Source organism: Loxodonta africana, chromosome 27, assembly GCF_030014295.1.
Source record: "Loxodonta africana isolate mLoxAfr1 chromosome 27, mLoxAfr1.hap2, whole genome shotgun sequence".
NCBI classification, from domain to species: Eukaryota; Metazoa; Chordata; class Mammalia; order Proboscidea; family Elephantidae; genus Loxodonta; species Loxodonta africana.
Genome location: NC_087368.1, coordinates 11024704 through 11086426, shown reverse-complemented (window position 1 = coordinate 11086426; position 61723 = coordinate 11024704). Strand labels below are relative to the sequence as shown.

The window sequence follows — 61723 nt, the reverse complement described above, 5'->3', positions numbered from 1 at the left end:
GCCCATAAAATAAAATGAGACTAAATGGGCACACCAGCCCAGGGGCAAGGATGAGAAGGCAGGAGTGGACAGGAAATCTGATAACAGGGAGCCTGAGGTCAAGAAGGGGGAGTGTTGACAGGTCGTGGGATTGGCAACCAATGTTACAAAACAATATGTGTATTAATTACTTCATAGGAAACTAGTTTGCTCTGTAAACCTTCATTGAAAGTATGCAGTCTCGCCACCCTTGCTTCTAAGGAGCTTTTGTTTTCTTTGTGTTGAGGTGCAATCCATACTGAAGGCTGTGGTCTCTGATCTTCGCTAGTAAGTTCTTCAAGTCCTCTTCACTTTCAGCAAGCAAGGCTTTGTCATTTGCATAATGCTGGTTGTTAATGAGTCTTCCTCCAATCCTGATGCTCCATTCTTCATATAGTCAAACTTCTCGGATTATTTGCTCAGCATAAAGATTGAATAGGTATGGTGAAAGGATACAACCCTGACACACACCTTTCCTGACTGTAAACCAATCAGTATCCCCTTGTTCTGTCCATACAACTGCCTCTTGATCTATGTAAAGGTTCCTCATGAGCACAACTAAGTGTTCTGGAATTCCCGTTCTTCGCAATGTTATCCATAATTTGTTATGATCCACAGTTGCACGCCTTTGCTTTGTCAGCAAAACACAGGTAAACTTCCTTCCGGTATTCTCTGCTTTCAGCCAGGATCCATCTGACATCAGCAATGATATCCCTGGTTCCACGTCCTCTTCTGAAACCGGCCTGAATTTCTAGCAGTTCCCTGTCGAAAAACTGCTGCAGCTGTTTTTGAATGATCTTCAGCAAAATTTTGCTTGTGTGTGATATTAATGATATTGTTCTATAATTTCCACAGTCGGTTGGATCACCTTTCTTGGAAATAGGCATAAATATGGATCTCTTCCACTCAGTTGGCCAGGAAGCTGTCTTCCGTATTTCTTGCCAGGGATGAGTGAGCACCTCCAGTGCTGCATCCATTTGTTGAAACATCTCAATTGATATTCCATCAATTTCTGGAGCCTTGTTTTTCGCCAATGCCTTCAGAGCAGCTTGAACTTCTTCCTTCAGTACCATCGGTTCCTGATCATATGCCACCTCTTGAAATGGTTGAACATCAACTGATTCTTTTTGGTATAATGACTCTGTGTATTTCTTCCATCTTCTTTTGATGCGGCCTGTGTCATTTACTATTTTCCCTACAGAACCCTTCACTATTGCAACTTGAGACTTGAATTTTTTCCTCAGTTCTTTCAGCTTGAGAAACACTGAGCGTGTAATACAGGATGTAGATTTTTTCCTTCTAAAAGTATACCAAGGCCAGATGTTTTCTCATGGTCACGTAACTCAGATAAAATCCTACTTGCTACACAGTCGTGGGTCTCTTAATGTCCACAATGCGTTCTGTGAAATAGGACGTTAGTGATTTGGGGATTGTACAAACATGCCTAAATCACAAGCAATAGCACTCACTGATTTTCCACTTTTGTGTTGTTTAATAACTTTTTGTTTCACTTCCAAATTGACACTTCTCCTTCGCTCATGCTGCTGCCATCACTAGCACGGGTTCTGCTGCATTTGGGAGCCATGATGCACTTCAGGGTAATATTTTCAAAAGAAAATTAAACAGAGCTATCACTACAATACTGAAGAGATGCGTGATACATGAGATTGGGTGTTGCTGCCTCTGAGTTGAAGGAAACACTGTTATATGGTAAACATTTTATTCATAAGTATTAAAAGAAGGATAGAAAGTACAGTACAGTACCTAAGCCAGTAACACAGGTGTTCATTATGACTATCCAGACTTAAGTATTACAGGCTATATGTGTACTGTACCTCAGGTACTAACCTAAAGTTGGCAGTTGGAATCCACCAGCCACTCCTTGGATACCCTGTGGGGCAGTTCTACTCTGTCCTATAGGGTTGCTATGAGTCGGAATCAACTTGATGGCAATGGGTTTGTTTTGCTTTGTTTTCAGATGTACTGAACGACTATATAGTACATCTAAAAAAAAAATGGTATAGTACGTCTGAAAAAAACCTCAAACCCTGGTGATGTAGCTGTTAAGAGTTCAGCTGCTAACCAAAAGGTCAGCACTTCAAATCCACCAGGTGCTTCTTGGAAACCCTATGGAGATCCTATCCTATAGGGTCTTTATGAGTCGGAATCGACTCAACAGTAACAGTTTTGGTTTTGGTTTTTGTACCATTATGAGCCTGGTTGTGCAATCGCTTTGTATACAGGAGACATGAGATACATGCGTTACACGCAGGAAGCGGTTACAGTGTGCTACATCCAGTTATGTCCCCTATGGCCCTTTCTCTGATTGGGATTTCTGAACTCTGTTATGGCCTTGGAAACCCTGGTGGCATAGTAGTTAAGTGCTACAGCTGCTAACCAATAGGTCAGCAGTTCAAATCTGCCAGGCGCTCCTTGGAAACTCTATGAGGCAGTTCTACTGTGTCCTATAGGGTCGCTATGAGTCGGAATTGACTCGACGGCAGTGGGTTTGGCTTTTTGGTTTTATCATAACCTTGTGGGACCCCGGATGTATATGCAGTTGGGCTTTGCTCGAACGGACATTACTTGGCGCCTGGCTGTATGCTCTGTTAATGGTTTTAGAAAGAAAAAAAAGAGAGATTGGAAAGGCATTTGGAGAAGTATTGCTTTGAATCTTAGAAGGAAGGCCAAGTTAAGACTGTCAGAAACATTTGCAAATGTGTGAAAAGCAGCATTCCTTGCAAAGAGGGAGAAAAAAGAATGTCATTGTGAGGATAATTTTGTGCTAATGTAGGTGACAGCACCCGGAGGTTTCCCTCCTTTTCCTGGCCAGGTTTTTCATTTTTCTTGTTCCAGTTCATCCTAACAGTGATGTGCAGCCTAATTACTTTTTTTGGCATGGCTTTAATTGAGGTCTTTTTATCCCTTGCTTAAACTCCACATTACATAATTGTTGGCATTTTTTCTTCTTAACCCTTTCCAATACGGCTTTAGTCAGTGTATTTCTACTGAGGTTTAAAGAAAAGACATTCATTTTCCTGTGTTTTGAAGTCTAAGTAACCTTGACCAAAATCAGTTAATTAGCAAGACTTGAACTAGGGTTATATAAATGTTATTAGATACACAAATCATTAATCACTTCTAGTTTATGATGCGTTTGACACAGACCACTTCATAAACCTAGCTTTAAAGGTGAATTAAGAGATGTGGGGGACACAGTTTAAATACTGAAGAAGGATAGTTTGTTTTAACGTATTAACCTTGGAATAATTTTCAAGTGATAGACTTACAGGTGCTGACACTTATTCTTTCCTTACATTTGCATAATGTGCGGGAATGATTTTTATTCACCAATTATACTAAGCATTGCTCAAGTTGAAATATTAGTGTTTTAAAGGCAGTTTGGCTTTAATGGAAAGGAAGTGGGCTTTGGAATCAATTCAGGATTCTAAATCCAGACTCTGCTACCTCATGCTTTACAACAAGTCACTTAACCTATTTGAACTTCAATTTCATCACTGTCTTGTGGGATTTTACTTTAAAATAAGTAGAGAAATGTTCAGATTTGTCATGCATAAAGTCATTTAGCTTATTGCAAGGCAGTCATAGCACAGTACACAGGTAACACCCCAGGATATTCATTTACACCTGGAGAATTAGGGTAGGGTAAAGTTTTTTTTGTTTTTTTTTGTTTTTTAAAGTTAGGCAAACAATTAAAGTTCAAATCTTCAGCCTTCAGGTGTTTATCTTTAAGGAGTGGTCTCAGGAGTAAGGTTTGACCAGCAGCTTATCCTCAGTGGGGGGTTCCTTAAAACTGGGCTGTGTCAAAGAAAATTTCAGATATTCAGGCAAATTTTAAATTTATGATGAATTTATTTGAGCAGGACCAAATGATTCTTGAATTGGGTGACAACCAAACCAAAGTGGAAAGGAGTTTTGACAATAAAAAAAAAAGGTTGTGTATAGCAAGAACAGGAAAGTGAAAGACTCAATTAAGGTTTAACATTTGTCAAGATGGGGTAAAGAACGTTCAAGTAACGCGTAGTCTCAAACATGGCCACTTATCAACAATCGCCAAGTACGACCTGACGAAATGGTTACTTTAAGCAAGAACTACTTCCTGTGTCACCAGGTGATAGACACAAGATAATGTTACCTGTGAGGTTATTTCCTTAAGAGTTTGGGGCAGCTTCTATCTTTCAGCTTTTAGACTCTAACAAGTATGGACGGTATTGTTAAAAGTAATCAAAACTCACTGAAATTTAAACATAAGGTTTATTCTGAGCAGTTACCCTAATATGCCTATAGGAGGCCATTTTGATTCCAGTAAAGGAAATGGCTCGAATAAGCTAAGGACATGAGGTTTCTAAAGAGAAGAGGAGGGAGAATTACAGAAGATCAACCTTAATCTTAACGTAATTGCTTGAACCCTGCCTTCCCCCTTTAATGAGATCAAGCGATATCAGTTTACTTCTAGCCTGGCTGCTAATAATTTGGCTCTCCACCCACCTGCAGCCATGAAGCTTTTTGAGATTTAAACTAGGAGGTAATGGTTTGACAGCTATCGTTTTCTAGCAGGATAAAACATTTACATTGCTGTAGAGTAGCTTCTGCCAGGTTTTGCGGTTTGGACTAACCTTTTTATGGTTAATATTTGGTTTCTTGGATTAGAAAAACATTAAGATCAAAGAAAGATGTCTGTTGCTAATTTTCCAATCCGACAATATACGTTTTATTTTTACAGGTCTAAGGTGGGAGGCGGGCAGTCCCCGATAGCACCCCCGGCAAAAGTCTCAGTCTTCAGAGTGGGTCAGAGTGTCATCCTGCCCCTACCTTGTTCTCCTTAAAGAGCAAACGTCTGGAGTCTTTATATGGTTTAGTCCCTCTGGTCTTGCATGATAAGGGTTTTATTGGGGGAGGGTTGCCCAGTTCGCATTGCAGCAGGCTAACTCACAACATAGGTTCATAATCAGGGGTGCATATTGGGGTGCCTTAACATAGATAAATTAAGGGCTATGGCATACCAAACCCAATAAAAAAAAAAAAAAAACTATTTATTTATTTATTTTATACCGTGTCACATTAAAGCAGTTGTCTACAACAAGGTAGTGAAATATAGTATTAGAGATTGTTTATGACAGAGAAGTTGTCAGTCTTAGACTGTTTACAGCTTAGTTTGAATGTTCAAGTTACATATTACATGTTTCACACATATGTCATTTGAGATCAGTATTGTTTTTATTGTTGAATGGGAAAATTAATAGCAGACATCTTACTTTGATTTTAAGATCTTTCTTATCCACGAAACCAATTATTAACCATAAAAAGCCTAAACTAAACTGCAAAAGCCGGCCAGAAGCTGCTCTATAGCAATGTAAATTTGTCTTATTCTGCTAGAAAAGGGTAGTCCTGAAACCATTGTTGTTGCTAAGTACCTTCCAGTGGGTTCCAACTCACAGTGACACTACGTACAACAGATGGAAACACTGCCCAGTCCTGTGCCATTCTCACATTCATTGCTATGTTTCAGCCCATTATTGCAGCCATTGTGTCCATCCATCTCATTGAAGGTCTTCCTCTTTTTTGCTGACCCTCTACTTGACTAAGCATGATGTCCTTCTCCAGGGACTGGTCCCTCCTGATAACATGTCAAAGCAATTGAGAAGGAGAATTCTGGATGTAACTTCTTCCAAGACAATTTGTTTGTTCTTCTGGCAGTAGATGGCATATTCAATATTCTTCACCAACACCATAATTCGAAGGCATCAATTCTTCTTTGGTCTTCCTTTCACATATATGTGAGGCCACTGAAAATACCATGGCTTAGGTAAGGCTCATCTTAATCTTCAAAGTGGCATCTTTGCTTTTTTATACTTTAAGTAGGTCTTTTGCAACAGATTTATTTGCCCAATGCAATATGTCATTTGATTTCTTGACTGGTGCTTCCATAGACATTGATTGTGGATGCATGAAGAATGAAATCCTTGACAACTTTAATATTTTCTGTATTTATCATGATGTTGCAGCCTTGGAAACTCTATGAGGACAGTTCTACTCTATCTGATAGGCTCACTATGAGTCAGAATCAACTGAATGGCAACGGCTTGGTTTTTATAGCAAGAAGTTGGCATCACTGAGAATGTTGCTCTACTTTAACAAGACATTTTGAGACATTGAAGAGCATTCAGGGAAATTTATTAAAAATCCTGAAATAGAAAAAGATAATTCTCAAGCAAGTTTCAAAGAGTAAGAGGAATTCAAATTATTTGAAATGGATGTATGATAAATGAGGCACTAATAGGCTCTTCAAATACATGAAGGAGTGTTATGAGGAAACAAGGCTTATGTTTTTCTAGCTCTATTCCGAATAGAATAAAAATAAATTAGCTTAAATTACAAGAGATTTAGGGTCAACGAAATGGCTACCATTTTAACAGTGAAACCTAAGAACCAATTCTAGTGGAGATTTCAGAATTTCCAGGGCGGACATCAGTGGTTGCCTATAAATGTCTATTCTCCTTCCCCCTTCTTAATAGTACCAAGATTCTCCTTTGCTTATCTGTCTCTCTTTCCTGCAGTCCAGGAATTTGGGAAAGGAACGCTCACCCTTCACCTAATTCTGAGGGTGGAACCCAATTGCCTTATGCTAATGAGAACAGCCATTGCCTGGGTGGCCTTGTGGGTTAAGATGTCCAATCAAAGTGAATTTCAGGACTCTTGTTGGACTAGTTGGGAAATACATTCTCTTTCTTCACTATGGTTAGAGTGATGTTAGAATGTACTGCCTGGAAATTTTGTAGCCATTTAGGGATTATGAGGGAAGTTGCCTAAAGGGAGGAAGGGAAGGAAGATAGAGGAACAGAGGGAGGAAGGAAGGAGGGAGGAAGGAAAAAGGGAGCTGGGGGAGAAGGAAGAAAGGATGGATGGACCTTGATAACATTGTACAGCTGACTAGTCAAACCAATTGTAGCTTGCTTGGCCTCTGGACTTTCCAGACTTTCCAGATACATGAGCCTAAATCTTCTTTATTCAAGGTGGTTTTCTCTTATTGCATCTGAAGAAGTCCTAATGGACATTGTGGCCATCTGTTCTGAAGTTTTGTCTCATTTTCAAGTATGTTTGTGCTTCGCACACCCCACCCCAAACAAGTTACATTCTCAGGAGTAAGAGTCGTAAGTTCTACTTATTTCAAATCTCCTACCACACCTAATATTGTCCATATCCTTTATGTAGTAGGCCCCTCAGAAAAGTTTGTTTACTGAGGATCATGGCTGCCTGACCCATCGTCACATCATATTGTATCTTATGATACTCAGCAGGTGCACAGGTTAGTTTTTAGGCTGTCTCAAAACCCTTTTCCCATGCTGGGCTATCACTGTCATTATCTTTCAGACTGAGGAAATGGTTTCAGCAAATGAGTTTACCACCTTTCATTTCACTTTCTGCCACTCCAGCGTTAGGCAGAACCTAGACTGCCTGGAAAGAAAATAGAAGATTTTAGGGGAATTCTGCTAAAACCATCACGGCAATCATAGCTCATTTTTAGGAGGCACTAAGTATCTCCGGAAATAAAATTTGCAAGTCCCAGAACTCTTGGAAAATTACTGTTTTAATTCAACTTTATGCACGGCTTCAGTGACATCACTAGGGGGCACAGGTGGTGTGGACCACACCAGGTGACACTGTCAGAGTGGGGAACACAAAAATTATCACCTATAAATGTTTGTGGAGTGCTTCAGCAGAAATTTATCATTTTTTTAAAATAAGTATGTCCCTGTAGTTAGTTATCACTATGAGTTGGAATTGACTCAACAGCAATGGGCTTGGTTTTGGTTTATAGTTAGTCATAACAACAAAACCTCTTTCATAAGCCCAGCTTACATGTATCAATACACCTACAAGACTAAAACTCTGTGCTAATTTACTTTTTGAACCTTCTAATGTGTTCTGGTCAGAGCCATCACTATTACCCAATTACAATGATGCTTCAAATCTCATGGTTTCGTCCTTGAGTGCTGGAAGCACATAGTGTTGTTTTCGTTGCTGCCAGTGTTTTTATAGTCTCTGATTTTGTCAAGTTTTCTGGTGTTTCAGCTACAATATTGTGGTAATTAGTACTTGTGAGCCTATATCAGTAACTTTTTTAAAGAATGAAGTAGTAATTAATGCAAAAGAAGGAGTGATGTATGGGAATTACAATTTAAGAGTAACATTAGCAAAAAAACATTACTAAGGATTCTGTATGGTCTAGTATGGGAGGAGGTCCACGGGGGTGACACCATGAGTCACCACACTGGGTGACACCAACCCTAGTGATTCTGCTGCATGGTTTGCTGTTGTAATATTACAGATAATAGAAAAACTGAACTGTTAACTAATTCTCCTTCAAATAGCTCATGAAGTTAGCATTTGAAATATGTCTATGCTGGGAAAAATTATGTGTGGCATAAATGTCATTAGAATAGTTGATCATATACCATGGGCTTCCAAAAAACCAGTGTTTGGTGAATGTCAATTCCTGGTCTTGTCCTGCCATTCCCAATATTAGAGTGTCACTGTCATTGTTACCTAATTCTTTCTACCAGCCTCCTCACAAATTTAAAGCCATGAGAAGTCTTTCTTTTTCTTCGGCTAAGTAAAAGCTTGTGACTAAAAGCTTTTGTACACTATTTATGTACATATGTAACAATAATTATTTATGAGCTCCTTTCCATCTCTCTGAATCCACTTTGGCATAACAGAAGCTATTCCCATCATTTCCCATTGAAAAAGAGAAACATGATTTGAATCACAATTTCAGCCTATCCCCACTTGGGAGGCACATCTAATTCCAGGTGGGAGGCTGCCAGATTCAGGACAGGTTAGAGACAGTCTCCTGGCTTGTAGGACTCATGGTATTAATGGAATTGAATTTCTTTGTGTTTGCGGAGAACAAACAAAGAACAAGTGCTGACAAAGTGCCGGCCTACTGCCAAGTTCCTGACCTTTTGAAGACTTGCAAAGTTGGGGATGCATTCTCAACATAGTGAGGATCCAAGGCCACGAAGAAAAACGAAACTATCAAATTCACACAATGGTTTTCCATCACGAGTGTCTGCAATCCCTTTCCGAAATCATCCAATAGCCTTCAGTAAGATCCAATATTAATTCTGTTTTAGCATTTTTCTTTGCTCCACAGCCCCCCTACCCCATGCCAGTTGAAGCCTCTTCCCTAAATAACACATGCATTTACATAATGTTTATCCAGTATGAACCATTCTAATACCCAGTTTGAATATATTAACTCAATACTGCCAACAACCCTATGAAGTAAATGTTATTAGTATCCTCACTTTACAGATGGGGAAGCCTATGCACAGAAAAGTTAAGTACACTTGTCTAAGGTCATACAGTTAGCAAGTGGCAGAATCAGGATTTGAACCCAGGCAGACTAGCTCCAGGAATCTATACTTTTAACCACTGTACCCAACAGTCTCACACCTGATTTCAGGTTCTGCGATCAAACTCACCAGCAAGTAGGAAAACGTGTAAGGCCAGCTCAGCACCCTGTCAAGCCTGCTTGCTGCTTAGACCCTGATTTGCTTTGCCTTGGACCTCACTTTCCATGGTTCGGTCTGTATCCGAACATCACCTCTTCCTCTCTTCCCATATCATAGTCCCTGCCCGATACTTATCTTTTGGAACTAATGTTTGGTACCTGATGTTAGAGCTCCTTGATCCTACCTTACTAAGCACTCTCTGCCTCTTTACCACCTTGCAGACTCTGCTGCTTGTTCTGCCTCTTTCAAAAAAAAAAAAAACAAACCAAACTCATTGCCAACCAGTCAGTTCCGACTCATAGCGACCCTGTCATCACCAAATCTCTCTGTGCATGACTTGGCCTCTTGCACAAGTCTGCTGAGTCTCTACCCAAAGGCTATCTGCCTCTCCCAGGGCTGGCAGAGCAGCTCTCTGGACTTCCTTCATTGTCTGTTCTAGGAATGTCTTGACTTCCTGCCTGCTTAGTGAGTCTGTATAGTTTGTGGTCTTTGTTATCTTCAAAACTGACCCAACCATGCCCCGGCTACCATTACTGAACATTATGATCAAAAATCCTATAGAAGAATGCTGATCAAAAAGGGAAAAATGCAGAACAGAATTTCAAATTCTCATGGACTCCAGACTTCTGAAGCCAAGGAGCCTGGATGAGCCACTGAAACTACTGCCCTGAGATAATCTTTAAAACTTAAACCAAAAATATCCCTTGAAGTCTTCTTAAAACCAGACCATAGTTTAGCTTAACTAGTAAAAAAAAAAGTTCTGCCTTGAACATTATGCTCTTTTAAGAACGATCTATATGGGATCAAATTAACAACAACTGAAAAGATGAGATAGGAACCTCAGGGGACAACAAGTTTACGTTAATAAGGGAGGAGCAGCTCGGAAAAGGAGGGTGAAATGGTTGCATAACTCGAGGAATGTAATCAGTCTCACTGAATTGTACCTGCAGAAACTTGAATTGGTATGTGTTTTTGCTGTCGATATTCTCAACAACAAAAAGATACAATAAATTATTTAAAAACAAAAATACTGACCTAGCCAGCCTTAGTTCTAACCTTTCTTTTTGCTGTTTCCCATTTCTCTTCTTCAAGAGGAAGTCTTCATTACCCTCCATCAAACTTTCCTATCTCCACTTTTACACCTTTCTCTTGAAGCACATCATTTTCTGTCTTATTTTCTCTAATTCTTTATAACATCACCTCCTTTGGTGTCTTGTAACAAATATCCTGCTTTCCCCTATTGTATTCCCATCAAATTCTCTCTGTGAATGTCAATTCTCACATGCTCTTCTTCTGATACTAAATATATGGTTTGGAATTGCCAAGTTTTCAAGACAGTGGGTCTTTCATGAAATTTCTGTATACTAGAAAAAACGTTCATGTTTTAAGCCATGTTTGTCTGATTTGCAGCTTTGAGAGCCTCAGTTTCCTAATTTGTAAAATAGGGATAATACTACCTCACAGAGTGTAAAAAAGAGCGTGGAAGTGGCATCTGACCTCCTCTAACGTCACAAGGGGAAAGGAGAATCAAGATCAACAGCCCAAGGCTGATTCCTACAAGGCAGAGGTCAGACCTCCCTCCTTTCTCTACCATCTTTACCAATTCTGACATCAACTGTCCCTCACACAGCACTGTCTACTTCTCTGCTGGATTCGATAATTCATTACAATGGCCACACAGAACTCATAGGCAATAGTCACGATTATGGGGTTTATTACGGAGGTAATAGGTACAATTCAGGACCGCGAACACTCAGGATACAGTTCTTCCATCGGGACAACCTCTTCCCAGCCTTGCTCAAAGGCATGCCTCTCTGCCCTAGGCCTCAGTCCAAAGACACTCAGCTTTCTCTCTCCATGGGCCAGAAAGCCTACCATGCCGTCTCCTGCTGCTGGGTCTCTGTTGCCGCTTCTCTTCCACTGCTTCTCACCATCTTCAGGGTTACAGCTCACTCTCTGTCTCCTCGGTCCAGGGGCTTCTCAGCACAGGGATCCTGGGTCCAAAGGACTTGCTGGCTCCTGGCTGTTCTTTCTTGGTGGTGGTAGGATTCTCTCTCTCCCATCTCTGGGATGGCTTACCTCAAGCTGGGGGGATGGTAAAATGGACCAATCCCTTTGGTGGGCCACAGTTACCTTGTCACACAGTCCTGCCCAATCACTTGAGTGGGGGTTACAAGACCATGGTCAGAAAGGCCACACAAAAGTGATCCACTGCACTGCACAGAGACATTGTAGGGATTATATAGGATCATGTATTAGATTTTTGATCACCTCATATGCATGCAAAAGCTGGGCAATGAATAAGGAAGACCAAAAAAGAATTGGTGCCTTTGAATTATGGTATTGGTTAAGAATATTGAATATACAATGGACTTCATAAAGAACAAACAAAGCTGTCTTGGAAGAAGTACAGCCAGAATGCTCCTTAGAAGTGAAAATGTTGTGACTTCCTCTCTCATACTTTGGACATTTTATCAGGAGGGACCAGTCCTCGGAGAAGGACATCATGTTTGGTAAAGCAGAAGGTCAGTGAGAAAGAGGAATACCCTCCACGAGATGGATTGATGCAGTAGCATACGATTGTGAGAATGGTGCAGGACTGGGCAGTGTTTCATTCTGTTGTACATAGGGTCTCTATGAGTCGGAACCAACTCAAAGGTATTTAACAATAACAATAGCAATAACAACAACAACAACATGTATTGGAAAGTGCTTTGCAGATTGTATTACAGTAAACAAATTTTGGGCATTAGTACAAAGAACACTGCAGAGTCTTTAAAATGTAGAAGAGTAAGGGTGACGCAACTGGTTAACATGCCTGGCTGCGAACTGAAAGGTTGGAGTCCATCCAGAGGCAAGTTGGAAGAAAGGCCTGGCCATCTACTTCTGAAAAATGAGTCACTGTAAACACTGTGGCGCATACAGGGTTGCCCTGAGTCGGAATAGACTTGACAGAAGGAGATTTTTTTAAGTGATTTCTACTCTGCATCATAAACTAGTCTAAGAATTATCCCACTCCTCCTATTTTCTAATCTTTATAGCAGATGTCGACATACTGAGCAGAAAGAACCAAATGCATTAGGAAACCTAAGGGCTTGTCATAGCGTTGTTGATTTTGCTGTTGTTAGGTGCCCTCCAATCGATTTTCACTCATAGTGACCCCATGTGACAGAGTAGAGTTGCCCCACAGGGTTTTCTTGGTTGTAATCTTTATGGAAGCAGATTGCCAGGTCTTTCTCCCATGGAGCTGCTGGGTGGGTTCAAACTGCCATCCTTTCAGTTCACAGCTCAGTGCTTAACCGTTTTTGCAACCAGGTTTCCAATGATAGCTGAAAGCATTATATAGACAGGTTTCTGGAAACCCTTCAGATCTTCGTCAAATTCCCCAGCACCCGCATCAGGTTCCCTACTTTCTTCACTGGAGTAGGAATAAAGCTTTTTCTTAGATTAAGCTGGAGATTGGAAAATGGTGGCTTACTGGCTGCATTTGGTTCTCTGATATACTTCATTTGGCTTATGTAATCTTTTTTGAAAAGCTGCATATGAATGCATTTAGATGGCAGAGTACGTTGTGTCCTCTCAGAAGCAGACCCTTAGCCAAGGATTTGGGTGCAAATGATTTATTAAGAAAGTGCTCCCAGGAGAAACTGTTAAGGGGACCAGGAAACAGGATAAGAAAGGACAAGAGGCCAAGCAAGTGTGATTGGAATTTTATGTGAAGTCCCAGACTCAACCTGATCCCCTAAGAAGCACTGGCACATAAATTATACCTCACTTTTTACCCAGCTTACTGGGCAGTGTTTCATTCTGTTATACATAGGATGGCTATGGGTTGGAACCAACTCGATGGCACCTAACAACAGAGTTGAAGGAAGTAGATTTTATATTCCCACTCCAGCCAGCCATTGCTATGAATGGCCAGGAAGCGGGGGGGTGGGGGGGGTCTAATCCCTAGGCACTTGCCCTGATCATATCAGTGAGTAACCCCAGGGCCCAAGAAGAGCCTCCGAAGGTCACAGAGTAAACCTTTAGCAGTAAGGCATGTAGGAGTGGGGGGATGGGCACACAGAACAGCTAAAAGTGATCTGAGGCTCTGAATAGGGCATCAACAGGGTCCACTACTGATGGGGTACAGGCTCTCCAGTTTGCCACAGTTTCATCATTTTTGGTACTTACCCTTGGCCAGCTGCAACTCCAGAATTTGTATAAAGTAAGGCTTGGGCCCAGCACTGTGGTTGTAAGGGGGGTGCTGGGGCCAGGGGCCTTGTCTGGAGGCTGTGCTTACTTAACACTTTATACAAGATTATGAAAACATCAATTATCTGCATCTGAGAATGGGGAAGGTCATGGGGGTTATGGGAGTTGGGGCTAAAGTCCTCCTTCCTCAGGCCCTATCACCCTTGCCTTTGCCACCACATTTAGCCACTTCATTTATTTGGCTTGGTCCCTGTAGGCATTTAAGTTTGGTGACTGTGTAACTTATGTGATAGAAGGTTAATGTGATCATGAAATGTTAGATCTGAGAAGACTTAGACCATCTAGACCCTTCCCTTAACTTTACAGATTATGAAAGGAGGCTCTGAGAAGCGGTGACTCTCATAAGGTCACACAGCTAGTCGGGGGACAGACCGATGGTAGCACCTCCATCTCCTGACTCCTATGGGGTTGCTTAGCCTGGGGCTCAGTTTCAGCCAGTTCCTCTATAGGTGAGTTGCTAGATTGGCTCTACAAGGAGATTGGATTGGATGAACTTATTAAATGGTTGAAGGCAATGATAATATTTAAGTGTGGTTAGGACCTCAAGAAATATCTTGTCCTACTGAAACTGATGAGCTTTGGAGGGCAGCAGCTACAGGTTATTACACAGAAAATGAAGGGCATTAAACCTAATTCTCTCTGTGATGCCTTTCTATTGTCTCCTAAATGTGTTTTATATCCTTAACATTTCTCACAAACTCATCAGTTAAGGTCTCACTTGATTTTAGTCCACTGGAGCTGATGGGTCACTATAAGTCAGAATTGACTTGATGGCAACAGGGTTGGTTTGGGTTTTTGGAGCTGATGATTGAGGTGGCTAAAGGAAACTCATTTATACTTCACAGTTTTGAAATGCAAATGATTCCATAGTTGTGTTGAAAATAAAACTAAACGGAATTTGAACATAAGGTTTATTCTGAGCAGCAGCTGGTGGATTCGAACTGCCAACCTTTTGGTTAGCAGCCATAGCTCTTAACCACTGCACCACCAGGGCTCCAATATGCATATAGGGAGATGATTTTGATTCTCGAAAAAGCAAATGGCTTGAAGAAGCTAGATACCATGAGGCTTATAAATAGGAGAGGAGGGAGAAATATAGAAGATCAACCATTGACTAATCTTAACATGATTGATCAAACCCTGCCTTCCTCCTTTTACTGAACTCAGGGGATATCTGTTCATAAGATGTCCTTTGCCCCTTCACACAGCCATATCTTTTGACATTCAAATTTAGTACACCCGGAAGCACTCACTTGTCTATGCCAAGAAATTTGGAAGACAGCAGCCTAGCCAACTGACTGGAAGAGATCCATATTTGTGCCCATTGCAAAGAAAGGTGACCCAACAGAACACAGAATTTATCGAACAATATCATTAATCACATGCAAATAAAATTTTGTTGAAGAAAATTAAAAACCATTTGTAGCAGTACATAGACAGAGAACAGCCAGAGATTCAAGCTGGATTCAGAAGAGGACATGGAATGAGGGATATTATTACTGATGTCAGATGGATCTTGGCTAAAAGCAGAGAATACCAGGAAGATGTTTACCTGTGTTTTATTGACCATGAAAGGAGTTCAACTGTGTAGATCATAACAGATTATGGATAACATTGTGAAGAATGGGAATTCCAGAACACTTAATTGTGCTCATGAGGAACGTGTGCATAGACCAAGGGGCAGTCATTTGAACAGAACAAAGGGATACTGCGTGGCTTAAAATCAGAAAAGGTGTGTGTCAGGGTTGTATCCTTTCGCCATATTTATTTGATCGGTATGCTGAGCAAATAGTCTAAGAAACTGGACTATATGAAGAAGAAAGCAGCCTCAGGATTGGAGGAAGACTCATTAACAACCTACGTTATGCAGATGACACAACCTTGCTTGCTAAAAGTGAAGAGGGCTTGAAGCACTTACTGATGAAGATCAAAGACTATAGCCTTAGTATGGATTACACCTCAACATAAAGAAAACAAAAAATCCTCACAATTAGACCAATAAGGAACAGCATGGTAAATGAGAAAAGATTGAAGTTGTCAAGGATTTCATTTTACTTGTATCCACAATCAATGCCAATGGAAGCATCAATCAAGAAATCCAACAACGCATTGCATTGGACAAATCTGCTGCAAAAGACCTTTTTAAAATGTTAAAAAGCAAAGATATCACCTTGAGTACTAAAGTGAGCCTGACCCAAACCATGCTGTTTTCAATCACCTCATATTGTTGCTGGGAACTCCAGGTTCTGCTCAGCCCAATTCATCATAGCCAATAAACAAGAGGCTGAGGCAGCAGATCAGAAAGGCAGCTTTATTTCCTTGTACAAGGAAAGGAACAGTTGGGGCTGGTGCCTCCAAGATCACTTCAGGACGGGGTTTAGGGAGGTCACTGTTATAGGGCTTACAAGCAAGGAGACCATGTAAATAACATCAACAATATTCTTAATCATGCTACGCAGGCACAGTAAGGGTAACATACAGCTTCATAGATCATGTGTTAAAAATGGCGACCAATCTCCGCCCCAAAAGCAGGGAAGTTACTATGAATGAGGTATTTAATAAGCTAAAAGTCTACCCAGGATGTCAATATGGTGCCTAAACCGGTTTCAGCTGGTTTCATCTAGTTCTGGGTAGCAGTTAAGGAAAAGGGAACCGGGATGCTCTTGTAAAGCTATGGGAAATGTCAAGCAAGCTGCTTGAAGCAGTGGAATTTTCTGTAGCCTGAGGACCTCTGTCTTAATATGCATGCAAAGGTTGGGCAATGAATAAGCAAGGCCAGAGAAGAATTGATGCCTTTGAATTATGATGTTGGTGAAGAATATTGAACATACCACAGACTGTCAGAAGAGTGAACAAATCTGTCTTGGAAGAAGTACTGCCAGGATGCTGCTCAGAACCAAGGATGGCAAGACTTTGTCTCACATACTTTGGACATGTTATCAGGAGGGACCAGCCCCAGAGAAGGACATTATGCTTGGTAAAGCAGAGGGCCAGTGAAAAAGAGAAAGACCCTCAATGAGGTGGATTGACACAGTGACTGCAACAATGGCCTCAAACATAGCAATGATTGTAAGGATGGTGCAGGACTGGGCAGTGTTTTATTCTGTTATACATAGGGTCGCTATGAGTCGAAATCAACTCGTTGGCACCTAACAACAATATCAACCAGCCTAGTTTCCAACGAAAAGTCAAGATTTGCCACTTTGAGTGAGAGAAAAAACACTGGTGGATTAATTTCGTTCAGGGATTTCTTTAGAGTGGCTATTTGGTTTCATGAGTAAAAAAACTCCAAAATGAAAGCAAGATATCTGCTGTCAATTTCTCTCTTTGTCAGTTGTAACCTGAACTGTTCCAAGCATTAGTTGGTTGAGGATAGATACAACCCTAACCAGTAACCGGTTGCCATCGAGTTGATTCTGACTCATAGAGACCCTATAGGACAGAGTAGAACTCCCCCATAGATATCCAAGAGCAGCTGGTAGATTCGAACTTCTGACCTTTTGGTTAGCAGCTGACCTCTTAACCACTGCTCCAACAGGGCTCTGGGTACATTTCTAGAAGCCTGGAAATGTCTCTGGAGTTGTGGGCAATCAAATGTGATAATACCCAAACGCACAGTTAGCACCGTAGAGCCTGTGGGTTGTGCAAAAGGTTAATGTGCTCATTTGCTAACGGAAATGTTGGGGATTCTAGCCCACTCAGAGGTGCCTCAAAGGAAAGGCCTGATGATCTACTTTTGAAAAATCAGTCACTGAAAACCCTGCGGTGCACAATTCTACTCTGACACTCACGGGGTCACCACGAATCAAAGTCTGCTCAGTTGCAACCGGCATTGGTACTGCCATAGATTAAGCAGTCACCGAAGCTTTTAAACAACAAAAATTATATGAAGGGCTGAAGGCTTCTCATTTATTAGGTTGGAGGAATACCTTGAAATGCTTTTTATTTTAATGTTTTTCAACATCTACATTGGAAATGAGAAACTTGACCTGGTTGCTTGTTGAGACAGTTCTTGAGAGGAGACCTAGGCAGGTGAGGCTGACTGGTGGACATTCTTAGAGCCTGAACCCAGAACAGAGGAATTGGTAATAAATTAGAAAACAAATCTGTGGGTTGAAATATGGGGGGGCCTGGTTAGCAAATGGGCTGGAGCTAGAAATGGGGTGGGGGCAGCAGGAAGCTGGGAAGACCTCACAGAGTAGAGATTGGAGGTGGAGGCTCCAGACTCCCAATTCCAGCTATTTGGCAGCATGATGGGTCTGTTCTGATCCGGGGAGGGGAAACAATGCAGCAGGCTCTGTCCTGAATGACTGAGGATCACACACTTGGAAAAGTCTGGAAGTCAAGCGCTGTCAGCAAACCCCAAGGTTGTTCTGGGTAGCTAACAATTAAGGTGGAGTAAAGAGCTCTCTCAGTCATCTATCTTCATGGTTAACAAGTGATGGAGTCATTTGATTCACATTAAGCTTTTTGACAAATGACAGTAAGAATGATTTATTTGGCTCTTAAACAATACAAGTGCAACCCAGGTGTATGGTCTCCCTTCCTTCCCCTTTCAAAAGGCAGTATCCTCATAGCTACAGGGACCAGCAGAAGATTCACATTAACAGACCTGTCCCCAGCATGGTGAGTCCTTCCTTCAATTCTCAGCCCTCCACTAGCCCCACTCTTCCTCAATGCTTGCTGCTGGTGTTTCTGACGTTTGGTACACATGATGGGCTGAGCCAGCCTGAGGATGGGGTGCTTCGGACCTGCCTTTTTTGCTTCACTGACCACTCAATTGCCCTAAGACCGTCATCGCACCAGACCAACCAGCTAGAGACATATTTCATTTATGGCATAGGTTTATAATGAAGGAAGGTCAAAAGTCAAGTTCTCCCTCCCATGGATCACAGGGTGAAGGGAAGGAGTGGCTTCCTTTCTGCAGTTTCCTGTATAAGCTACAGACAGACCACTTCCTATTGTTAAGGAGCCTATTATACAAGCACAGACACATTGCCCGAGCACATACATTCCCTTTACAGGCTAGAAACAAAACCCACGCTAAGGAAGGAAATATTTCTTTAACATGGAGTCTGGCCTAGCCCTTGGTGTCGATGAGTTGCCATCGATTATGTAGACAGTGCATTTGATTTCTCTTCTGCTCTATTCCCAAGCTACCAGAATAATAAAGAAGCTGTGTTAGTCTTTATTGACTTTTTTTTTTTTAATGCCACAAGGGGCTCTGGACAAGATTAAATTCTCTTGATTCAGCAGTTTCCTTCTTGTGGCAGATGAAAAGGAGGCTATCTTAATTCTTTGTCTGCCCAACACTTTAAATATATAAAAAAAAATTTCATAAGTGTTACTTATGGTCATAACGACCAAGTGAGGCTGGTTTAGGTTTTTTGTTCTTGTCTTTTTTTTTTTGTAACCATGCCTGTCATTTAGCTACTGCCAGTCCCTTTCCAGAGAGTGCTTGCTCTGAACTGAATTATTAAATTAAAAAAATAGATCATGATGTCCTAATCCATATTTGCTCTCTCTCTTTGCTGCCTCCCCACCATCAGGGGCAGAGGGGTCCCGATCTTCCGACTCCGATGGTCTTGCTCCTCTCTAGAAAAATCTGCTCTTGGTTATCTGCAGTAGAGTGGACTTAGTAAGAGCTCAAAGAGTTACCCTTCAGAAGCCTGTAATTAGAACAGAGATTCTAATTCCCACAGAGCAGACAAGTGATTTACTCAGAAAAGTGGATGATTGGGGGAGAGTGGAAGCTCATAGGTGTCTGGCGTGAAGTGCTACTACGGTAGACAATGACGATGAAGGAATACTGGTCCAGCATCACCAGGTCTTTCAGTTTTAAAAGAAAAGCTGGAAACCTAAATTTTATGTAAAATCTCCAGATTTTTTAGTGAGATATATAACAATACAATCTCACTCCTCATTATCTACCTGAGAGTTATGAGCAAATATATCCATAAAAAATCATGTACAGGAATGTTCATAAGAGCCAAAAATGGGAAATAAGCCCAACATGCCTTGTTGAATGCTGAATCCCCAAAATATCACCCAAACCACCCACTGATAGGACAAAGTTCAATCAAGAACTACCTTGACATTGCCTTAGTAGCATCTCAGAATGAGAAGGGCAAAGTCAGAATATTTATTTAGATTTTGAAGTCTGCTTTAAGGTGGGTCTTTGGTTAGGATTGGGTAAGGAGAATGATAGAAGAGTGTAGGATTGGTGGACACAGCAAGGTGAGGCAAGTATTCAAAGAGACTTGGTGCATAAAATTATTGTTTGATGCTTTCTACTGAGGAGTTTCTTTCAAGAAGTGCCTGGAACGAATAATGAAGTTCTTTGTAACTTTTAGCTTCCTGGGCAAGAGTTTCCTGGAATAGCAAACTATGCTGATGATGTCAGTGGACTGTAAAGTCGTGTTAATACAGACAATAAGCTGCAAAAACATGGATGGTTTGCATTCTCATGTCTACAAGAAAATAGATGATTTGTGATAGTGAAAACTGTGAGAGTTGGAACTCTATGGGACTGCCTTGTTTTTCTGAGTCTTGAAAGTTTTTCACCTTTGACAGGGTCCAGTCTTACCACCAGTCATTATAGTGGAAAATATTTGCCATTTTCCTTCTCTGACAGGTTTCCACCTTACACTGGTTCTGGCTTTCACAGGTTTTATTGTATATTCATAAAGTGAATCACCACTCAGAAATAAAAAGTGAAAAAACCACTCCTACACAAGATAGCATAGAGGAATCTTATAGGCATAATGATGAATGAAAGAAGCCAGACATAGAAGAGAACATACTACATAATATATTCAAGAGCATATAAAAAGTTCAAGAGCGGGCGAAACTAATGTTTAGAAGTAGAAGCCAGAGTACCTATTACTTCTGGGGGAGGGGAGCAGGATGGTGGTTGTGGTATTGCCTGGGAAGGGGCACAAAGAAACTTTACAGGCGTTGGAAATATTCTATATCTGGGTAGTGATTACATGCGTAGAAAACCAAATCTGTTGCCATCAAATTGATTCTGACTGATTGTATAACCCCTGTTGCCGTGGAGTAGATTCCAACTCATAGAGACCCTATAGGACAAAGTAGAACTGCCCCATATGGTTTCCAAGGAGCAGCTGGTGGATCCCAACTGTCTACCTCTTGGGTAGCAGCCAGGCTCTTTAACCTCTGCTCCACCAGGGCTCCAACTCATAGTATATACATATATAAATAATCATTGAGCTCTATGCTGAAGATTAGTATTGAAACAAAAACAAAAACAAACTCATTGCCATCAAGTCGATTCCTACTCATAGTGATTCTATAGGACAGAGTAGAGCTGCCCCACAGGGTTTCCAAGGAGTAGCTAGTGGATTCAAACTGCAGATCTTTTGGTTGCAACCAACCTCTTAACAACTGCGCCACCAGGGCTCCAAGATTAGTATACTTCATGCAATTTAATATATATCTTACCTCAGTTAAGAAACATACCTGCACACAAAAGACATGCGTTAAAGCAGTTGCCCATGGTGGGGATGGGGAGGGCGTGGGAGTAAGGTATGAGGATAAAAGGAAGTCATGAAAACAGACAAGAAAGGGGCCTTGCAAGAATCCAAAGTGACAATGCACAATAGTGTGATGACTCACTTCACTCTCTCCCTTTGAGATCCAAAGTCATATATATTTAAAATGTGAAATCTGTACTCTGTCCTTCAGACTTACTGGAGCCTGTGGGCCTGGTTGGTTTCGCCTCCCTGACAGTCCCCCATTTGAAATCCCTGTCTCCTTTGACCTCGTTGGTATGCGCAAACACTTCTGCTCACTGGCTTAGATGCTTTAGTTTAAAAGGTAAGTTTAATTCTTACACATTCTGTACATTTTGCTGACTACGTGACCTGATGGCATGATAATATTCAAAGTATATGAAAAATGCTTTGTTTTGCCTTTTTCTCTGCCTTTTGTTTTCTAGATAAACTCCCAGCTTTTCTGTGTTTAGGGGAGAACTCCCGAGTTTCCAGGGACTGTGCTGCCGATTCATGAATCTTTCTGAAACCAAATAAACTCTTTCATTGGAACTGTCAGAATTTTCTTTTTAAAAAAGAATAACTTCTTTTGAAAGATAAGATCAAATATAAAATGAACGTGCATAAACTATTTGATTTAATTCATTAATTAATGGAGGAACCGTAAGGTGTTACAAGTTCGGAGAACAAGTCAAAGGGCAGAAACATATATACAGGGAATAAAGAACTCTGAAATTAATTTCCAAATAGATACAAGATGGGTCTATCCATGAGGCTATAGTTATTGCATTTCACTGGACACAATTCATTTAAAACAGTGAAAGGCAGAGACTTGGATGGGTAAGCTAGAGGGGATACTCACAACTCAATGTACTATACGCCTTTTCTGAATACACACATATATACACATACATAAATTTAATACTAAGCAGGCTGAATAAAACATATATGTAGGCCTGTTTTAGTCCATAAGACCCAAGTTTTCAAGGGCTGGATTAGAATGATAAAATGTTCAGGTACAAAGGGATCTGAAAGGTCATTTCTTTTTAAAATGCTTCAAGCTACAGGAATGCCACTTTGCTTGGCAGTTTTCCTAAAGATTCTTGGCCACAAGTCAGCAGGAGGGATACTGGTCTTCTGAATGTCCAGAAATCACCCCACCTCGGCCGACTATCTTTCTGCTGATGTGTCTGGTCCCGATTCTGAAATCTGGTTTCATTGTACAATCAGAAAGAATCTGATTTGAGAGGTGTTTGTGTGGACTTCTGCTAGAATATCAAGACGTCTCTTTCAGGGCCATTTGTCTTATTAGGCTCCTGTCTCAAGCGGTGGAAAAATACGTAGCCCAGTTTTTGATTATGAGCCAAGAGAAAAGGCAGAGAACTCTCAATTTCCCAAAAGAAATAAAGCTTCTTTTATAGCACAGCACTGTGCATGATAGAATTTCATGAGTCAGTCGATGAGGATAATTAAACCTTGTAGGTCAAGGGCTAGACCCAACCATTCAACCTCCTGAAAATCCATTAGACAAAAGGCAGGGAAACAGTATTTAAAAGCTGCAATATTTAATCGTTGGTGCATTTTTAAGAGTGCTTTAGTGCTGCTCTACAATGTTGAGAAAATAATAAAAGCCCACATCCTCAGCAATATTACTCTGTTCAGTTTTAAGGTGACTTCAGGGAATATTTTTGGTTTAAGGTTTAAAGATTATCTCAGGGCAATAGTTTCAAGGGTTCATCCACTCTCCATGTTTTCAGAAGGTCTGGAGTCCATCAAAATTCTGTTCTGCATTTTCCCCCTTTTGGTCAGGATTCTTCTATGGAGGCGTTAGTCAAAATGTTCAGTAATGGTAGCTGGGCACCACCCAGTTCTTCTGACCTCATGGCAAAGGAGGCAGTTGTTCATGGAGGCAATTAGCTGTACATTCCATATCCTCTTCCTATACCTGACTCTCCTTCTTCTTTTGCTCCAGGTTAATAGAGACCAATTTTTGTGCCTTGGATGGCAGCCTGCAAGCTTTTAAGACCCTGGCACTGCATATAGAACTAGAAGGTAGAACAGAAGCACTAAACACATTACTAGGCCAATTAATTGGGATGTCCCGTGAAACAATTTACTTGGATTCACAATCAACACCCATGGAAGTAGCAGTCAAGAAATCAAAAGACACATTGCATTTGGTAAATCTGCTGTAAAAGACCTCTTTAAAGTGTTGAAATGCAAAGATGTCACCTTGAAGACTAAGGTGTGCCTGATCTAAGCCATGGTGCTTTCAGTCACCTCATATGCATGTGAAAGCTAGACAATGAATAAGGAAGACCAAAAAAGAAATGAAGCCTTTGAATTGTGGTGTTGGAGAAGGACATTGAATGTATCGTGGACTGCCAAAAGAACGAGCAAATCTGTCTTGAAAGGAGTACAACCAGGATACTCCTTAGAAGCAAGGATGGCAAGACTACCCCTCACGTACGTTGGACATGTTATCAGGAGGGATCAGTCTCCAGAGAAGGACATAGTGCTTGGTAAAGTGGAGGGTCAGCAAAAAAGAGGAAGATCCTGAAAGAGATGGATTGACACAGTGGCTGGAATAATGGGCTCGAGCATAGCAACAATTGTGAGGATGGCACAGGACTGGGCAGTGTTTCATTCTGTTGTGTGTAGGGTCGCTATGAATCAGAACCAACTCAATGGCGTCTAACAACAACAACAAACCACCAAACCAAGGTACCAAATCCCATGAGGTGTTTGGTTGTGCGTAAGTAGTCTCAGCAGCTACTATTTTTGGTCATTGTTGTAAACATATATATCATATATCTTTTGCCAAGTCAGCTTTTTACTGGTGTACAATTTATTGACAGCAATTACAATAATCAGCTGTGCAACCCTACCCTTAAACAATGCAATTTTTCCGTCACTGTTAATTCCCCCTTTTCTCCCTCCCTCCCACTCCTGGTAAACACTAATAAACTTTGGTCTCTGTAAATTTGCCTTTTCTTGTCTTTTTATGTAAGTGAGGTTATCCAATACTTGTCCTTTTGTGATTGGCTTATTTTGCTCAGCATAATGTCTGAGCCCCTTCCATAGCGTAGTATGCATTAAGTCTTCATTTCTCCTACTGGCTGAGCAGTACTCCATTGTATGTATGTACTACATTTTGTTTATCCATTCATTTGCTGATGGGCATTTAGGTGGTGAGATGGTTACGATTTTGTGTCAACTTGACTGGGCTGTGATTCTCAGTTTTTGGCAGTCATATAATGTGATCATTTCCCTGTTGAGATTTGATAGGTGATCACCATATGATGGGATCTGCTGTGAGTAGCCAATCAATTGGATGGGAGTTTCCTTGTGTGTGTGGCCTGCATCGGGTGTGGGCAGACATTCAGGCAGGGCTTGGCAGCCTTCGCTTATTCTGGATCCCACGGTGGGCTCCTGTTCGTCTGAGCTCCAGTTCTTAGGACTTGAACTAGCAGCTGACTTGCAGTCTTGCATGCCAATCCTGAGATTTGTTGATCTTCACAGCCTGTGAGCAAGAGCCCTGCTCTCTGATTCGCCTATCTGGAGTCTCCCAGCCCCTACGGCTACGTGAATCAGGAGAAGCCTCTCTCTTGGCCCACGGGCTTGGAACACTACAGCCTCTACAATCGCAGAAGCAATTTCCTTGACGTAGATCTCTAACTGTATATATATTTATATGCTTTACTGGTTTTGCTTCTCTGGAGAACCCAGTCCAAGGTTGTTTCCACCTTTTGGCCATTGTGAATAGTGCTGCAGTGAGCGCTGACGTACAAGTCTCTTTTTGAGTCTCTGCTTTCAAATCTTTTGTGTATATACCTAGGAGTAGACTTGCTGGCTGATATGGTAGTTCCATTTTTAGTTTTTTGAGGAACTGTCACACAGTTTTCTGCGATGGCTGTACCATTTTGCGTTCCCACCAGCAATGGATAAGAGTTCCAATTTCCCCACATCCTTGTCAACACTTGTTATTTCCTCTTTTTTTTTTTAAATTTTTGTTGTGCTTTAAGTGAAAGTTTACAAATCAAGTCAGTCTCTCATTCAAAAATTTATATACACCTTGCTATATACTCCCCCTGATGAGCCAGCACACTGCTTCTCTCCACCCTGTGTTTCTGTGCCCATTCAGCCAGCTTCTGCCCCCTCTGCCTTCTCATCTACCCTCCTGGCAGGAGCTGCCCACGTAGTCTCATGTGTCTACTTGATCCAAGAAGCTCATTCCTCACCAGTATCATTTTCTATCCTATAGTCCAGTCCAATCTCTGTTTGAAAAGTTGGCTTTGGGAATGCTTCCAATCTTGGGGTAACAGAAGGTCTGGGGACCATGACCTCTGGGGTCCTTCTAGTCTCAGTCAGACCATTAAGTCCAGTCATTTTATGAGAATTTGAGGTCTGCATCCCACTGCTCTCCTGCTCTCTCAGGGGTTCTCTGTTGTGTTCCCTGTCAGGGCAGTCATTGGTCATAGCCAGGCACCATCTAGTTCTTCTGGTCTCAGGCTGATGTAGTCTCTGGTTTATGTGGCTCTTTCTGTCTCTTGGGTTCATAATTACCTTGTGTGCTTGGTGTTCTTCATTCTCCTTTGCTCTAGGTGGGTTGAGACCAATTGATGTCCGCTTGCTAGTGTTTAAGACCCCAGACGCCACACTTCAAAGTGGGATGCAGGATGTTTTCTTAATAGATTTTATTATGCCAATTGACCTAGATGTCCACTGAAGCCATGATCCCCACACCCCCACCCCTGCCACCCTGGCCTTTGAAGTGTTTGGTTTACTTAGGAAACTTCTTTGCTTTTGGTTTAATCCAGTTGTGCTGACCTTGCCTGTATTGTGTGTCTTTCCCTTCACCTAAAACAGTTCTTGTCTACTATTTAATTAGTGAATACCCCCTCCCTCCTTCCATCCCCACTCTTGTAACCATCAAAGAATATTTTCTTCCCTGTTTAAACTATTTCATGAGTTCTTGTAATAGTGATCTCATACAATATTTGTCCTTTTGCAACTGACTAAATTCACTCAGCATAATGCCTTCCAGATTTCTCCAGGTTATGAAATGTTTCACAGATTCATCATTGTTCTTTATTGATGCATAGTATTCCATTGTGTGAATATACCACAGTTTAGTTGTCCATTCATCCATCAATGGGCACCTTGGTTGCTTCCATCTTTTTGTTATCGTAAACAGTGCTGCAATGAATACGGGTGTGCACGTATCTGTTTATGTAAAGGCTCTTATTTCTCTAGGATATATTTCAAGGAGTGGTGTTGCTGGATCGTATGGTAGTTCTATTTCTAGCTTTTTAAGGAAGTGCCAAATTGATTTCCAAAGTAGTTATACCATTTTACATTCCCACCAGCAGTGTATAAGTGTTCTGGTCTCTCCACAACCTCTCCAACATCTACTATTTTGTGTTTTTGGATTAATGCCAGCCTTGTTGGAGTGAGATGGAATCTGATTGTAGTTTTGATTTGCATTTCTCTAATGGCTAATGATCGTGAGCATTTCCTCATGTATCTGTTAGCTACCTGAATATCTTCTTTCAGGAAGTACCTGTTCATATCCTTTGCTCGTTTTATAGTTGGGTTATTTGTCTTTTTGATGTTGTTTTTGCAATATCATGTAGATTTTAGAGATCAGGCGCTGATCAGAAATGTCGTAGCTAAAAACTTTTCCCAGTCTGTAGGTAATCTTTTTAACCTTTTGGTGAAGTCTTTGGATGAGCATAGGTGTTTCCTTTTTAGGAGCTCCCAGTTATCTGGTTTCTCTTCTGCTGTTTGTGCATTGTTAGTAATGTTTTGTATACTGTTTATGCCATGTATTAGGGCTCCTCGCGTTGTAGCTATTTTTTCTTCCATGATCTTTATCGTTTTAGATTTTATATTTAAGTCTTTGCTCCATTTTGAGTTAGTTTTTGTACATAGTATGAAGTATGAGTCCTGTTTCATTTTTTTGCAGATGGGTATCCAGTTATGCCAGCACCATTTGTTAAAGAGATTGTCTTTTCCCTATTTAACTGACTTTGGGCCTTTGTCAAATATCAGCTGCTCATATGTGGATGGATTTATGTCTGGATTCTCAATTCTGTTCCTTTGGTCTATGTATCTATTGTTGTACCAGTACCAGGCTGTTTTGACTGCTGTGGCAGTATAATAGGTTCAAAAATCAGGTAGTGTGAGGCCTCCCACTTTGTTCTTCTTTTTCGGTAATGCTTTACTTACCCAGGGCTTCTTTCCCTTCCGTATGAAATTGGTGATTTTTTTCTCCATTTCATTAAAAAATGTCCTTGGAATTTGGATCAGAATTGCATTGTACCTATAGATCCCTTTTGGTAGAATAGACATTTTTACAATGTTGAGTCTTCCTATCCATGAGCAAGGTTTTTTTTTTCCCCACTTATATAAGTCTCCTTTGTTTTCTTGTAGTAGTGTCTTGTAGTTTTCTTTGTCTAGGTCTTTTATGTCTCTGGTAAGATTTATTCTTAAGTATTTTCTCTTCTTGGGGGCTACTGTAAATGATATTGATTTGGTGAATTCATCTTCGATGTTCTTTTTGATGTTGTAGAGGAATCCAACTGATTTGTGTGTGTTATCTTATCCTGATACTCTGCTGAACTCTTCTCTTAGTTTCAGAAGTTTTCTTGAGGATTTCTTAGGGTTTTCTGTGTACAAGATCATGTCATCTGCAAATAGAGATACTTTTACTTCTTCCTCACCAATCTGGATGCCCTTTATTTCTTTATCTAGCCTAATTGCTCTGGCTAGGACCTCCAGCACAATGTTGAATAAGAGGGGTGATAAAGGGCATCATTGTCTGGTTCCCATTCTCACGGAGAATGCTTTCAGACTTTCTTCATTTAGCCTGATGCTGGATGTTGGTTTGGTATAAAATGCCCTTTATTATGTTGAGGAATTTTCCTTCTAGTCCTATTTTGCTGAGAGTTTTTATCATGAATGGGTGTTAGACTTTGTCAGATGCCTTTTCTGCATGAATTGATAAGATCATGTGGTTCTTGTGTTTTGTTTTATTTATGTGATGGATTACATTGATGGGTTTTGTAATGTTGAACCATCCCTGCATACCTGGTATGAATCCCTCTTGGTCATGGTGAATTATTTTTTTGATATATTGTTGAATTCTATTGGCTAGAACTTTGTTGACAGTTTTTGCATCTAAGTTCATGAGGGATATAGGTGTATAATTTTCTTTTTTTGTGGTGTCTTTACCTATTTTTGGTATCAGGGATATGCTGGCTTCATAGAATGAGTTTGGTAGAATTCCGTCCTTTTCTATGTTCTGAAATACTTTTAGTAGTAGTGGTATTAATTCTTCTCTGAAAGTGTGGTAGAACTCTCCAGTAAAGCCATCAGGGTCAGGGCTTTTTTGTTGTTGTTATTGGGAGTTTTTTAATTACCATTTCAATCTCTTCTTTTGTTATGGGCTTATTTAGTTGTTCTACCTCTGTTTGTGTTAGTTTAGATAGGTAGTGTGTTTCTAGAAATTCATCCATTTCTTCTAGGGTTTCAAATTTGTTAGAGTACCATTTTTCATAATAATCTGATATGACTCTTTTAATTTAGTTGGGTCTGCCATGATATCGCCCATCTCATTTCTTGTTCGGGTTATTTGCTTCCTTTCCTGTTTTTCCTTTGTCAGTTTGGTCGATGGTTTATCAATTTTGTTATTTTTTTCAAAGAACGAGCCTTTGGTCTAGTTAACCCTTTCAATTGTTTTTCTGTTCTCTATTTCACTTAATTCTGCTCTAATTTTTATTATTTGGTCTCTTCTGATCCCTGAGGGTTTCTTTTGTTGCTCTCTATTCGTTCAAGTTGTAGGGATAATGCTTTGATTTTGGCCTTTTCTTCTTTTTGTATGTGTGTATTTATTGATATAAATTGACCTCTGAGCGCTGTTTTTGCCATGTCCCAAAGGTTCTGATAGGAAGTGTTTTCATGCTCATTGGATTCTACGAATTTCTTTATTCCATCCTTAATGTCTTCTATAACCCAGTTGTTTTTGAGCAGGGTATTGTTCAGTTTCCAAGTGTTTGATTTCTTTTCCCTGCTTTTATTAAAACCAAACTTTTATTTCTTTTTATTGCCTAGACTTCTTCTTCATATGAAAGATCTATGACTACATTTCTTAGTCCTTTTTTATTGTTTTAATATTTTCTTCTTTTACATAGTGACATTGCCATTACCCTGTTTGGAGTGTTTTTTTAACATGATTTATTTTGTGATTTCCCTATCTGGTTTGACATCTGATTGCTCTGTCCTGTGTTCTCATCTTGGGTTGATATCTGATAGAATTGGTTTTCTAACCAGAGAACTCCCTTTAATATTTCCTGTAGTTTTCATTTGGTTTTTACAAATTCCCTAAACTTCTGTTTATCTGGAAATGTCCTAATTTGGCCTTCATATTTGAGAGATAGTTTTACTGGATATATGATTCTTGACTGGTAATTTTTTTCCTTCAGTGCTTTATGTAAGTCATCCCATTGCCTTCTTGCCTACATGGTTTCTGCCAAGTAGCCCGAGCTTATTCTTACTGACTCTCCTTTGTAGGTGATTTTCGTTTATCCCTTGCTGCTCTTAAAATTCTCCCTTTATCTTTGGTTTTGGCAAGTTTGATTATAATATGTCTTGGTGACTTTCTTTTGAGAGCTACCTTATGTGGAGTTCTATAAGCATCTCGGATAGATATCTTCTCATCTTTCATGATATCAGGGAATTTTTCTGCCAGTAAATCTTCAACAATTCTCTCTGTATTTTCTATTATCCCTCCTGTTCTGGTACTCCAATCACTCGTAAGTTATTTCTCTTGATAGAGTCCCAAATGATACTTAGGGTTTCTTCATTTATTTTTAAATTCTTTTATGTGATTATTCTTCGAATATACTGGTGCCAAGTGTTTTATCTTCAGTCTCATTAATTCTGCCTTCCACTTCCTCAATTCTGCTCCTCAGACTTTCTTTTGAGTTGTCTAATTCTGTAATTTTATTGTTAATATTCTAAATTTCTGATTGCTGCCTCTTTATGGGGAAACCATCGTGGTGTAATAGTTAAGTGCTAACTAACTATTACCAAAAGGTCGGCAATTCGAATCTGGCAGGTGCTCCTTGGAAACTCTGTGGGGTAGTTCTACTCTGTCCTATAGAGTTGCTATGAGTTGGAATTGACTCAACGGCACTGGCTTGGTTTTTTGGGGGGAGGGTATCTCTATGGAATCTTGCAGTTTATTAAATTTTTCATTATATCCTTGAAAACCTTTTTAATTTCTTCAACTGCTTTATCTGTGTGTTCCTTGTCTTGTTCTGCATTTTGCCTGATCTCCTTCCTGATGTCTTGAAGAGTTCTGTGTATGAAGAGTTCTCTGTATTAATCTTTTTTCTTCTGCATCTGGTAATTTCAGAAATACACCTGCATCTGGAAGATTCCTTGATTCTTTGTTTTGAGAGCTTGTTGAAGCAATCATGGTCTGCTTCTTTATGTGATTTGGTATTATCTGTTGTTTCCAAGCCATCTATAAGTTATTTATTTGTTTATTTTATGTTTGCTTACTGTATTGTAGTTTCTTGCTTTGTTTTGTTTTTATATGCCCAAATAGGATGCTTGAGTGAGCTAGCTTATTTTTTGCCTTTGAAGCTCTAATGTCCTATCACCAGATGGCTAGAGCTGTTACTAGGTTTATGAGCCCAGGAGTCCATTCACTTTTCTTGTATGGATTCAGCTCAGGTATCCAGGTAGTTGGTCACCAACTGTGTGGTACAGGCTCTGTCCTACAGCCTTAGAGGGGCAGGGGCGATTGGTGTAGGTACATTTATCTGGCTGCAGCAGAGGGTCACACTCTGAACAGGGTAGGGGGCTGGCAACCATTCCCTGAGTGTCTGTGAGAAAAGCACATCCCTGTTCCCTGGAGTGCACAGGAGGGAGTGTTCAGCAGCCAGACCATGGGCACCCAATGCTTTTGGTCATAAGAACTGGCTTGGGAGCTGGCGCATGGTAAAATCAATGTAAGTACTTAGCATTTGACGAAAGTGCCATTCTTCTCTGGTTCTGGAGGTGTGAGTAGGCTGTGTGGCTTGCTGTCTCTGTGAGGAAACTGTGTCGAGAACGCACCACCAGCCCCAGCGCAGTGGCTCCAGGGAATGGTGCCTGAGGGTTCCTGGTGATTCAGGTCCAGCAACTTCTTGCAGCTTCTGAACTGTCTCTCCCTCCACCTGCCTCTCAGTCTGTTTTCTAACTTTGCCTTTGACGTTCAGGCCTCCCATCTTATCATATATATAATCGTTTCACTTTTTGGGGGGGGGTCTTTGTTGTAAGAGGGATCACCAGAAGTGTCTGAGTACTCTGCCATCTCGGCCCTGCCTGTTTTGTTTGTTTTTATCTTAGTTGTCCTAGTGGGAGCGAAATGGTTTCTCATTGTGGTTTCGATTTGCGTCTCTCTGATGGCTAATGACACAGAGCATCTTTTCATGTCTTTGGTGGCCGCTTGAATATTCTCTTTGGTGAAATGTCTGTTCAAGTCCTTTGCCTATTCAAGCCCTTATGATTGGGTTGTTTGTGTTTTTGTTGTTAGGTTGTTGAAGTTTTATATATATTTTGATTATTAGATTCTTGTCAGATATATGGTTTCTGAAGATATTCGCCCAGTTGGTAGCGTGTCTTTTCATTTTTTTGGTAAAGTCTTTAGATGAACAAAAGTTTTTAATTTTTATGCAGTCCCATTGATTTATTTTGTCTTTTGCTGTTTATGCTTTTATTTATTGTTGAAAGTTAGGCCTGACGGCATTGCCTCTGGTTTTTCTTCTAAGAATTTTATGGTTTTAATTTGCACATCTAGGTCTTTAATCCATTTCAAATTTGTTTTTGTGTATGGTGTGAGACATGGATCTTGTTTCACTTTTCTGCACGTGGAAATCCAATTTTCCTGGCACCATTTATCAAAGAGACCCTTTTTTCCCCATTAAATGGACTTAAAACCCTTGTCAAAAATCAGTTGACCATAGATGTGTGGGTTTATTTCTGGGCTCTCAATTCTACTGCATCAGTCTATGTGTCTATTATTATACCAGTACCAAGTCGTTTTGATTACAGTAGCTGTATAGTATGTTTAAAATCAGGAAATGTGAGTCCTCCTACATTATTCTTCTGCTTCAACATTATTTTATCTAATTGGGGCTCCTTGCTGTTCCATATAAAGTTGAGGATTGGTTTTTCTATTTCTCTGAGGAAGGCTGTTGAATTTTGATTGAGATTGTGTTGAGTCTATAGATTGCTTTTGTAATGCTGACATCTTAACAATATTAAGACCTCCAATCCATAAATACAGAACATATTTCCATTTATTTAAGTCTTCTTTAATCTAGGTTTTTTAAAGAAGTGTTTTCAGCAGTGTTTTATAGTTTTCATTATATAAGTCCTTCATGTCCCTGGTTAGATTTATTCCTAGGTAACTAATTTTAATTAATTCTCTTAGATACTATTGTAAATGGAATTGTTTCCCTAATTTCCCTTTCAGATTTCTCATTGCCAGTGTATAGAAACCCAACTGATTTTTGTTTGTCGACTTTATGCCTGCAACTCTGCCAAATTCCTCTATTAGCTCTAGAAGTTTTCTTGTGGACTCTTTGGGATTTTCTACGTATAGGATTATGTCATCCACAAATAGATATAATTTTACTTCTTCTTTTCCAATCTGGATACCTTTTATTTCCTTATCTTGTCCCCTTGCTCTGGCTAGGACTTCTAATACAGTATTGAGCAGTAGTGGTGAGAGTGGGCACCCTTATCTTGTTCCAGATTTCAATGGCGAAGCTCTCAGCCTTCCTCCATTAAGTGTAATGTTGGCAGTTGGTGTTTCACATATGTCATGAATCATACTGAGAAATTTTCTTTCTATTCCAATCTTCTTTAGGGTTTTCATCAAGAAAAGGTGTTGTATTTTAGCGAATGCTTTTTCTCTATCCGTAGAGATGATCATGTAGGTCTTTTCCTTTGTTCTATTGAAGTGATGTATTATGTTGATTGATTTTCTGATGTTGAACCATCCTTGCGTTCCTGGAGTAAATCCCTCTTGGTCATGGTGTATGACTTTTAATGTGTTGTTGGATTCTATTTGCTAGTCTTTTGTTGAAGATTTTTGCATCTATATTCATAAGAAATATTGGCCTGTAGTTTTCTTTTCTTGTGGTGTCTTTGGGTATCAGGGTTATGCTTGCTTCATAGAATGAATTAGGGAGTATTCCTTCCTTCCCTATCTTTTAGAAGGGTTTAAACAGTATTGGTGTCATTTTTTTTTAAGTGATTGGTAGAATTTCCCCAGTGAAGCCATCTGGTCCAGGACTTTTTTTGTTGTTGTTGTTCTTGGGAGGTTTTTGATCATTAATTTGATCCTTTCACTTGTTATGGGTCTATCGAGACTTCCTATTTCCTCTTGAATCAGTTTGTGTAGGTTTTGTTCTAAGAATTTGTCCATTTTATCTAAGTTATCCAGTTTGTTGCCATATAGTTGTTCATAATATTCTATCATAATTCTCTTTATTTCTGTTGGGTCAGTTGTAATGTACCCTCTTTCATTTTTTATTTTGGTTATTTCCATCTTTTCTTTGTCAGTCTAGCTGAAGGTTTGTCAATTTTATTGATCTTTCAAAGAGCAAACTTCTGGATTTGTTGATTCTCTTTATTGTTCTTCTGTTTTAAATTTTATCTATTTCTGCTCTGATCTTTGTTATTTCCTTTTTTTTAGTAGATTTAGGCTTAGTCTGCCCCTCTCTTTCTGGTTCCTGGAATTGTTGAGTTAGGCTGTAATTTGCATTTACCTGAATGCTAATGATGTTGAGCATCTTTTCATATGTTTACATCTTCTTTTATGAAGCTTTGTCATTGTTAGTTGTATGTATTTGTTTATTTTCTTATCAGCTGTCTAACTCTTTTAGAATGTAAACTCCAAGACAGCAGGGTCTTTCTTTGTTCATAGTTGATAAGGATTATTTAACAGTGTAGGTCAAGGTCTAGACACATTCATTCAAACTCCTGATAATCCATTAGGAGAAAGACTGGGAAACATTATTTAAAAGCTGCAATATTTGATTATTGATGCATACAGTCATACCTCAGTATCTGCTGGGAATTTGTTCTAGGACCCACAAGAATACCAAAATCCAAGGATGCTCGAGTCCCTTATGTAAGATGGCATAGTATTTGCATGTAATCTATGGACATCCTCTTGTATACTTTAAATCATCTCTAGATTACTTATAATACCTAATACAATGTAAATGCTATATAAATATTTGTTATACAGTACTGCACTATTTAGGGAACAACGACAGGATGTGAGACAAACAATGCACAAACAACGAATGCTGGAGAGATACTGAGGATCTGTGAAATGGCGGGAGGCTACAGCAGAGTATGCCTACATATCATTTCATTCTTGTGAACTGAATGTAGAGCTCAGCATGCTGCAAACTCAAGTTTTCATTTATGGAACTTTCTTTTTGAATATTTTCAATCTGCAGTTGGTTGAATCATGGATGTGGAATCTGGAGATACAGAGGGGCGGCTGTTTAAAAGTGCTTTATTGCTGCTGCTAGAATGGTGCATGGAACTTGGTAAGTGCTCAATAGCTATGTGTTGAATGAGTAGCAGTTAAGATTTCTCAAATGCTTTCATAAGAGTCTCACTTCAATTTTTTATTTGTTCCATACACATTTACAGAAAACCATGGGGATACGCCAACCATCGTGAGGATATAAAGAAGAATAATTCCTACTGTCAAATTGACTATGGCCTTCTGGTGGAAACTAGGGTTGTCAAGTTTAGCAAATAAAATACAGGACATCCAGTTAAATTTGAATTTCAGATGAACAACAAATAATTTTTTATACATATGCCCCAAATATTGCATGAGACCTACGTATACAAAAAGATTATTTGTTGCTTATTTAACTAGACATTCTGTATTTTATCTGACAACCTTAAGTGGAGACAGACATGTGAACTGATAAATTACAATATATTACTGTACTTGCAGTAACAGAAATCCAGGCACAGGCTGAGGGGCCACAGAGGAGATATTGACTAATTCTGCCAGGGAAAGCAGGAAAAGCTTATAAAGCAGACATTTGCACCGGGTACCAATGTATGAATAGGAGTTTGTAAGCTGAAATTAGAGAAAAAGGTGTGAAAGAGCTTATGTAAAGGCTGTAGCTGTGGAAAGATGGGAAGAGTTTGGAAAATAGTATGATATTTAGTGTCATAGAGATTTTAGTGCCCAAAAGATTTGCAGGGATAACATAGCTGGACTAGGAAGAAGCTAGAGGAATGGGGTCTCTATGAGTCTTTGTTTTTGTTAGAGGCTAGGTAGGGTCAGATTATTAAGAATCCTATACCCCAGCTAAACTGTTGTTACTGTTGTGTGCCATCAAGTCAACTCTGACTCATAGTGACTTAATAGGACGGAATAGGACTACCCATAGGGTTTCCTAGGCTGTAATCTCTAAGGAAGCAAATCACTGGGTCTTTTCTCTGGCAGAGCAGCTGGTGGGTGCAAACCATTGGCCTTTTGGTTAGCCACAGAGCACCTAACCATTGTGCCACCAGGACTCCTTCACAACCTAAGGAAGGGGGTTATTATCCTACAGACTAGCATTTGCTAGCCCTTTTCCCTCTTTAAAAAGAAACTCTGGAACCTCCTACATAGAAATATACAATCTTTCAATTCTCTCTTGAAATTATTTTTCACAGTTTCATCATTTTTATGACATATGATAGTTGAGTAAACTGAAGTAAAATATGTATAATTATTGTATTATGAAGTTGATTTTAAGTATATTCCTTAATATTAGTGATACATAAAGATAAACCTTGACTACTTCCCAGTTAACAATGAATGCATGCTGTTTAATTTACTTTAAACAATGTAATAAGTATCATTTGTCAACTAACAAATTAAACTATGGCATGATATTGGGTTTGGCTTTGGAGCCAAGTGTATACTAAAATGTAGAAGTGAAATTTAATTATGTTCTATGGCATTAAAAAGAGTTCAAAATTGTTTTCGTGACCTGATGTTTGAAATTCTTGCATTTGTGTACTCTAAAATATCAACATGTTTATGTTTATCCTTTTTATGTTTTGTTTCTTAATGACATGATGGGAGAGATGGTTTCAGACTTCCCTTGGTAAATAACACATAGCAGGCATGTATGGTGTTTATGCCCACGGAATTAAAAGCCAAATGGGATATAATTGTCACTATGTCCTCTCTTTGTAATACTATTTTGTAATTACTTCATATGCTTTCAAATCATTTGATAAGAATCATGTAATTTACAGATCAGTAGAAGTTCCACTTGAGGCGATTTGTAGTTTTATCATTTTTTCTCCTCGTCAGCATGTTATATATCAATGCTTATATTCAGTAGGTCTTTAACCAATGATCCATACAGTATAATAATCCTTACAAGGCAAACATCCTTGAAGCCACCACTCATGTCAGAAGACAGAGCCTCTCCAGACACCACATAAGCCTGGTACATCTTGTCCCGATCTCCACGCCTCCCTCTCCCAAAAGTAAGCACAATCTTGATTTTATGATAATCACCTCCTGACTTTATTGGTACAGTTTTATCACCCAAGAGTGCCTCATTAAACTTTGTTATTTAGTTTTGCCTGACTTTTCTTAAGTTTTGCCTTTTAAAACTCTTAATCTATATACAGATTTCCCCTTCATTTCTTTTTCTTTTTTCTTTCTTGCAATTATTTGTTGTAGAAACACATTATTTTTCTTACAGCCTGGGTTTGCTGATTATATTCTCCTTTTAACATATGCCTCTGCTTTCTGTATTCCTGTAAATGAGTATTTGGATCTTGAGCCCTAATCAGATTCAAGTTTGATTGTTTTAGTTAAGACAAATTCATAAGTGGTGGTGTGTAATTCATCAGGAGGCACATAATGTCTGGTTGTCTCTCTTTCATAAAGGCTTAAAGCCCAGATGATTTAATCCATTCTTGTTGTTGGGAGCTGTAGAGTAGATTCTAACTCATAATAACTCCATGTGACAGAATAGAACTGCCCCATAGGGTGTTCTTGGCTGTGATCTTTATGGAAGCAGATCATCTGGTCTTTCTCCCACAGAGAGGCTAGGTGGGTTTGAACTGCTAACCTTTCAGTTAGCAGCCACGTGCTTAAATGTTGCACCACCAGGGATCCTTCAATTCATTAAAAAAAAGAGGTTGCAAAATGGCAATATTCTCAAATTCCTTCTTCATTTATTTGTTGGAAATCATTTATAAAGAGAAAATTTGCCTCATCTATTATTTGATTATGTAGTGATATAGTTCACATAGGAAAGGCAGGATAAATACTTGTTTCCTTTTTTCAAAATAAATAATTGGTTCACCAGCATCTCCAAGGTAACCAATTAGCTTTGTGTGTTTGTGCATATGCATGTGTGTATGACTATGAATTTATGAATTTAAACATATTTGATGCGTTTAGATATTGGTGCTAAAATTGTCCTATCTCGGGGACGGCTCTTCAAGTTGACTCCTGAGTCTTCCAAAGATATATTTCTAAAGTCTTTTAACAGCAAGGATCTGGATGTAAGAAAAGATCATAACGGAAATAAGAATTCTGCACCAAAATGATTTGGTTTGGCTCATTTGAGGAATTTTCTTTTGTAGTCTAGGCATGCCATATTTTACTCGAAACCTAATCATGTTTTAATAGTGTTAGTCTCATGCTTCGGTGGGTGATGGGATTTACCAAAGATGAGCAGTATCAGAACGTGAATCACAGACACTCTACCTGGTGGTATGGGAAATAAAAGGTTGTCTGACAGCTCCAAACTATCGTTCTTGCTGGGAGATAACCATAGCTGGCTTGGAAGAGCAACCACCCTCTGCTCCAGGTGATGCATATCTGAGCTTTGGCCATAATTTGAAGTCTCTGGAGCATTGGAGGAAACCCTGGTGGGGTAGTGGTTAAGAGCTACGGCTGCTAACCAAAAGGTCAGCAGTTCAAATCCAACAGGTGCTCCTTGGAAACCCTATGGGGCAGTTCTACCCTGTCCTATAGGGTCACCAAGAGTTGGAATCAACTCGACAGTAACAGGTTTTTTTTTTTTTTTTTTGAGCACTGGAGCTGTCTGGTGCATTTAAGTCCCTCAAGCTACTTTGTCCTTCATTGTAGTTTCACTTACTAGACTCTATGTTTAACTGCTTTGAAACTGCTAATAAAGAGAAGTGTTTGGTTTTTCACTGAAATATTTTAAACATACAGAAAAGTTCAAAGAGTGATATTATAAACATCTATATAATGACTACCTAGAATTAACACATTTTGTTTTGTCATATATGCTTCAGACCATTTTTAAAAAGAAATAAAATATTTTTCTTCACTCTAGTACGTAAGAGTTTACCTCCCTCCATTGTAAGAGGTAACCACTATTCTGATGTTGATGTGTATCCTGTCTATGATATTTGATGCTATATTCTCTATGTATATGTCTATGAAAAACATTCAGAGCTGTGTGCTTTCAAAGTTTATTGAAGTGTTACCATACTGTATGGCATCTTACCCACCAACTTGCTTTTCTCACTCAACATTTTGTTTTTGGAATCTATATATGTCGACACTTCAAGTTTATTCATTTTTACTGCTGCATAATATTCCATCATTTGAATATAAAATAATTTATCCATTCCCTAATTAATGGACCCTAGTTTTCTAATTTTTTCCTATTACAATGCAATGAACATCCTTGACTATGCATGTGGGAAGGTTATTGTCATGGATTGAACTGTGTCCCCCAAAAGTATGTGTCGACTTAGTTAGGCCATGATTCCCAGTATTGGGTGGTTGTCCTCCATTTTGTGATTTTCCTATGTGTTATAAATCATAATCTCTGCCTACGGTTAAAGAGGATTAGGGTGGGATGTAACACCCTTGCTCAGGTCACATCCCTGAGCCAATGTAAAGGGAGTTTCCCTGGGGCGTGGCCTGCACTACCTTTTACCTTACAAGAGATAAAATGAAAGGGAAGCAAGCAGAGAGTAGGGGACTTCACACCACCAAGAAAGTAGTGCTGGGAGCAGAGCACATCCTTTGAACCTGAGCTTTCTGCGCCAAGATGCTCCCAGACCAAGGGAAGACTGAAGACAAGGACTTCCTCCCGAGCAGCGCTAGATGACCAAGATAGTTACTCTAGGGGTATAAGTGGAAGCAGAATTTCTAGGGTACAAGGTATCATAAATCTTCAACTTTGTTACATATTACCAAATTGCTCTCTGATGTGATTATATCAATATACACTCCTACACACAGGACTTGAGAGTTCCTATTTCCTCATACTTGTTGTGTATGACTGATACCTCAACCAAATGTTCTAATTTGCCTGATTATTAATGAAGTTGAATATCTTTTCATATACTTATTAGCCATTGAAGTTTTTTTCTTCTGTGAATTTTAGGGCCCAACCAAAACCAAACCTATTGCCATCGAGTTGATTCCAACTCATAGAGACCCTATGGGACTGAGTAAAAACATCCCACAGAGTTTCCAAGGAGTGCCTAGTGGATTCAAACTGCTGACCCTTTGGTTAGCAGCCATAGCTCTTAACCACTACGCCACCAGGGTTTCTGAACTGTAGGGCAGTGCTCTTTAAATTGTAAGGGGGTGATGTATACACTAGGAAGAACTGGGGATGAAAGGTGGCTTATATACACTGGCACAGATTTCTCCTCGCTCTCACTATGCTCCTCCCCTATGTACGTCTTTACCTCAAATCTGTGTGTCTGTCCCCTTTCTCCTATACATTCCTAATGTTAGGGATCTGAGAGAATAATATAGGGCAGATGAACTAGAATAAAGAGAGAAAATGACCAGAAAATAAACTCAAAGTTAACAATAAAAAGAAAGGTAGAAGAGACTATGCAATCTATTTGGGCTTAAGCATCCTGAGGCTCCTCCTTTCCCTATTTTGACCACTGGATTGTGGAGGCCCCTGGTAAAATGCTTAACTAAAGAACTAGCAAGGGAACAATAGAATTAAGGTTTCAGGCTTTGCCTTCACACTCTGGAAACCCTGGTGGTGTAGTGGGTAAGTGCTATGGCTGGTAACCAAAAGGCTGGCAGTTCAAATCCACCAGGCACTCCTTGGAAATTCTATGGGGCAGTTCTACTCTAATCTATAGGGCCACTATGACTTGGAATCGACTCGACAGCAGCAGGTCTGGGTTTTTTTGGTCTTCACGCTCTATAACTTTGCTTTTTGGGGGTCTCCACTTGTTGTCTCACAGTCTGAATGTATATCTTTTTTGTCAAGTGTTTTGGGAAGATGAACAGATTATTGTCTGAGGTGGGTTGTGTATTGATTAAGAATGGGGATTTGGAATCAGGCCCTGGGTTTGATTGCTGGTTCTGTCACATACTAGTTTTGTGAAGTTAAAAAGTTTCTTTGCCACCATAGATTCAGTTTCCTCAAGATAGTACTAGAACCTACTTCGTACTGTAGTAATGTCTGATGGAACTAATGTATGTAAATACTAAGAACAGTGTCTAGAACACATTACGTCCTCAATGGCTGCCATAATCAATCATCTTAAAAAATACCACTTAAATGAAAATTTATTATATAAATGCAGCGTTCTTATCTTGAGCAGAGAATTCTGAAAGTTTATATGACATTCGTAAAAGTAGATGCGTATATTCTTCATGGTTGATAAACAGACCGTTAACTTTAGCGTGATTTACGTGGAAATGATTCAACTGCTAATGGTAGAATTTCAGCCTGGTGTTGGGGAAAAGATAAATATATCATGAAAACATTCATTCATTCATCAAGCATTTACTGAAAACTTATGATGTGTTTCCCCCTGTGCAAGACAATGGGGAAATAAAAAGTTGAATGGTCTCTTAGTTTCTGCCATTAAGGAATTGAGTAGGGGAAAACACCACATAAGTAAATTAATTAGTTCATCAAATATTATAACGAGAGTACTGTGGGAACACAAAGGAGGAAGTTGCCAATTCTATGTGAATATGTTAGGAAAGTTTTCATGAATAACAAGGAAAAGAGACTTCTCTAGTGCCTTTCAAATTCCAACAGGTAGATTACTGTTGGGCTGAGCCGGGGGAAACTCCATGGTTAAGGGTAGTGTTGGAGAGGAGAGGCCTGGGAATAGTCAAGCCAGAGTATACTTAAACCAGGTACTCCGTAGATTCATTGCCAGGCCAGAGAGGCAAGGCGATCATCAGGAAGATCCAAAGTCGTGACCACAAATGTGAGGGCATGGTCAAGTTCAAGACAAGGCCAAGGGTTCTCTGGAAAATAATTAGCAGAGTCGGAGGCCTAGCCAGCAGAGACAAAAAGAAGCTTGCGGTGCACATGCAGCCAGAGATTCGGGCTCTTTCAATCAATGAGGCTCTTTGGCTGTGCCTAGTGCCGGCCTTGGGGTAGTGTGAAATTATTTCAAGGAGCCCTGCCAAGTCGAACATGTGTCACCTAATTTGCTAGCTCCTAAGTCCTATCATGTTCATATAAGTCCTATCATGTTCATATAGGTACTCTCATCCTTAGCACGATTTTCGCTAATATGTCCTAAAGTTTTTTTAAAAAGCTCAATTAAAAAGAGACCCATTTCCATTGAACCATATTCAGGAAATAAAATACATGACTTACCTGTATTACATAAAATGTGTCCTACAGCACTTGTGTGTATTCAGTTAGATAAAAAAATTACATCATCTTGCTTAAGGGCTTAATGAAAAATTGCAGGAGAAGGTGACCCAACTGTGATGATTCAGTGCTGGAGAGTGGCCCTTCCCAAAGAGAGAGATGGGTGCTGTCCCAGCTACTGAATTAATGGCCGGATTTAAATGCTAAAAGCATGTCCAAGACCGATATTTATCACTGAATGCATTCCCCTGCAGTGGCCCACTTGGCAAATAATCCAGATCGTATGCCTTGCCTTCCTACTTGTGCTATTAATTTGCCTTCCCAGGATCAATGACTGTAAAGCGTGATGAGAATTCTGGCCAGATCAAGGATGATTGGTCAGTCTCTACAGGGATGGCCTGGCAGGGCAGTGGCACTTCTGTAACTTTGCCAAAGTTCACAACCGGGGAGAGGTAATTAAACCTAGGCATGAAGCTCAGAAGTCTTTGGAAGCTTCCCATAAGGTTACTTTGTACTTCAGGATTTGAGGCTAGATTCCAAGGTCACCCTATGAAAAGTCAGAAAGCAGTCAAACCAGTCATATTTAAAATACCACTACTGATGAAGCCCTAGACAGCTTTCTCAACATTAATTCAAAGAACACCTGTCTGTCTCTCTTCTCATCCACTTAATAAATTACTTTTGCCTCTAGACAAAGATATCCTCTGTCTGTGTGCCAAATCGTTACCTACACACTGGACCCACATTAATAGAAGAACACAGGTGGATATTAATTGACGCCATAAGAGAGCTTAGCCTTCCTGGATACGAGGAAATTAGCTTCTTTGTGGTTTGGGTCTTTCCTGGAATCCAGGCAGGTATAGTACAGAGCTACCTTGAATCTAAGATACTGAACAGGGCAGGAAGAATCATGCTTACGCACTAAGGATAGTCTTAAAGTTGTATGTTCTCTATTTTTCCCTCTTAATGGGAAAGGTGAGGAGGGAAGAATGAGGCAAGCCAAGTCTGTACAAGTCCCCATGACCCAACAGATGAGGCAAGTTGTGCATGTGTGTAGGGGTGGGGAAAGGGGAGGAGAACAGGGTGGTGCAATACTCAGGTATGCGAGAGAACATTATGGGCAAATCTTGAGATGTGGGGTTGTCAGTTAACTGCTTTCCTTTGCCCTCTGTGTGGCAAGACACTGACTGGTTAATCAGACCCATTTAAAGGGGCAACTGTGGGATGTGTTTCCTTTGACTTGCTGGGCTAGTGTTCTAGTATATTCTGCTTCCAAAGGAAAGGTAGAATTCCATGATTGTTCTTCTAGTCATTCTTTTCCTAGTGACCAAGCACTATGAACTTTGGTGTCCTTGGGAGCTCACTATATCTTCTCAATCTTCATTTACTGGCACTTGGCACTGGGGTATGGGGCAGAGGGTAAGATCTTGGTGGCCAGGAGAGTATGGTGAAATTTTGGTGGAGGTTCATGAAAGGGAGGTGTTAGAATGCAGGCCATGGGGCAGACGAATTCTGTTATCCAGAAGTGGTCCTCCTAGTAGAGGCACTCTAGTCTTTGGTATGGGTGGGAGGTATTAATGATGGAAGGGGAGTTAGGTGAAAGATACACTTTGAGGTTCTATGTGCATGTTGGCAGCAGGTCTTTTAGAGCTGTCTTTTTGAGGAAGCAGGTACCTCATTTTGGTACAGACTGGCCCCTAATTGTTGTGGAATCTAACATTCTGGGTAGATGGTTCTGTGAGTTGTACCCAAATGCCATGATAAGTATATCAACCTTTGACTTAGGAGTGCTGAAGGAACTCTGAACCCAGGTTTTTTGTTCTATCAGGTGGATGGTCTAGAGAGGGAGAGAAGTGGGAAGTCAGATGAAATTGTTTGAGATCATTGTGTAGCACCCTACAAGATAAAAATACAAATAGGCTACTAAATTCAGAGATTGTGTAGTTGCCTTTTCTATGGAGAGAGATGGTTGATGATCAAAGAGGCAATAGCTGTACATATGCTAAAGAGGGGACACATTCTTTTTTTTCTGAAAATTTCCACAAGTAGGATAGTGTCCTGGTATTGGGGAAAGGGGCATCTTGAAATGAAGTCCATTGCCAGAATGTCCCCGTTTAGATTTGAGTTGGGCAAGGTTATGTCACCTCCTTATATAACCTTGATCTATTTTTAACTCCCATAGTCTTTGATGATTATGTTAAGGTTTTAGATGCAATCTTGCCAGGGCAGTTCTTAGGTGAGACTCTTTTTGGCTATGATACAGAGGAGGTCATCCTATGAGGTCAGGGGTTTTTCAAGACCCTTGGCCTCCTTTGCATAGCTCTGGAGCTCTAGCAGGACCTACTGCATCATCTTGGGCAGCTGAAAACTGGGGTTGGATGTTCAAAGAGTTCTTGTACTAACTATGTGGAGGCCTCCAATGGTCCTCTATTTTAGATTGAGTTTTCTTCCTAGTGCATTTAGCGGCTAGAAACCTGCCAATGGGAGATAAAAAATCACTGAAGGTTAGAAGCCTCCATTGGAGGGTTCCCATGGGCTAGGGCAGCGGAAAATCAGTTCAGGGAAGAGGTGAAGAGTATTTTTGCAGGCATGAAAGCTGACCCCACAATGGCTGATCTTTTTTGAAGTTGTCAGCTACTCTGGAGAGAAATTGGTAAAACTAACCACTGAATCTCTAGATCCATTGAGCATCCTTGCTTATCCTGAAAAGCTTCCTTTTTCAAAACTGCCAGGGCCTTGTCTGATATCGTTCCTGGGCTGAAGTTGGGCAGGGAGAAACCAGTGATCCCACCTCAGGCTCTGAAGGACTTTTTCTGGGTCCGGCCTCACAGCAGTCCTGTTGCCATCAATCAAAGGACGTTCAGATCAGAGGGTTTTGTGACGCCAGGATTGGTGAAAAGACAAGACTGTCATCTATGTCTTGTGGCTCTCAAACATGGAGACTCATCAAAGTCACCTACCGAGCTTCTAAAATTATAGAATTTGAATCCTCTAGAACTTATAAAAACAAATAAACTAAACTTCTTCAGGGAGTTCTGATTATGAGCGGATTTAGGAAAAACCTTTGGATCCAGGATGTTGAGCAGAATCCTGTAATTCGGCAAATTACCGTTCTTACTAAGCTGGTTAAAGTTTTTGGTTTCCTGGAGGTCTTTTTTTGGAGGTCGAGCTTCATGTAGTTCAGGACTACCAGAAAGGAAGGGCTCCAAGGGTGATTAAATTGAGGCTGATGTCAATTTTTATATAGGCCAAGTTTCACATTCTTTTTGGTACTTATAGAGGCCCTTGTTTTCTGAATGTCTACCCAAACTTGTCTTGGAATCCATTAGAACACATTTGTGATGGGCAGGTGAGTGGGAGGACAGCTGCTCAGCTTCCCGGTCTCATGCTGTCTCCTAGTGGTCATTTTGTTATTTCAGTACTATTTCAAAGCTGGGCGGAGCAGGGGCATCTGCCGGATGGAAGCACTTGGAGGTGAAGTATATGATGAGGTTCTCTTAGACCTTACTGTCAATAGAGGCTGAGGACTTAAGGGACATGTGAGCAGTGGGGGATAGCCATCATAAGCTCTTGGCATGGTCCCCATATGCTGCTCAGTGAGGGGGCCTTTTGGGTCACTCTTTTCCCATTCAAGGGGATGTATTGGTTGTGTCTCCTGTCTGGGGACAGGATTGGACAAATGGGCAGCTGGGTTGGTGAGTAAGGGCTAGGTCCACAAAACTGCCTGATGTTCCAAGGTATTCTTTTTTGAATATGTCATCCTTAGTTTCAAAGGAATGTACTGTCATTTATACCATAAGATTAGGATTCAACAAGGTACTGGAAATCTCTACCCAATTTTCTCTCTATGAACTGTCCAGGTGGGATCAAATAACTAGGGAGGTGAAAAACGGTGGACAATCAAGGCAGGTGAAATAAGGGTGGTGGTTGGTGGTGATGGTGTCATTTTGGTGACACTGGTGATAGTCATAAGGGAGGAATGGTAGCTGTAATCCAGGCAAATGTCTCAGATGGCAGCTGTTGCCTGGGGCTTGCTTTTAGTTGTCCTTTTTTGACAGGACTGGTGACTTTTAAAATGCTAAGAACGGGATGGACAATATATAAATCAAAGTTTTATAAATTAAATATTTCCATTTTGACTCACATTATAATTTCAGAGATGTTAAATCTTTATTTCTCAATGAGCTTGGGATGTCAGTGATGGAATATCTTAGCCTTAAGTTACTCTGCCCTGTTGCCTCTGTAACCTACGTTTACTTTGTAAAGGAACCCTTAAAGGGGTTACTAGAACTCATATTTAAACAATTGTTCTGCAAAGAGTAATTTTCATATGTGAATACTAAATAGTTCTATTTTTCTTTAGATGACATTTTCTTACATTGAGATTTCTAAGAGAAATCCCTGAGGCTAGATGACAGCTAACGAGGAATATTTAAAAGTATTAAAAGACAAATTATTTATATATATTTTTTTCCTTGAGAAGTTGACAGATTATAAGTTCAGGAATGAAAATAGATGGCAAGAATGTGAAAATGATATTCAAGACTTTAAAATGTCAAAAAAAAAAAAAAAAAACATTTTGTAGCTACCTAAAGATTTTTCTCTGTGGCTGTCTTAGTTATCTAGTGCTTAGTTATCCAATACCCTAAGTGGGTGGCTTTAAGGAACAGTAATTTATTTTCTCACAGTTTAGGAGGCTAGAAGTCCTAATTCTGGGTGCTGGCTCTAGGAGAAGGCTTTCTCTCTCCGTCGGCCCTGGAAGAAGGTCCTTGTCTCTTTGAGGTTCTGCTCCTGGGCAATCTTCACTTGGCTTGGCATCTCTCTTCTCCCAACTCTGCTTGCGAGCTTGCTTGTTTAATCTCTTTTCTTTCTCAAAAGAGATTGCCTCAAAATATACCCTACACTAATCCTGCCTCATTGACAATACAAAGACAACCCATTCCCAAATTGGAATATAACCACAGGCATAGAGGTTAGGATTTATAACACATATTTTGGGGTTCCATAACAACAACAACAACAAAAACCCAAAACCTGTTGCTGTTGAGTTGATTCCGCCTCATAGAGACCCTATAGGATAGATTAGAACTGCCTCCACGGGGTTTCCAAGGAGCAGTTGGTGGATTCAAACTGCCAACCTTTTGCTGAGCTCTTAACCACTGGCCCACCAGGGCTCCAGTTTCATAACAGTGAGGTTTAAAGTACTAAAGATAAGCTGTTGGAAAAAACAGGGGGTGAAGGAAGTAATAGAAGAGAATAATTTCATTTAAAGGTCAATTAAAATATATATTCTACCACAAACTCTCCAATGTGTATTACATAAGATAAAATGACTCAATAAATCTATAAGCGACTCATCCAATAACTAAAATTATTTTTATCTTCCTATGTTCTTTTTTATGTTCTTTTTTAGTATTTTTTCATCTATGTTGTCATCACCTTCATCCTGCTATTTTTTGCTGAGTAATATTGTATGCTTGGCACTGTGCTAGGCATTTTATATACGTGATCCCTTTCAACGCTTCTACAGCCTTATGTGGTAGCTGTAATTGTCTTCATTTTATAGATGAAAAAACTGAGACTCAGATTTTAAGCAATACATCAAAGGACACAAAGCCAGTAAGTAATGAAGGCTGGGATGAACTACAAGTCTAACAAAAACTAAGATTAAGTTCTTAACTACTAGGAGATAACTTTTCCATAAACTTACATAATTTTTACAAAGTATCTGAGGGCTATTTTTTTTTTTTCACTTAACATGACATCACAAACGTTTTCCACGTTTGCTACACAAACTTCTTAATCCAACGTCCTCTGAAAATTTGCTGTTGACCACCACTGGGATACACTGCCCTCTTGTGGAGTTCTGTTCATAAAGAGCTTTTCCCCTTTTCCACAGCTCCCAGATAAAAGGTGTTTTCTATTACGTAACTATTTATTGTTACTATCTTATCTTATCTTAGATATAGTAAAATATAATTATATATTACATTGGGGTATAACCACTCCAACGTAGCTAACATAGAGAGATATGGATTATTTCCATTTTGGGGGGATAAAAAATAAAATGACCTTCAGAAGTTCAGAAATGCCTTCTAAGAAATGAGATAAGAATTCATTGTTCTTGGTGTTGAAATCAACACGTCCACACTATTCCCTGATGTATCAAGATATTTCATGCATCTCCCTTCAAAGTACATTTAAAGGCTTGAAAAAAAAAAAAAGGCTTGAGGCTATGTCATATTGCATATGACTAGCCTTGAAAGATAAAGTAGGCTCTCCTGGGATCCATAAAGAACTTGGAAATACATTAAAAACACAGGAAATTCAAATAAATCAGGATTTGTTTTCTCCTGAGCTCATGTTAAACTCCTTAGTTTTTAACGTTGCTTCTAGTGAATCTTTGACTTTGATATTGTCAGAAATCATCATGGTATTAGAACGCCTAATTAGATGGTCTTGGTTTAATTAGGAAGGACTTGGGTTGAGATTAGATTGCTACCACTGGAGAAAGAAAAGGACAAAGGTTTTTTTTTTTCCAGCGAATTAGGCCATTATTTCTGCTTTTGTTCATCAGAAAAGAAGTCCTGGGCAAAATTGCTGATGCTATCAACACGGAAAAGGGCTGACTGGTGACTTGTAATCGCTTTGTGTGCGGCCAGTGGGGCATACTGGAGCAAGGGGGGAGAAGGAGGTGGTAGAAGCTACCAGTTTCATCCTTATAAGAGAGCTGGCTCTTAAAAATTAGATGTCTTTTTACACTCAGTGAATGGCCAAAATGAAAAAGGAGAAGCAGCAAAGGTAGGCTTAAAAGGCATGTCTAATATCTAATAAAGATACTTACCTAAGGGTTCTTAAGGAAATTACATCTCTTCATGCCCTATATTAAAATCGTTGATTTCCTCTGAGCTTAGACTTCAAGAACGAGAAGAGAGTGGTCAAAACGTAACAAAAAGCAATTTTCAAGACAAATACTCTTCCAAGTAGCACACAAATAAATTACCCACACAAAGGGTAAAAAAAAAAAAAAAGTCAATAACAAAAATGCCCTTTAAGTGTAGAAATATAAATATAACTATACAAAACCAAACCAAACCCACTGCCGTCGAGTCAATTCCAATTCACAGTGACCCTATAGGACAGAGTAGAACTGCCCCATAGAGTTTCCAAGGAGCAGCTGGTAGATGTGAACTGCCGATCTTTTGGTTAGCAGCCGATCTCTTCACCACGGTGCCACCAGGGCTCCAAATACATCTATAAATCATGGAATATGTATTTAATAAACCCATTTCGCTCACTGGAAGTTGAATGGATGTTCAGCATGTCATATATGGAATCAACATTTGCTTAAGTGATGATCTTTGTTATTTGTAGATCATATAGTACATGTTGTTGTCGTTAGGTGCCGTTGAGTTGGTTCCAGCTCATAGCAACCCTATGTACCACGGAATGAAACACTGCCTGGTCCTTCGCCATGATCACAATCATTATTATGCTTAAGCCCATTGTTGCAGCCACTGTGTCAATCCATCTCGTTGCTACACAGATACCAAATATCAAATTAAAATCTTTCATTTGGAAGACTTTTAGGATTTCAGTGTTTTCTACAGGCTCTTCCCCACTCTGTCTAGTTATTCTAAGCACTTGTAGAGTTGTTAATGCCCTGAGGCTGGATTTCTGAACCTCATTTGAGGATAATTATATTTTTGTGTGCTCTGTGCATTATAAGGTGCTTAACAGGATTCCTGGCCTGTCCACACAAAGTGGAAACCCTGGTGGTATAGTGGTTAAAAGCTACAGCTGCTAACCAAAAGGTCTGTAGTTCGAATCCACCAGGCACTACTTGGAAACTCTATGGGACAGTTCTACTCTGTCCTATAGGGTCACTATAGACTTGACAGCAATGGGTTTGGTTTCTGGTTTACCCACTAAACGTCAGTACATCAGTAGCAGCTCCCTCCCCACCCCAAGTTGTGACAATCGGAAATTTCTCCAGACAATGCAAAAGGTCCTCTGGGGTGCAAAATCATCTCTGGTTGAGAATCGCTGCCCAAAAAGTATTCAGTAATAAAATTAAAACACTTGTATGAATGGCATGGCTGCTCCTTAATGAGATGGATTAACACCATAGTATGGCAGATTGTGTTTTCCAAAGATGGCTACCCCAAAATATGCCCCATCCCATTTGCTCTTCTTGTAGTGTGACCTTGACATGCCTTCCCTTAAGCCTGGTGGACCTTTGTAACTTCCTTACCCAACAGAAAGTGGCAAATGTGACACCATCACTGGGGCTAGGTTCTACGTGGCAGTGTAGATTCCCCCTGGCTTTCTCACTGAATGATCGCTCTTGGAACCCATGCCCTGTCTTGTGAGGATATTCAGGTTTCATGAAAAGGCCATGAGTGGGTGTTGCAAACGACTATCCCAGTTGGGCCTCCAGCTGATAGCAAGCTCCAGCCTCCAGATATGTGAACGAGTGAACCTTCAGATGATTTCAACCCCCAGCCTTCAAGTCTTCAGTAGAGGCCTCAGACATCATGAAGCAGGGATAGCTTGTCCTGTCTGAATTCCAGATCTATAGAAGTTATGAGAGATAAATATTCTTTATGATTTTAAACCACAGTTTTGGGGTAATTTCTTGTATAGCAATAGAAAACTAAATCAGGTAGGATAAATCAGAGCATATTCAGTAAACCAGTTGCCATTGAATGGACTGACTCATGGCGACCCCATGTATGGCAGAGTAGAACTGTGCTCTATAGGGTTTTCATTGGCTAAATTTTTTGTCAGTAGATTGCCAGGCCTTTCTTCAGAGGTGCCCCTGGGTAGACTGGAACCTCCAACTTTTTTGTTAGCAGCTAGGTGTATTAACCATTTGCAACACTCAGGGACTCCTATACAAACACACACATGCACACATGAATATATGTAAGCAGCATCATGATAAACAGAAAAATATTGAAATTGTCAAGGATTTCATTTTACTTGGATCCACAATCAACACCCATGGAGGCAGCAGTCAAGAAATCAAACGACATATTGCATTAGGCAAATCTGCTGCAAAAGACCTCGTTAAAGTGTTAAAAAGCAAAAATGTCACCTTGAGGACTAAGGAGCACCTGACCCAAGCCATGGTGTTTTCAATTGCCTCATATGCATGGGAAACCTGGACCATGAATAAGAAAGTAAAGGGTCATCAAAAAACAGGCAGACCCCTTAATGAGATGGATTGACACAGCGGCTGCAAGAACGGGCTCAAACATAGCAACGATTGTGAGGATGGCACAGGACCGGGCAGTGCTTCGTTCTGTTGTACACAGGGTTGCTGTGAGTCAGAACCAACTTGATGGCACCTAACAGCAACAATAGCAATATGTGTATATAGATGCTGTTATTAGGTGCCGTTGAGTCAGTTCTGACTCACGGTGACCCATGTGTGCAGAGTAGAACTGCTCCATAGGGTTTTCAAAGCTGTGACCTTTTGGAAGTAGATTGCTAGGCCTGTCTTTTGAGCTACTTCTGGGTGGGTTGGAACTGCCAACCTTTTGGCTTAACCGTTTGCACCACCCAGCGACTCTCTCCCACTCTGAACCAATGCCAATAGCCCTCATCTCCAAATTGCTTATTAATTAAAAAAAAAAAAAAAAACCACTGCCGTTGAGTCTATTCCAACTCATAGCAACCCTATAGGACAGAGTATAAGTGCCCCATAGAGCTTCCAAGGAGCGCCTGGTGGATTCAAACTGCGACCTTTTGGTTAGTAGCCGTAGCACTTAACCACTACTCCACCAGGGTTTCCAAATAGCTTATTACATAAGAAAAATAAACCTTTGAGTAAGCCACTGTTGCTTGGTGTTTTAGTTACTTGTAGTCTAAGATCTTCCTTAACTGATACAGTACTATAAAAAGTTAACACTTTTTTCTTGCTCTAGGATGTTAAACTCACTTAGTTCTAGGGTACATCACTGTGAGGAGTTTGAAATTATACTGGAGATGACTTTTATACTACAGCCTGACCTTTATAGGTCTCTTGTTTGTAACAGGTGGGTATACTCGCGTGGCTTGAAAAATAAAACTAAACTCATGGCCTTTAGTTCATGTGTTTCTAGCAGCTGAATGTGGTTTGCTTGTGGGAATAAAAATTTCCCTGAAATGTTAATTGATTCAATTTGACAGTGCTTGCCATGTCATAAATCAATATCATGATATTTTTGTACAGCAGTGATAAAGATAGTGGTATGGGAGAAGAGTCTGGTAGTTATGGGATAGTTACAAGTGAGAAAGAGAATAGTGCTATTGGTAGTTTTTGATTTTTTGTTTTGTTTTTAATGGAACAAATGAAGAGTGAGTCTCCTTCTGGAATGCCTGTGTGTTGTGGGGAGAATAGATGAACATCAGTATTGAGAGACTGAATGAGCAAATGGACAATGATCAGACCATATGTATAAAAATAGAACTCTCACCCACTAGCTGCAGAATTAGCCTAGGAAGTCAAACCATTGTCTTGCAGGTACCAGTCCAGGAATCCAAACAACAATTCCCATAACAATGAATCCAAAATGGCCAGGACTTGATTAAGAACTGACAACTTTGTAACTTGATCCGTGCCAGCAAATTTCCATTAGTCCTTAAACTAGCCCAGGCCAGATTTGGACCACCTGGCATGTGCAGAAGGGCCAGCTGTGATCGCTAATTGACCTCAGCAGAGGACTTAGCAACAGGAGGAACGAATCAGAAGAAAAATCATCACCCAGACCCTATTCTGAAGAGAGAGAAGCCCGACAAGAACCACGTCACCTCCCTTTTCCTGGTTGCCTTGTAGAATTTTCCCTTCCCTGTATACCTGCGTGGCTACCATCTTGTTGCCCAAATCACATGTAAGTCCTGCTTCCCCATAACTTGGGAAATTGGATCTGAGGACCTTCCTCTCAGCTCCTTGCTCTGCAGCATTACAATGAAGTTACTTTCTCTTCCTCAGAGATTGGTGTCCAGATAATTTGCAAGTCTAGCGTGCCAGGCAAGGATCCACCTTCCTGGATTCAGTAACGGCTTCCTTGAGTTTTGTCCCCATTTCTAATTTAGAATGAACCAGAAAAAGCCAAATACATTCCCTTAACCAATCACATAAAATGCCCTGCTTTTAGTTAGCCTGCCTCTGGCTTCCCTGTGCTTACAACCTCCAATCAGGGCATATATAGAGCCTTCCCTTTTTTCCACTATAAAGCTTTACCATTCCCTTGCCTGCCTTTGAGTTTCTGCCAAATGAAAGTGAAGGTGACTGACTCCCTTGCTACAGCATAAATAGCTTTTGAATAAACAGCTTTTGTTTGTTCTTATTTGGTGTTCTTTGTCTATTTCTACAGCATTACGTGCTAAGCAAAGAATACCAGAAAGATGTTTATCTGTGTTTTATTGGCTATGCAAAGGCATTTGACTTTGTGGGTCATAACAAATTATAGATAACATTGTGAAGAATGAGAATTCCAGAACATTTAATTGTGCTCGTGAGGAACCTGTACTTAGACCAAGAAGCAGTTGTTTGAATAGAACAAGGGGATGTTGCGTGGTTTCAAGTCAGGAAAGGTGTGCATCAGGGTCGTATCCTTTCACCATACCTATTCAGTCTGTATGCCGAGCAAATAATGCAAGAAGCCAGACTATATGAAGAAGAGTGTGTCATCAGGATTGGAGGAAGACTCATTAACAACCTACAATATGCAGATGACACAACCTTGTTTGCTGAAAGTGAAGATCAAAGACCACAGACTTCAGCCGTAGCTCTTAACCACTATGCCACCAGCTTTCCTGATCCCATATAGACAGGTCTTGAAAGACCATATGGTCAAGGCAGACACCTCAACATAAAGAAAACAAAAGTCCTCACAACTGGAACCAATAAGCAACATCACAATAAACAGAGAAAATATTGAAGTTGTAAAGGATTTCATTTTAGTTGGATCCACAATCAACGCTCATGGAAGCAGCAGTCAAGAAATCAATTGACGTATTGCATCGGGCAAATCTGCCAAAAAGACCTCTTTAAAGTGTTAAAAAGCAAAGATGTCACTTTAAGGACTAAGGTGCACCTGACCTAAGCCATGGTGTTTTCAATCTCCTCATATGCATGTGAAAGCTGGACAATGAATAAGGAAGACTGAAGAAGAATCCATGTCTTTGAATTATGGTGTTGGTGAATATTATTGAATATACCAGACTACCGGAAGAATGAACAAATCTGTTTTGGAAGAACTATAGCCAAAATGCTCATTAGGAGCGAGGATGGCGAGACTTCGTCTCACATACTTTAGACATGTTGCCAGGAGGGACCATTCCCTGGAGAAGGGCATCATGCTTTGTAAAGTAGGGGGTCAGCAGAAAAAGAAGAAGACCCTCAATGAGATGGATTGACACAGTATCTGCAACAATGGGCTTCAGCTTAAAAATGGTTGTGAGGATGGTGTAGGACCAGGCAGTGTTTTGTTCTGTTGTACATAGAGTCGCTATGAGTTGGAACTGACTCAATGGCACCTAACAACAATAACATGGGCTAACCCTAATCTTAATCAAGTAATATTAGGCTTTTTGTATGTTATTGGGGGCCCTGGTGGCACAATGGTTAAGAGCTCATCTGCTAATCAAAAGGTTGGCAGTTCAAATGCACCAGCCGCTCCTTAGAAACTCTATGGGGCACTTCTACTCTAACCTGTAGGGTTGCTTTGGCAATGGATTTGGTTTGGTTTGTTGGAACCTTGGTGGAGCAGTGGTTACGAGCTACTCTGATCTCTAGGACCACTGTAAGCCAGAATCGACGCGATAGAAGTGAGTTTGGTTTGAGTTTTATGTTGTTAGGCACTTTTGAGTTGGCTCTGACTCATAGTGTTCTTGTGTGGAGCACATCAATATCATTGTGTTTCACATTTACTACTTCTGAATTACTAGGACTCTAATTTTATAAATGATTTACTTCTCTGTACCTCCATTTTCTTATCTGGAAACTAGGGATAATAAATGTGTCTACTTCATGGATTTTATAAGCGATTTATATGAATTAATAACTGGAAAATTTAAGTGCTATGTAAGTTTTTTTAAATAATATTTTATTTTATTTTTTGGTGAAAGTTTATACAGCATATTAGGTTCCCATTTGAGAATTTGTACACAAACTGTTCAGGGACATTAATTAAATTTTTCACAACGTTTCAACATTCTCTTTAATTGCCTTTTGATTGTTTGTTTCCAGTACTCTAATTTCCCTGCCCCCTTATCTTCTCATCTTTTCTTTAGAGTATTTATTGACCTTTTGGTCCAATAGATGTTTTGTTGTTCCTGCTGTTATTTTATTTATTTATTTAATTAAAAAATTTATTTATTTTTAAATTTACTCTTATTATTGTTATTATTGAGAATATATGTAGCAGAACACACACCAATTCAAGTTTCTACATGTATACTTTAGTGACACCGATTATATTCTTTGAGTTGTGCAACCATTCTCACCCTCCTTTTCTGAGTTTTTCCTTCCCCATTAGCATAAATTCATGGCCCTGAAGGTTCCTATCTAATCTTTTGAGTTGCTGTTGTCAATTGGATCCCATATAAACAAACAAACAAAAAAAACAAACCCATTGCCGTCGAGTTGATTCTGACTCATAGTGACCCTACAGGACGGAGCAGAACTGCCCCATAGGGTTTCCAAGTAGCAGCTGGTAGATTCTAACTGCTGACCTTTTGGTTAGCAGCCGTAGCTCTTAACCACTATGCCACCAGCTTTCCTGATCCCATATAGACAGGTCTTGAAAGACCATATGGTCAAGGCAGACATTTTCTAGTTAAGCTGAACTATTGTCTCGTTTTAAGAAGATTTCAGGGGATATTTTTGGTTTAAAGTTTAAAGATTTTAGCTTTTAAAACTAGTATTAGGTTCCCAAGTAGAAATGTCAAATAGACATTGGATACATGAGCTCAGGGTCTAGGTGAGGGTTCAAAAGAAAAAAAAAAATAGCATTATCAACATACTGATGATATTTAATGCCATAGAACTAGAAGTCACCTAAGAATAGAGTTTAGGTGGAGATCAAGCACCTGGAAAAACAGAAGTTGTTATAAGATTATTATTGAATTGGTCTCAAGTGGTGGGAGTCATATTTACCAAACCACTTATCTAACTCCATATAAAAACTTTGCTCATGATGCTTAACATGTTAACCAATGACTTTTCCATGAAGACTAAAGGAAAAACCCCACCTTGAATTTGGTCTAAGGAAAAAGTTTATGTTCCTAGTTAACTAGTTTATTTTCCTTTACTAAACAATGATAACTTTGTAAACCACAAATTTACCTTTGGGGATTACCAAAAACCCCAAAACCCAGTGCCATTGAGTCCATTCTGACTCCTAGTGACCTATAAGACAGAGTAGAACTGCCTAATAGAGTTTCCAAGGAGCGCCTTTGGTTAGCAGCCGTAGCACTTAACCACTACACCATTTGGGGATTAGCTGCTAGAATTTCAAAGCTAAACTGAAATTTCAGCTGAATGTTCAATTCACTCATTTCAAGTACTATTTCTGTGCTCCTTTTAACTAAAACTTATTGTCTCTATTTAGTCATTGTCTGGTTTGAGTTAATTTTGTAAGAGCACTTCAAATCCTTTGTAGAAGAAAACTGGGGGAGGAAAAATGCTGGCAGAATAGAGGAAGAGAGTAATTGGGTTTAGGAATATCTTGGATATTTGGATGTGTTTCCCCATCATCTTTAAAAAACTTTCTTTAACCCTTGGATTTCCATTTATTCAAGAACAGTTTCACCCAAGATTACACATTCAAGGATAATTGGAAGATAGCTCTCTGTGGCGACATTAGACCTCATCTAACCTCAGGAGGAGGAGATAGAAGTGCCACTGTCATCAGCCTAAAGCTGACCCTCATGAGGTGGAGGTCAGGCATACCTCCACTCTCCAACCTTTTTTACCAATTCTGACATCAGCTTTCCTTCCCACAGCACTCTCTTTATTTTTCTGCTGGGCTTGATAATTCAGTGCAATGGTCACACAGAGCCCACAGACTATATTCATGATTGTGAGGTTTATCAGGGAAGTAACAGGTTACAATTCAGGATCAGGATCAACTTGAAAGTAACAGGAACAACTCAGGATACAATTCCTTGATCAGGACAGTTTCTTCTCAGCCGTGCCCACAGGCAGGCCTCTGCTGGACCCTGCTCTGGCCTGGCCTCTGTCCTGTTTGGGGAAGTGTTACAGCTCTTTAGCTTGCTGACAAGTGCCAGGAGTCACCCTACTCTGCCAGGAAGCCTCTTGCCCGAAGGCACTCAGCTCTCTCGCTCTGTGGGTAGGCCAACCTATTGCAGACATCTGCCAGTCCCATGCCGTTGCCATCTTGTGCCCCTGCTGCCTCCAGTGCTACAGCTCTCTAGTGTTACAGCTCTGTCTCCTGAGTCTAGGAGGTTCTCAGCCTAGGGACCCTGGGTCCAAAGAAAGTGCTCTGCTCCTGGCTTTTTTCCTTGACTGAGATCCTCCCTCAGCCTCTGAAATTGGCTCTTTTTAAACCTAGCAAGATGAATTCCCTTAATGGGGCACAGGCACCTTATTTGCATATGCTAGCCAATCCCAGCAAGAGTTTCACACATTTTATTTACATAGTCCCACCCAATTATTTTGTGGGAGCTACAAGGCCATGGCTAGAAAGGCCATATAAAAGTGATTCATTGTATCACCCTCTCCCTACCTTTCCTAGTAATCACTTGGTATGTAATGATGAAACAGCTTTAGGCAGCTTAAGTGTTTTTAAACAAGACCCAGAGAAGTGATAGCAGAACAAAATAATTACCAATTTTTAAAAACATTTTTGCATTTCCTTTCTCTTCCAAATAATCAATCCATATTCAAATTTCCCCAATTATGCTGGAAATATTTTTATAGCTGTTTCTCCCTCCTGTATCCTGCTGAGTTTCATACATTGCATTTGATTTTTTACGGCTCTTTAGAGTCTTTTAATCTAGAAAACTCTGTTCATTAAAAAAAATTCTTTTGTGACATTGACTTTATGAAGAATCCAGGCTAATTCTTTTATAGAATGTTCTATCTTTTAGATTTGTCGGATTGCTTTCTGGAGGTTTGTTTAACTTATCCTTCTATCCCTTTTATTTTCTAGAAGCTGAAAGTTAGGTCTAGGCAGGGCGATCTAATAAAAATATAGTATGAGCCACATATACGATTTTAAATTAACTGGTAGCCACATTAAAAAATTAAAAAGGAAAAAATTAATTTTAATAAATATTTATTTAACCCAACATATCTGAAATATTATGATTTCAACATATAATCAATATAAGAAAATTATTAATAAGATTTTTTTTCCTTTTTTTTGCACTAAGTTCTTAAAATCCTGTGTTTTTCACACTTATGGCACATCTTAATTTAGTGTAGCCACATTTCAAAGGCTCAATAGTTAAATGTTACCACGAGTTGCCTTTGAGTAGATTTAGACTCATGGCAACTCTGTGAGTACCAAGGTAGAACTGTGCTCCATAAGGTTTTCAATGGCTGAATTTTGGAAGCCACTAGGCCCTTCTTCCAAGGTGCCTCTGGGTGAGCTCAAACTGTCAACTTTTTAGTAAGCAACCGAGTACTTGACCATTTGCACCACTCGGGGGCTTCCAAATGTGACTGATGGCTATCACATTGGACAGTGGAGGCCTCAAAGTTTGGTTAGATTTAAGTTAAGCATTCTCGGCAAGACTTCTTCATAGGTGATACTGTATACTTCCCATGGCATTATGTGACCTACTATTAATGGTATTTGATCACTTGAAGAAAGGGGTTACTTCAGATTTTTCCACCATAAAAGATTCATTTTTTCTCTTTTTTAATGTAAAAAGTAATCTGTAGGTGTTTCTTGGGCACCACGAGGCTATTCTGTTGCCCTACAACCTTTCACCCAATGATTTTAGCATTCATTGACATTACTTGTGTGAACCCACGAGTACTCTGATGCTTACAAAGTGGTAGTTTCCTATAATTCCTTTTATATTTATTAGCTGACTTTATTCTACAAGAAAAGAAAATATTTATGATTAACTGGAATATGATATTTACATTAGGAATTTCCTTTACTTCCTTTCCTTAGGATGCAAGGCAAACAGAGTCCACATGGACACCTTACAGAATTGGAAGTACACAGGTAGGGTATGCAGCCCAGGAGGAGGATTAGGGAATGAATAGAGACCAGGAAGGTTAATTTATTTGCTTGTTAGGGTAAAGCTAACTAGCAAATAAATGACAACATTTCACTGGGTTAGCACAATAGGTGTTCACTTTTTGTTTATATAAAAGTACAATGTGGGTGTTCCTGTTTGCACGTGGTCTTTGTCTAGGCTGTGATTTAGGGACCCAGGCTTCTACCACCTTGTGGCTCTGGCATCACTCAGGGCCTTGAAATCCTCAGCATCTAGGATTAAGGGGAAAGAGAGTGTCTTAGGCCAGGTTCTCTAGAGAAGCAAAACCAGCGAAGTGAATATACAAATACATATATTAAAAAAAAAAAAAAATGCTGTTGAGTTGATTCTGACCCTAAATACATAGAGAGATTTATCTCAAGAAAATGGCTTATGCAGTTGTGGAGACTGGCACACCCCAAATCCACGGGTCGGGCATCAGGCTGGAGGATCCTGCTGACTCACGTAGTTGCAGGAGCTAATGAACCCAAAATCTGCAGGTCAGGTGGCAGTCTGAAGTCTTCTCATGTCCCAAGAACTGGAGGTCAGAAGATGATAAGACGAACGTAGGATCAGAAAGAGAGGGAGCAAGCTTCCTCAGAATATTCATATTTAGATTGGTTGCAGCTCCTGCCCCCAAAGAAACTCTCCTTCTGCTTGGCTGCTCACATCAGATCACAAAATGGAGGATGATTATGAAGCCATCAATGAATAGGTGTTTGTCAAGCAGACTAGTGAATTGAAGTCAGCCAGACAGAGTTGGAAGAACAGAAAGGTTTATTCACAGTTTGTAAACTGGGAGACAGGCACAGTCTCGTGACCTAAGGCTGCCAGCTCCCTGAACCAGGGCAGATTTGTTCTTTTTATAGGGAGTGACATACATAAGCATGAACAGCGACGGGAGAATCTTTAGCCTTGTGATGCATGCGCAGTCAGCATAATTTTAGTGAATGAGTTTTGTTACACGGCTCTAAAAATATTGCACACAGTCCTAAAAAAAATGGCAACGGCTTGCTACTGTCACCCCAGGAAGGTCATGTAGCGGGTAGTCAGTGTGCCTGCGCCTCAGCCTCCTGCCAGGAGAAGAGAAGAAACCTGGGGATTCAACCAATCATGGTGAAGTGTTGTAAAAGCCGTAACAAAAATGTAGCAAGAGTAGATGTATTTGAAAAACTCTTATGGGATGGTTAATAACCCTTAATAACTCTTTGATGACTGTCTGTTTTATTCCCTCCTCTGATACTGGCCCCTTTAATCTTAAATGGAATAGGGGTGAAAAGTCATTTTTCTGTAACTTTTTTAAGCTGAATAGAGACATTGGTCCGGATCTATAGGGCCTTCATAGAATCGACTCACAGTTTTATCTCGAGGGATAGGTTGAAAGCCTTGTTGAAGCATCATTTGTAAATGGAATTTTTGAATCTCGAGCAGTGTTGCTGGTGTTTTAAAGAAGGTTTTACAATCCTGGAGGTGGGAGACATTTTAATTATCTATTAAAGTCAAATTTTTCACTTGATCCTGGGCCCTGACGTAGGTCTCATTTAGTGTTTCTTTGAGCCATAGGTTGAAAGACACACCTGCTGGGTAGGTCTTTTTAGGACTCCAGTACAGTTAATCCCAACTGTAGGAGGTTTAATGAAAGGGAGGAGCAAGGTGGCTCTGGGGGGGTGCTGGAGGGGTGGCACCTGACAGTAGTTAGTCACACGGAGAATTTGGAGGTTTCTTGACATTCTCGTGGGAAGGGAAAACATATTTAACATAAATGAAGTGGCTGGCCTTTACTGATGGCTTTTGAAACTTGGTAAAAGTAATTATTTTTTTTAGTTTTTGGAGCCATGTGCCCAAGGGGATAGTGTAGAGATACTCAGGAGGAATGTGAGAAGGGGCTTTATCTTAAGAGTCTTTTATGTATAAAAGCAATTAATTCTTGAGAATTAAACCTTTAACACTAAGGGAAGTAAGTGTATCTAAAAATGGGCAGCTGACAACTAAAGGCCAAACAGAATATTAGGCAAACAGCTATAGCAAATGTAATTTCTAAAATCTCTACTATGTTTATAATTAGCAGAAACTTTCACTTATCAGGTCTGGGCCTTTGGAACAACAGTTTGAGTCTTTCTCGTGGTTCTACCATCCAGTCAGCCTCCATGATCTTGTTGTCTGGTACCAGGACTCGTTGGGGCAGCTGTTGGTTTTACTTGGGAATAGTGGATTCACGGTTTTATTCGTTTATTGAAGATCTTCCTCAAAAAGGTGTTGAAGGTCTGGTCTGCTGGACTGCATTTCTTTTATGGTCTGTAAACAATCATGTATTAGAGGAGGATTTTCGGGGATTGGCAATAGTGTGGCTGGGTTTAACTGCATTCTGGTGACCAGAGTTACAGCTGGGTTGTCTAGTAGGATAGTTTGATATTTATCCAGTTGGCCTGTGGTCAGCTATAGCCCTCCTTTTTATTCTAGAAGGGCGATC

The 61723-nt window shown here is 40.0% G+C and overlaps 1 long non-coding RNA gene across 1 annotated transcript; it reads left to right on the top strand.

Moving 5' to 3' along the window:
* Positions 1-21281: 21281 nt before the first annotated feature.
* On the top strand, positions 21282-36119 carry LOC135228781 (uncharacterized). The gene is made up of 3 exons (XR_010319631.1): positions 21282-21653; positions 23301-24052; positions 34861-36119. It is a non-coding gene; the product is annotated as an uncharacterized LOC135228781 (long non-coding RNA).
* The last annotated feature ends 25604 nt before the right edge of the window (positions 36120-61723 follow it).